The sequence below is a fragment of the Bos indicus x Bos taurus genome, chromosome 5 (assembly GCF_003369695.1).
Source record: "Bos indicus x Bos taurus breed Angus x Brahman F1 hybrid chromosome 5, Bos_hybrid_MaternalHap_v2.0, whole genome shotgun sequence".
NCBI lineage: Eukaryota > Metazoa > Chordata > Mammalia > Artiodactyla > Bovidae > Bos > Bos indicus x Bos taurus.
The window spans coordinates 14,907,905-14,979,290 of NC_040080.1; the positions used below are offsets into that span (position 1 = coordinate 14,907,905).

At 48.8% G+C, this 71,386-nt stretch overlaps 1 protein-coding gene and 1 long non-coding RNA gene across 2 annotated transcripts; one reads left to right on the forward strand and one right to left on the reverse strand.

Moving 5' to 3' along the window:
* Window positions 1-12,740: 12,740 nt before the first annotated feature.
* Window positions 12,741-15,534, forward strand: KCNA5 (potassium voltage-gated channel subfamily A member 5). The gene has a single exon (XM_027541083.1). The coding sequence runs from the start codon at window positions 12,951-12,953 to the stop codon at window positions 14,745-14,747; it is 1,797 nt and encodes a 598-aa protein (XP_027396884.1). The 5' UTR covers window positions 12,741-12,950; the 3' UTR covers window positions 14,748-15,534.
* Window positions 15,535-21,501: 5,967 nt separating this feature from the next.
* On the reverse strand, window positions 21,502-43,253 carry LOC113892337. Its single transcript, XR_003511026.1, has 3 exons — window positions 42,917-43,253; window positions 34,895-35,041; window positions 21,502-21,587 (listed from the first exon to the last, which is right to left on the reverse strand). It is a non-coding gene; the product is annotated as an uncharacterized LOC113892337 (long non-coding RNA).
* Between the last annotated feature and the right edge of the window lie 28,133 nt (window positions 43,254-71,386).

Below are 71,386 nucleotides of genomic sequence, written 5' to 3' on the forward strand. Positions count from 1 at the left end.
GGTTAGCCCATTTGTCACAACTTCTGAGCCCTCATGCTTTGAGCTCATGCTCTGCGGTGAAGCCACCGCAGCAAGAAGGCAAGGGCCACAGCTAGAGAGTAGCCCCTGCTCGCCACAGCTGAAGAAAGCCTGCGTGCAGCCGCGAAGACCCAGCATAGCCAAACAGAAATATTAAACAAATAAATAATGTTAAAAGTACATATACATGTATCGTAAGTGAAAACTGGCTTGGTACAGCTATAACTCCTGGCAACTCTCAGTTCTGGTTAAAAAAAAACCAAAAAACAAAAAAAACCAGGCCATTTAAAATTTTTAGTGTTTGGGAAATGCTTATGGCCTCTAAGAAGGCTCCTTCTTTCTTTTTTTTCCCTAAACATTTATCTATTTGGCTGCACCAAGTCTTATTTGCAGCATGCAGAAATTTTGATCTTTGTTTAGGCATGTGGGAACTAGTTGCCTGACCAGGGATCGAACCCAGGCCCCCTGCATTGGAAGCGTGGACTCTTAACTACCAGACAACCAGGGAAGTCCCCAAGCCTCCTTCTTTTGAGACTGAAAACCAAATCTCTAGTCTTGGTGTTATTAACCCTCATCGCAATAGCTTCCTCTCCCCGACACGCCCTGTGATCTCAGACAAGGACCCTTGCAGGGGACGGAGGAGCTGCCTGGCAGTGTCCGCTTTAAGCACACAGTCAGCTGACCTCAGCTGGGAAGACACAGCAACCAGCGGAAAATCTCTGCCTCTTGGAGTCACTTGGTTTTGGCAAGATGCTGGACGTCCCACCTTTCAGAGATTCTTGTGTGCTAACAGGCAGTGTCCTCTGAACTCCTCAGTCATTTATATCTTTGTCACTGGCTTTTCCCCATCAGGTCTTATCAGGGACCTGGCATGACCAAGGGCAGAATGGGAGACGGGTAGAGAAAATTAGAAAGAGAAACCCAGTGAAAACTCCCTCTGCTCTACACTGGATCAGAGGAGATGCCCTAATAATGCACAACAATAACCAGTAGCTGCTGGGCCTCACCACTCACTTCTCAACCAACCTTGGGCAATTTGCTTAACTGCATGAGCTCTCAGCTTCCATGTCTGTGCTCAGACGCTCAGTCATGTCCAACTCCTTGCTTCCCCACCAGACTTCTTTGTCCATGGGATTCTCCTGGCAAGAATACTGGAATGGGTTGCCATGCACTCCTCCAGTGGATCTTTCTGAGCTAGGGACCAAACCTGCATCTGCTTCTCCTTGGCAGGCGGATGCTTTACCACCAGTGCCATCTATATATTAGGATCAATAATGGCAGCTACCTCTTAGGGCTGTTATTGAGGATTAAACGCCATAGTGTATGTAAAAGGCATAGTTCAAGCCACATAACAAGAACTCAAGAAATGTGAACTATGGCTATGTAACAGACACCAGCTTAATGCAATTTGCTATTTTTAAAATTCACTTTATTGAAGTATAACTTTTTTTTATTACTCAGCATGTCTTGGTAAAATACAATAGGGCATCTTGTAAAGTGATCTCTGTAGTAGTTTTATGGAGTAGGCTAAGCTGCTCTAAGAAAAAGAGGCAAAGTGCAGTGAATCAAAGAATAATGAAGCTTATTTTTCTCCCAGGTAGCAGTCCAAGGTGAGTGGCCGAGTAGTGAAGTACCGATGATTCACAGTGTCATGCTATTTCTGCTGTACAGCAAACTAATTCAGTTATACACACACACACACACATTCTTTTTCATATTCTCTTCCATTATGGTTTAACACAGGATATTGAATATATTTCCCCGAGCTATAGTGCAAAGTCACTTCAGTCATGTCCAACTCTTTGTAACGCTATGTACTGTAGCCCACCAGGCTCCTCTGTCCATGGGATTTCCCAGGCAAGAATACTGGAGTAGGTTGCCATTTCATTCTCCAGGGGAGCTTCCAGGCCCAGGGATCGAACCCACATCTCTTAGATCTCTTGCAGTGGCAGGTGGGCTCTTTACCACTAGTGCCACCCGGAAAGCCTGTGCTCTACAGCAGGGCTTTGTTGTTTATCCATTCTATGTATCATAGAACAGTTGCTATTTTATGTGAGCCCCATTACACCTATGAACTCCAAGTTGTATTTCCCATTTTACAGATTAAAAAAAAGGTGTAGGATAACTCACTTTCCCAGGCCATGTAGCTGATAGTCAGATATGCAAAGTGCGACTCAAAGTCTTGGTTTTCTGCTTATTATATTGCCTGGAGACAGTGTTAGCAGTAACCTTCCTCCACCAAAACACATGCATACACACTGCATCTTGTTCCTGAGCTCCAGGAGAGCAGTCTTTACAACTTGGTCGTTGGTTTTCAATATTACCCAGTGTAGTAGAATAACCCTAGGCAGCTGAGGTGAGCCATGCAGTTCAAGAGGTGAAACATCATGGGGAGTTTGCCAGCCATTTCTCCCGTGGCAGAGATAAAGGCTTGAAGCTGAGTTGAAGAGTCCGATGCGTGGTGGCTGAGTACCATCAGAAAGTGTGAAAGTCCTTATTATGACCCTCAATATCATATTCCTACCCAGCAGCATAAGCCTGCTAAAAATAAGATAGCTATTTCCCAAGATTAATTTAAAAACAAAAGGAAGAGGCTGGGAGGGTGGGGGTTTCGGCATTGGTCTGGGGAAGGGGAACTAGAAGACAACGGACATTAAAATAGAAGCCGATGAACACTGCGTAATTTCCAACAGTTGATAATGGCACACTGCAAGGTTGGTGGTTCTACGGAGATAATTGCCGTTCCCCAGATTACTGTCTTTACCAGAGAAAGAAATGATTGCTGTGTGTGCAACAGCATGCTGCCTTTAGCCTCTTGAAACGTGGCAGTGATTAATGAGAGACTAGGCTTGAGATTTGCAAATCTTTCACCTAGAGTTGGGGACTTTCAGGAATAGAGAGACAGCTCCCAAGAAGAAAACATAATAAACCGTACTCCACAGACAGGGAGACTGAGATGCTTATGGAATGACTCAGTCTTCAGAGCAAGTCTGGATCTGAAAAATGATGGCTTAACCCTATTGACCTCTTGAGTTTTTGTTTCCCCCCACCCCCCTTGCTGGAGAGAGTCAAGCCCAAATACTCATTGTAAGGACTGATGCTGAAGCTGAAGCTCCAATATTTGGCCCTCTGATGCAAAGAGCCAACTCATTGGAAAAGATCCTGATGCTGGGAAAGATTGAGGGCAGGAGGAGAAATGGGCAACAGAGGATGAGATGGTTAGATAGCATCACCAAATCAACGGACATGAATTTGAGCAAACTCCAGGAGATAGTGGAGGACAGAGGAGCCTGGAATGCTGCATTCCATGGGGGTCACAAAGAGTCAAACACTAACAATACTTACTAATAGTTATTGAGTGCTTATGATTCTTCAGGCATTTAATATGAAGGTAGGGCTTCCCTGGTAGCTCAGTGGTAGAGAATCTGCCTGCCAATGCAGGAGACACAGATTTGATCCCTGGGCAGAGAAAATCCCCTGGAGAAGGCAACGGTAACCCACTCCATTATTCTTGCCTGGGAAATCCCATAGACAGAGGAGCCTGGCAAGCTATAGTCCATTGGGTCGCAAAGAGTCGGCTACAACTGAGTGACTAAGCAACAACAAGATTCTATTAGTGTCTTTATTGGACAGATGGAGAAACTGAGCCTTAGCGAGGTTGAGTGTCATGCTGAATAGGAGGTGTTGCCAGTTCTCAGACCAGACCTAGCTCAGTCGGGATCCGAGCTCATATCCTGGAGAATGTAGCTCCCAGCCCTTGAATTCCTCATGCCCCATAGCATCCAGTAAAAGGACCAGACTCCTAGGGAGGCTCATTCTCCAGGACAGTGGTTCTCAAGCTTTGGTTACATCAGAATCACCTGGAGAGCTTGTTAAAATACAGATTCTTGGGCTTGATCCACCCATATTCTGATCCAGTAGGTCTGGGAGGGGCTTGGACATTATATTTCTAATTAGCCTCCAGATCTTCTGGTCTCTGCTCGTCCATGGACCACACTTTGAGTAGCAAGCCCCTGGAAGCCACCCCACCTCAGCCCCTACCTCCAGGTCTGCTGCTGCTGCTGCTAAGTCGCTTCAGTCGTGTCTGACTCTGTGTGACCCCATGGACTGCAGCCTACCAGGCTTTTCCCTCCATGGGATTCTCCAGGCAAGAACACTGGAGTGGGTTGCCATTTCCTTCTCCAATGCATGAAAGTGGAAAGTGAAAGTGAAGTAACTCAGTCATGTCTGACTCTTAGCGACCCCATGGACTGCAGCCTACCAGGCTCCTCCATCCATGGGATTTTCCGGGCAACAGTACTGGAGTGGGGTGCCATTGCCTTCTCCCACCTCCAGGTCTAGTCACATTGAAACTGTGACTGAGCCCTAATCCTGTTCAATGACCAAAGCATCTTTTAATCAAATTAGAATAAAGAGGATTTATTTTGAGAGACATTGAGAAAAATGGGGACTGTCTGGCCTGCATGAATCATGTAGTGACCACATGTTTTCTTCCCAGACTTAGAAGGGATAGTTCTTATATAAAACTGTTTTACATTTGTTTAGCACTTTAAAAATAAAATGTTCTTTTCATATACCTGGATACATAACCTAAACTCATAAATATATCTTCACACCATGTGGGCCATAATCTAGCTCAACAAGCCATGAAATATAAAATACTCAAAGAATGCCTTCCTTGATCTGGAGGCCTAGGCAGAGAAATCAGAGTTGCAGTCATTACTGAGAAAGGGAAAAATCCAATTCAAATGGCTCTAACCCTAAAGATCTATGAAGCTCCCGGTTCACGATTTCAAAATTAGAAGGCTTTCATGTTATATCAGTGAATACCACAATGAGATGGGTTGAGGAAGGAAAGATGGACGTTAGAAAAAGAGAAACTGAGATAGAGTCCCAGTGCATCCCTGGCTTCCCTTGTGGCTCAGCTGGTAAAGAATCCACCTCCAATGCGGGATACCTGGGTTCGATCCCTGGGTTGGGAAGATCCCCTGGAGAAGGGAAAGGCTACCCACTCCAGTATTCTGGCCTGGAGAATTCCATGGACTGAATAGTCCATGGATCACAAAGAGTTGGACACTACTGAGCAACTTTCACTAATGCATCCCTAACCCTCTAGCCAGAGGGAGCGGACACCCTCACTCACCAGGGCTAGTCCTCCTTTGAACCTCCAAGCCCTGTCCATCTGGGTCACTTTCCTTTCTCTCTTTGGCCTCTGAAAAGCCCAGGACCCATTAATGAATTTATTCCTGGATTATATTAGGGCAGGAGGGAGGGAGAGAAAAAGCCACTCTCCAGATGAGAACCTTGATTTGTGACTGTCTCTCCTTTTAATCCCTCTGAACAGGAAACCACTGTAACAGACTCTGTGGTTTCTCTCAGGATCTAGGTCAATTTCAGTGTAATCTCTCCTTTCCTCTAACCCTCAGCCTGGCCTCCTGCTTTCATCTCTTAAAGCAGCAAAGACATCCTCCCCCACTCCGAACACCCCACAAACACAAACTCACTTGTTTTGCACACATGTTTTGTCTGACTCTGCCTTGTCCACTCTATCAAACAGGAAAGAAAGGCCATTTCCAGAATTTCCTCCCCAAGGTGTCTGATTGAGCGGCAAGTGAGAAAGAAGTGGGTGGGGTGGGGGGAGGGGGAGAACAGCTGCTCCTCTCATTAAGATGTTTTTCACCCCAGATCTGCACGCGGTACGCATCTGGGAGAGAGGATTAGGTGAGAGAGGGCTTTGCTGATTAATACTCTATTATTCATTATTGCATGCTTACATATCCTGAGGTCTATTATTTAATAGTAAGAACCACAGGATCATATATTAATACTTTGTAACATTCAGTAGTAAGACTCAGTCTATCCAAGACTTACTAATGGCCTTTTCCTCCTAACTTTTTAAGAAGTTACTTTGGTTTATTTCAACCATGTTTCCTTCTGTTTGACTCTCCCTCCTCCAGTCTAAGAAGTCCCAAGCCCTCTCCCCAGACTCTGGACACCTTGGTGTTTCCTTAGAAAGATGCTGACTAATGAGTCTTGGGCAGGGGTTTCCCTGGTGGCTCAGTGGTAAAGAATCTGCCTGCCAACGCAGGAAACATGAGTTTGATCCCTGGTCTGGGAAGATTCCACACGCCGCAGAGCAACTAAGTCGGTGTGCCACATCTGTAACCTCTGCTCTAGAGCCCGGGGGCCTTAACTAATGAAGCCCTTGTCCCCTAGAGCCTATACTCCCAGCAAGAGAAGCCACAGCTAGGAGAAGCCCGCTTCCATGAAGGGTAGCCCCTGCTGGCCACAACTAGAGAAAAGCCCGTGCAGCAATGAAGACCCAGCACAGGCAAAAATAATAAATTAAATAAGAAATCGGAGATCTCTCCGCAGTGCCCAGGGATGTGCTGGAGAAGCCCTGCCAGAGTGCCTAGGGTTGCTTTAGAGATGGGGTCCCCACAGCAGAGCTCTCTTCCCCTTGGCAAGAAGGGGCAGAGGCTGAGCTGAGCTCTGGCCCATGGGGAGCACTCTGGCTGGCTTGTAGGGTGTGTCTGTCCAGTCCCTTCACTGGAAACTCTCATCACATTTCTGATAGGGTTTTCATGCCTATAACCTCATCCAAGGTTGTTGTTGATTGCTAAGTCGCTTCAGTCGTGTCCGACTCCTTGCGACTCCATGGACTGCAGCCCACCAGGCTTCTCTGTCCATGGGATTCTTCAGCCAAGAATACTGGAGTGGGTTGCCATGCCCTTCTCCAGGGGATCTTCCTGACCCAGGGATCAAACCTGTGTCTCCTGTAGCTCCTGCACTGCAGGCAGATTCTTTACCACTGAGCCACTGGGGAAGCCCTCCTCCAAGGTAGAGGGGCAAAAATCTATATTTGACAGGAAAGACTCCTGACTTAGTTAGGACAGAATTTTATTTTTGCCCTCTCCTGCCCCTTTACATTTTGTCTAATGGGGGAAGCCTTTTCCCTTGACCTGGATAAAAATCCAGGAGATCTCCATGTTGTTTTGGTCCATTTTCTTACATAATAAAACAGAGCTGCACTACCTTTAGGTCTCAAACACGCTCCTAATTTAGGAATGAAAGCACCCAGTCCAAAATGTTAAATTGCTTCTAGCCACAAACTTGTTTTAACCCACAAAGTGGAGGCCGTTTGTGTAGTAAAAGATAATGCAGAAGTCAAGAACCTGAATGAAGGGCCAAAGCAGATTTAATTCAGGACTTCCCATATTTGACCATCCACTGCCTGTTTAGGTTCCATTTCCACAACCACTTGGAGTGTCTGGCTTATCTCAGAAAGCCTCTTTCAATTCCTAGCCCACAGTTTCCCCTTCCTCACTACTCCAGAGTTGAATTCCTTTCTCTCGGTTTGATTATATTCAACACTTACTAGTTGATATTCACAATATGGCCAAGGTACCACGTTTGCTGTTGGAAGGCAAATCAGAGATGAGTTTGGTCCTTGATTTCAAGCTATCTCTATCTCTATTATCTGAAAGTGAAAGTGTTAGTCACTCAGTCGTGTCCTACTCTTTGCAACTTCATGGACCATATAGCCTGCCAGGCTCCTCTGTCCATGGAATTCTCCAGACAATACTGGAGTGGGTTGCCATTCCCCTCTCTAGGGGATCGTCCCCACCCAGGGATCGAACCCAGGTCTCCTGCATTGCAGACAGACTCTTTACCGTCTGAGCCACCAGGGAAGCCTATCTATCTATTAATATCTTCCTACCTACGATCTCTATCTATAGAAAGATAAATAGTGTGGTACATATATTTATATATGGGATAGATACATACATACATATAAAAATAAATACAGACACACACATAGAGATATATATTCTAATGAGAGTAGAGGGGGAGAAGAGGCTAAAAGAATTAATGGAGAAATAAAATGGAAGCCTCTTGGCACATATGCTTTACAGACACACACAAAAGTGCCTGGGTGTTCAGGAAAGGAGTATTTGTGTGTAATACTGCTGGGGGATTGTGACCTCGCCAGCTCTTCATGATCTGCCTTCCTCCTCTTCTCCAGCCCAGTCTCACAGACATCCCCCCAGCCCTGTGTCAGCTACGTTCACTTTCTTTCAGTTCTTCATCTTCTATTTTAAAAAAGAAAATAGTTTTATTTATTTTGACTGTCCTGGGTCTTCACTAGTTGAGGTGCATGGGCTCCTCATTGCGGTGGCTTCTCTTGTGGAGCACGGGCTCTAGAATGCTTGGGCTTCAGCAGTTGTAGCTCCCAGGCTCAAGAGCACAGGGCAAATAGTTCTGTGCTGCATGGGCTTGGTTGCTCCATGGCATGTGGGATCTTCCCAGATCAGGGATCGAAACTGAGTCTCCTGTATTGGCAGCAGATTCTGTACCACTGAGCCACCAGGAAAGCCCTCTTTCAGTTCTTCTAACCAACCCTGAGCCTTCCACCCCTGGACCTTGGAACACACACTTTCCTCCACCTGGAACAGTATCCCTTACTCATCATCACCTCAGAAAGCTTCCCTGGGTCCTAGGGCAGGTGTCAGACTCCCACTATTCTCACAGCCCCCTACAGCCTGGCCGTACTCCTCACAATTGTGTTAAACAACCAACGTAAAATTAGATGCTCAGAGACTCTGGCCTTGCTCAGAGGAAAGATGTCTGTCCTGGTCATCAATATACTCCCAGACCCTGGAACAACATCTTGTACATAGTAGGTACTCATTGAATATTTTTGAAGGGATTAATAAACATGGCATTTAAGATTCCTTCTCCTTTCTATCTTCTCCCTTTTCTCTCTCTTCCAGCCCAGTTCTCCTTTTTTTTTTTTTTTTTTTTTGACCCCTTACCTCTCATAATGTTCTTTTCTCTTGGTTCTGCACAGTTTAAGAATCTCGCTGTGGTCTACTGGGAGCTGTCCTGTGAATTGAGAGACGATCCCTCCTTTGTTTACTTCTGGAGGTCTCATTCTGGGAGATAATAACGTAGGTGTTGCAAGTCATTCATTCAAAGATACCCCTTGGGGTTTGTCTAAGAGGAGATGCTGCTCAAACTGTGACTTGAGGACAGGAGCAGCAGCACCACAGGGGAGCTTGTTTGAGTCTAAGCCTGCCTGTGAGGCAGGGGCTCAATCTTGCATTATTTACTTATTTATATTGTTTTGTTTTTCTTTGAGGCATGCAGAATCTTAGTTCCCTGACCAAGGACTGAAACTGCGCCCCCTGCAGTGATGTGTGCATATGTGTTAGTCACTAAGTCATATTTGACTCTGCGACCCGATAGACAGATTGCAGCATGCCAGGCTTCCCTGTCCTTTGCCATCTCCCAGAGTTTGCTCAAACTCCTGTCTATTGAGTCAGTGAAGCTATCTAACCATCTCATCCTCTGTTGCCCCCTTCTCCTCCTGCCCTCAATCTTTCCCGGGATCGGGTCTTTTCCAATGAGTCAGCTCTTCACATCAGATGGCCAAAGTCCTGGAGCTTCAGCTTCAGCATCAGCTGAAGGTTGATTGGGAGGCAATGAAAGAAAGATAAGAGAACTTGCAGAACTCAGAAGGGGACATCTTCAGACCAAGATGCTCTTCTGACACCTGGGAAAGGAAAGGGGAGGAGGAAAGGTTGGATGGGGGAGTCTCAGATGGGATTTGTTTATTTACTTATTACTTAGTATTTATTTTATTTATTTATTTAGCTGCACCAAGTCTTAGTTGTGACACGCAGGATCTGTAGTTGCAGCTTGTGGGCTCTAGCCCGAGACCCCCTGCATTGGGAGTGCAGAGTGTTAGCCACTGGACCACCAGGGAAGTCTCTCAGGTGGCAGTTTTTCTTACAAAGTCTTGGCAGACCCAGCAGGGGAGCTCTAGAGCAAAGAACAAAGACTCTCAGGTTTGCAGAGTTCTGCACTGAGCAGAAACCGAACCAGCCAGGTCCCTGTAACTCTGCAGTGCTCTGTCATTGCCAGGGGGCTCCTCGGGAGGTTGGAAACCAGGCAGAGTCAGGAGGTGACAGCAGCTGGGGGCTGTCAGCCAACTGCGTCTTTGAAGCTAAAAAGCAAGTTCTTTCTCTAAGGACAATCCTGCTGTATTCCCCACGGCAGACACTGTGACATCTGAAGGTAATTTTACAAGAAACCTATGAAGGCTAGGAAATGTCTGGAAAGCAGATTTAAGAAAGTGCCACATTAAAGGCCTGACTTACGTGCCCTTCTAGGACTGTTTGTATGGTGCTCTTATTCTTCAGGACACAGTCTCCCTGAGGCCCCTGGAAGACAAGGTCCAGGGAACCCTTCCCCTTAGGGAGCTTGGGGACAGCCCGTGTGAACCAACATGGCATCTCTCTATTTATAAGATGTGTGGGTCAGTGAACAAGAGAGGACCCAAAGGTCTCTGAGCCCGTCTCCTACCGGTTCTGCAGTTAGTTCCAGGCTTCCCAGGGCAGACCTGATCTCGACTGGCAACGTCAGAGTCAGAAAAGAAAAAACAAACAAACCCAAACAGATGCAGCAGAAACAGCACAGATCTGGGGAGGGGCGTGCAAGGTCCTGATGATAACCAATGATGCCTTTACACGCTCATTTTCACTTTCATGCCCTTTTCTCACTTGTGCACATCTGCATGGACAGCCCACCACACATGCAGAGTTGCACACAATGCAAATGTTTGTCTATGCCAAATGGATATTCACCCTCGAGTTCACTTAACAAAACCACGTGGACATACACTCCTCTGACCCTGACACAAGCTTGTGAGTTTACACTCTGCTATTCCAACCCACACTCATGCACCTAGCACCAAGCTTTCAAAAAATCCTTTGTGTGCAATGCTCACACGAACAAGAGACTATAACATTACATACAAAAGCCCCAACAACCTACAGAAACAGAAATAGACAATCAAACAGACATTCAAAAACACAGAGATTTTAGGGTAAATTAAAAATATCTGGAGGCTGTGCCTGGAATGGCTTGAAAATATGCCTCGAAGGCTATTTCTCTCTTGGCTACAGATGCTAACACCCAGGGCTGGGGCGGAGCAGAATACCTGATGCCCTAACCCAGAAGCACTTAGGGGGTCATCTTAGCCATCCTCCAGCCTCCTGCAGAAGGGACTAAAGCCATTAAGTCAGATGGTGAGGGGGAGAGAGCACCCTTGTATTCTGGAAAGGGGGTCGCATATTTCTATAGAGGAGCAGAGTTGGGGAATAGGGGCCTAAACTCTGCTTGCTGCTGCTAAGTCACTTCAGTCTTGTCCAACTCTGTGCGACCCCATAGACGGCAGCCCACTACGCTCCTCTGTCCCTGGGATTCTCCAGGCAAGAATACTGGAGTGGGTTGCCATTTCCTTCTCCAATGCATCAAAGTGAAAAGTGAAAGTGAAGTCTCTCAGTTGTGCCCAACTCTTAGAGACCCCATGGACTGCAGCCTACCAGGCTCCTCCGTCCATGGGATTTTCCAGGCAAGGCTGGGTTTAAATCCCAGCTTCGCCACTTTCTACTGTGTGACCTCAGGCAAATTAATCAACTTCTCTGTGTCTCATTTTCCTCGCCTATAAAAGCGGGGATAATAATATTACCGAGAAAATGGGTTGCTGAGAGACTAGACCAGCCAATATTTGTGAAGTGCTGATAATGGGCCTGCTACAGCAGAAGAGCAAAGTGAGTATTGGTTTTTATTCTACTCCTGAGAATTCTCCACCCGGGGGTTCCAAGGCTCCATCCCCTGGAGCGCCCCACCCCATCTCCCTACACAAGCCTCCTTGCAACCGCCAGCTTCTAGCTTCCACCAGCAGGAACCGCTCTCTCCTGGGTCCTTCTCCCTCCTCCCCTTCCCTGTTCCTGGTTCCTACAAATGAGATTGGTGGAGAGAGCAGTGGTTGTGTGTGTAGGAATAGTAAGCCGGGCAGCTAGTCTCCAGTCTCAGCTGCCTGCCTGGGGAGCTGCCAGGCTCCGCGTGCTTGGCTGACCACCCCTGTCTGTCCTGGGAATCAGGGCTTTCCCAAGGGCAAGGGCAGGGAGGTGCTGTATGGCGAATTCTCCGTCAGTTACCTTCTGGTGCAAATATAAGTAGGGAGATGGGAAGAGACAGGCTTCTCCACTCGTCTGAAGATACACATATATCTAGAATACTGGAGTGGGTAGCCGTTCCCTTCTCCAGGGGTCTCCCACATGGCAGGCAGATTCTTTACCTTCTGAGTCACCGGGGAAGCCCATATATATATATATATATATATATATATATATATATATTTTTTTTTTTTTTTCTTCTCAAGGCCCATAGCTCCGCCTCTCATCCTCCTGTTTGTAATTTTTCCCAAAGAAGAGAGAACCGTTATTTCTTCAAAGGACCGCCTTCTCTCGAACACCGGCTCATCCTGAAGTCGCATCTCTCCAACACAGGAGAATTCATTTCCCGAGAGTCCACCCGGCAATCAGCGGGTTCCCAGGTGAACTGAAATCCAGAACTATTCTCATCTGGCCGCCCTGGGAGTTGGTTGCAGCGCTCTCGGTACAACCTGTTCCTCCATCCTCTCCCCTCCCCTCCCAGGCTGCGCCCAGCTCAGTTCCTCCCGCCCTCGCCCGGGGGCCCCAGCTGCGCTCGCCCTCGGGGAGACACTCGCGGCCTCCGTGCCCCGAGGGGAGGCGGGAGGAGAAGGGGAGGGCGGAGGGCGGGGGGGTAGAGGCGGGGAGCCACGCGGGGTGGAGGCCGGGCCTGCGGCTGGAGGTTGCCTCGGCTGGAAGGCGGCTTTTGGCTGCTTGGTAACGGGCTGCCAGAGCCGAGCAAGGCAGAGCGCAGGGCAGCGGCTTCTTGACGTCAGGACCCAGCGAGGGGACCGCGCCAGCCACAGCAGGGCCGGCCCACAGCGGGGCCGGCCGCCGGAGGGAGAGGAGTCCAGCGCGGGGCGCCCTGCGGGGTGAGGGGGGCGCGGGAACCGGTCCGCAGGGGCGCAGCATGCCCCCCGCCCCCGGGCCATGGAGATCGCCCTGGTGCCCCTGGAGAACGGCGGTGCCATGACCGTCAGGGGAGAAGAGGAGGCCCGGACCACGGCGGGTCAGCTCCGCTGTCCCACGACGGCCGCGCTCAGCGACGGACCCAAGCAGCCGGCGCCCAGGAGGCGCAGCGGCGGGGAGAGGGGCGCGGACCCGGGAGGCCGGCCGGCGCCACCACCGCGCCAGGAGCTGCCCCAGGCTAGCCCGCGGCCTCCGGAGGAAGAGGACGGAGAAGACGACCCCGCCCTGGGCGTGGCGGGGGACCAGGTGCTGGGCCCGGGGTCCCTCCATCACCAGCGCGTCCTCATCAACATCTCGGGGCTGCGCTTTGAGACGCAGCTGGGCACCCTGGCGCAGTTCCCCAACACGCTCCTCGGGGACCCGGCCAAGCGCCTGCGCTACTTCGACCCGCTGAGAAACGAGTACTTCTTCGACCGCAATCGGCCCAGCTTCGACGGCATCCTCTACTACTACCAGTCGGGGGGCCGGCTTCGCAGGCCAGTCAACGTCTCCCTGGACGTGTTCGCAGACGAGATCCGCTTCTACCAGCTGGGGGAGGAGGCCATGGAGCGCTTCCGGGAGGACGAGGGCTTCATCAAGGAAGAGGAGAAGCCCCTGCCCCGCAACGAGTTCCAGCGCCAGGTGTGGCTGATTTTCGAGTACCCGGAGAGCTCGGGCTCTGCACGGGCCATTGCCATCGTCTCGGTCCTAGTCATCCTCATCTCCATCATCACCTTCTGCTTGGAGACGCTGCCCGAGTTCCGGGATGAACGCGAGCTGCTGCGCCATCCCCCGGTCCCCCACCAGCCCCCGGGACCCCACAGGGGGCCCAATGGCAGCGGGGCCGCAGCGCCCCCTTCCGGCCCCACGGTGGCGCCTCTCTTGCCCAGGACCCTCGCTGACCCCTTCTTCATCGTGGAGACCACGTGTGTCATCTGGTTCACCTTTGAGCTGCTGGTGCGCTTCTTCGCCTGCCCCAGCAAGGCCGAGTTCTCTCGGAACATCATGAACATCATCGACGTGGTGGCCATCTTCCCCTACTTCATCACCCTGGGCACCGAGCTGGTGGAGCAGCAGCAGCCGGGGGGCGGGGGCGGCCAGAACGGGCAGCAGGCCATGTCCCTGGCCATCCTCAGAGTGATCCGCCTGGTCCGCGTGTTCCGCATCTTCAAGTTGTCCCGCCACTCCAAGGGGCTACAGATCCTGGGCAAGACGCTGCAGGCCTCCATGCGGGAGCTGGGCCTGCTCATCTTCTTCCTCTTCATTGGGGTCATCCTCTTCTCCAGCGCCGTCTACTTCGCAGAGGCCGACAACCAGGAGACCCATTTCTCCAGCATCCCAGATGCCTTCTGGTGGGCGGTGGTCACCATGACTACAGTGGGCTATGGGGACATGAGGCCCGTCACCGTGGGGGGCAAGATCGTGGGCTCCCTGTGTGCCATCGCTGGGGTCCTCACCATCGCCCTGCCCGTGCCGGTCATTGTCTCCAACTTCAACTACTTCTACCACCGGGAGACGGACCACGAGGAGCCGGCAGCCGTTAAGGAAGAACAGGGCAGTCAGAGCCAGGGGACTGGATCGGCGGGCGGGGGCCAGCGAAAGGCCAGCTGGAGCAAGGGGTCCCTCTGCAAGGTGGCAGGGTCCTTGGAAAACGCGGATGGCTCTCGAAGGGGCAGTTGCTCCCTGGAGAAGTGTAACCTCAAGGCCAAGAGCAATGTGGATTTGCGGAGATCGCTGTATGCCCTCTGCCTGGACACCAGCCGGGAGACGGATTTGTAAGGGGGTCCCAGGCAGACATCTGGCCACGGGCTGGGGACAGCAGAGGCCTTCTGACCCTGGGGATCTACTTGACACCGCAGAGTATTTCAAGCCCACCCTTGTACCTGGGTCTGTCCCTCTTCTCTCACTGCTCCCCTCCTGCCTCCCCCTCCACCTTGATCCCCTCATTTTTCCTCTTCTTTCCATGACCCCAAGGGTCGCCTATTTTTAAAAACTACCACATTCCATGACGCAGGAGCTGTTGAAATGGTGAGCGCTGTAAGATGGACGTCTTTGTAGCCAGTTTCCTACACCCAGCAGAGGGACAACCCAAACAAAAATGACTTTAAATAGCCCAGATCTCCAGGGATTTTGTAAAACCCCTCCTCACATCTCTGTGTTCTAGATTTGCTTTACAGATGATTATATTTGTGTATAAGGGGAAATATTATTTTTATGGCTGGAGAGTGGATTTTTGTACCGCAGTTCAGATGGAGATATTTTGGATATATTTTCAAGACGTATGTTGTATTTATGGAAGAGATGGGTTTTGTGGTGTTCTCCTGCGATACTTCCGGCCGTTCTAGTTCCTGTGTCAGTAAGCCTCTCTTTTCTGAGATGTAGTGTTGGTGCTTCGTGTCTAAGGCAGGCAATGCTCTGGAAGAAAGGCAAGTCTAACTTTTTTCTGTGCGCCTTAAACAATTCTTGTAACTTTCTTCAAAAAGCATTTTAATGATGTAGGAGGAAGACTTCTGATAATTCATCCTTTTGAATTTTTATCCCAGGAAATAAAATGTTACTCGATTAAGGCAAGTGTTAGTTTTTCCACAGCTGATGTATCTTTGGAAATTTAAAAAAAAAATAGTCTGTCCCTCACTGTTTATGGTTCTGGAGTCAGAGCAAACTTGACTGGGGTGGAGGAGGGCTTGGAAAGTTCATGGTTTGATCATTGACATCTCTTTGCTGGGCCCCCTCTGTGCCTTGAAAACAAAGGGGTGGATTCTGTTTGTCTCAGGTGGTTAGAACACACACACTCCCAGATGGCTTTAGACCCAGCTGTCAGCGTGGTGTGTGGATGGAGTTAAAAGGCAAACGATGACCAGACCCTCCCCTCCTCCCTCCTGCCTGCAGCCCCGCTGCTGTCTCCTGGGGCTGGGTTTCCCAGCCTTTGTCTGCAGGTTTTAAGCCCTACTGAACATGATTCTCAGCTCTGAGAAAAAAGCTTGGTTCTCCCAAACAGGAGACCTCTCCGAAAAAGTGTAGCCCTGATGGGAAAATCACAGAGGGAGGAGGCAACACCTTATTATTATATTCCCACCCTACCAAACCATGGTGAAGCAGAGAAGGATGAATTGCCTTTGTAGCAGATGGAGGCAGAGAGAGGCTGGAAGGATTTGTTTGTCCACATTAAGGGCTGATTTCTACAGATTGTAACCTTGCCCTGAGTAATCTCTAAATTCACAACAAATCCCTTTGTTCCCTTGTCATCGGATGATACTGACAAAACATCGCAGCAGGTGTAACGCTGGCTGCAACGTCTCTCTGGGCTTAGTTATCCACCAGGGGTTCCTGATTCCTGCTGTTGTTTTTATTTTTTTCTGCTGAACAATCCAAAGACTGGTGGTTTGGCATCCTCACCAGGGTGGGCTGGTGGTCCACAACCACATAGCCCCCATGACCACAGCGAGCCTGATGGCTAGTTGCGGGGCACATTCAAGTTTGGGAGACGGAGGGGAGGAGGAGGATCTAGGAGATTGATGTCTTAGGTTTGTGGATTTAAACGAGATGCCCACGCAGGAGTAAAAGCCTGTCTGTGACCGCCTGGAGTCATTTCCAGCCGGGAACTGTGAACATCACATCGGAGAAGGAAGCAGAAGGACTGTGCCTGGGGCTCTGTTGTTTCACATTACACGCAGAAATCAAGGAGGGCGAGTGGGGACTCGCTGTTTATTTATAATTTACAATCCTCCTAAAAGCGGGGCCTCTTGCCCGAGCTCTCCTCCACACCATCTCACCTCCAACCCCTCTGTGGCTTCCCAACTGATGTGGTTTAATGCACCCTTCCTGGCTGGGATGCGGTCACCCCTTCGGTTCCACTCTCCCTTGAAGATAAAAGAGAAGGCGCCGCCCTTGCCCTGAAGGCCGTTTCCTTTAGGATCGAGCCACAAAGAGAACTGTGGCCACCCAGGCCTCAGATGAGTCCAGGTACCTGTCAGGTGTTGGTCCAAAGAGACTGAACGGCTCTTTAGATTGTCCGGTAAAAGGTACAAGCTTATACAAAACCTTGGGGATGGAGGGGGCAGGAATGAGAGCGTTGTGTCTCTATTTTGTGTGGGATGAGGGGCGCTGTCCACAGGTTTACGAAGGGGATGCAGGTGGTTCCAGAGGGACCTCAGTCCCCTGTTGCATCCCCGAGGCTAGTGGTACCCATCTTGGGGCACTGGGAGGGCCCCCAAGGGCAGTGAAGGTATTTCAATCTCTCTGTCTTCTCAGTGCACCTGTTGCTATGGTTCTGGAAATGGGTCCCCCAGTTTCACTCCCACCATCATGGTGGTTTCTCTGTTTACGTGATTGGCAGGAAAGGAGTGTGAATGTCAAGTCTTACCCAGGTCACCTGAGGCAAGGAGGCTCTTCCTGTCCTCTCTCCCCCCTCCCCTTCACTGCCGTCCTTGATTTTCCTTCCGGAGGAGATTAGATCTAATAGTCCCGGCCAAACCTTTATTCAGATGTTGCTTCTTGGCTCCCACAGCAGGAAACCATCCCTGGGTTTAGAATCTACCAGCCTTGGCAGCCTCCAGGCTTCCCAGGTGGCGCTAGTGGTAAAGAACTCACCTGCCAGAGAAGGCGACTCGAGTTCAATCCCTGAGTAGGGAAGATGCCCTGGAGGAGGGCATGGCAACAACCCACTCCAGTATTCTTGCCTGAAGCATCCCACAGACAGAGTTGCCTGGCGGGCTACAGTCTGTAGGGTTGCAAAAAGTCGGACATGACTGACGCGACTTGGCACACACCTGCCCAGCAGGGATGGACCGGTGTGGTGCCTTTATCTAAGGACAGCTGCTCTCCTGCAGAGCATGTGGCCCTGGTTTTTTTTACCACCTACTTTTTCTTCTCCTGCCCATATGCTGGGTGAACCCTAATCAAGGACAGGTTCAGAAAGAAAAAGTCTTATGCTTTAAAGCCCCAGCTCCCTGACCTTCCCTGCCTGGAGTACTCCCTGGAGGGAAAATGAAACAGAAGACCAGCCCTTGGGAAATCTTCTTGTGGGGTTAGGCTGTGACTTATTCTCTTGTTAATGATGGAAGCACTTCCTGGCGGGGAGGAGCCACAGCAAAGTGTCTCTCTGGGTGTAGAGGGCCCCCTCCAGAGATGGCAGCCCATGCACACTGAGTGTGACCCTGGCGTGCTCTCCTTTGGGCCTGACCTCAGCAGCGAACATCTGCTCTACAGCTGCTCTGCATGCTGGGCATCCTGGGATGTGTATTAAGATGCTGTCCTTGCCTTCATCTGCTTCCAGTCCCATTGGAGAGGCAATCAGTGTTCAACAGATCAAGTCATGCAGGACAGAGGGTGATCAAGTGCCTTGTACTGATTCCAAAATGAAGTGGGATGGGTCAGGAGTGGGAGGGCCAAAGAGGAATAGAGAGAGACAGGCCTCTGGAAACTTTGAAGGGTAGCTGGGTAGAGAGAAGGACATTCGGATTGGGGGAAGTGGGTGGGAGGAGTGAGCTGGAGAATGGCCACCGTGTCCACATCATTGTCATGTGGGGATGGAGTCCAGGGTTGCAGGCTGGTGCCTCTCCCAGGGGAGGAGGGCATGGCAATCCTCTCCAGTATTCTTGCCTGGGACATCCCACGAACAGAGGTACCTGGCGGGCTACAGTCCGTAAGATTGGAAAGAGTGGGACATGATGGAAATGACTTAGCATGCGCACACACTTGCCTCTCCCCAGGAGCGGACCATAGTAGGAGTCCTGATTTTATCAATGGCAGAAGGACTCAGCAATTATTTAAAGCAGGGATTGGCAAAAACTCTGAAAAGAGCCAGATAGTGACTATTTTAAGCTTCGTAGTCCAAAAGGCAAAATTGAAGCTATTGTTGTAGATACTTATATAATCATTGAACATGTAGTCATTTAAAAATGTTAGAACCAGTCTTAGCTCAAGAGCTGTATTTCCCTGTCATAACCATTTATCTGTCACACCACGGCCGCCTCCTGGGCATCCAGGCATGGCTGTGAAGCCTGGACCTGGCTCCCTGATTTGATTTTCCTTCACTGAACTTGCGTTTCTTGCAAATGCCAGCCCTGGCTTAAGAAGGGGATCACAGGCTGGGGTTTCCCAGACCATCGAAGACTGGAGCTCATTTCTATCTCCCTTTGAACATTAGGATTCTCTAAGTGGCTGTGGGACAGCTTTATTTCTAGGGAGGAGGAAGAAAATGCCAAGCTGGACATCCTGCCCAGGGGTCTGGGCATCGGCTTCTCCCCCTGCACCTGGTGGAGGGGGCCCAGGGGCCAGGGCATAGCCTCCTCCTCCTTTGGCCCTACGTGTTTTCCTGGGTGTGACATCACCCTGGGAGCCTTGAGGCAGTCCTTCCTTACCTTGGCCCTCTTCAGCTGCCTCTTCCTATTGTAGAGATGGGCCTGAGTTTGCGGGGGACAGGACCCGTGTGATGTGCATGGAGGGAAACGTATGAATCCATTCCAGCCACAGGCCTCCGGACAGAGCAAGACACTTGCCAGTTTCCTTTTTAATTGGCCGGTGACTTCTAATGTCAGACTTTGCAGCAGGCGATGTTTTGGCAGGAAGGAATGTTACAGATCATCTGGTGGGTTCTAATCATTTTATAGATGAGCAGACTGAGGCCCAGAGGGAAGAGGCTCCTTACTCAACCAAGGTCACCATAAAGCCCACTGGGACTGGAATCGTCTCCCCAGCTCCTTGGCTGGATTTGTCTGCTCCCTGTTCTCATTAAAGCTGACTTCCCCCCTCTCCCCTCCTCCCCCACCCCCGCCGCCCCTGCCCCATCTCCCCATGGCCATCCCACCTCCCGAGGCAGGTTCCTGCCATGTCAGTTCATTTGTATCTATTTTACTTGGGTGGCTAGGTGTGGGGAGCCTCCTGGGTGTCCAGCCGTGCTCACTAAACCCTGATCTGTCTCCTCCAATTTGATTTGACTCCACTCAACCTGCATTTGCTGTGAATGTCAACCCGTGTGAGCAATGGACTTGTGGGAGTGCCATGGCCTAGCGCCCATGAGCAAGCAGGAGGGAAACAAAAACCTTTATAATCTAGTGTCCTTAAAGCGCTCACTAATTCATCTCTCCATTCATTTGTTAAATCTTTATTTGACAACATTATTTACTAAGGGGCAGGCACCACGCTATGGGCTTCCCTGGTGGCTCAGCTGGTAAAGAATCTGCCTGCAATGTGGGAGACCTGGGTTCAATCCCTGGGTGGGGAAGATCCCTTGGAGCAGGGAATGGCAACCCACTCCAGTTTTCTTGCCTGGAGAATCCTATGGACAGAGGAGCCTGGTGGGCTACAGTCCATAGCGTCTCACATAGTCAGACTTGACTGAGCGACCAAGCACACACATAATCGCTTTACAACATTGTGTTAGTTTCTGTTGTACAGCAAAGTGAGTCAGCTATATGTATACATATACCCTTCCCCCCTTTTTTAGATTTCTTTCCCATTTAGGTCACCACTGAGCACTGAGTCACTTTTAAATAGAAGGAAGAGCAAAGAGTCAGACACGACTGAGCAACTAACACACAAGAGCCAAGGAGGAGCTGGACAGCGTTGTAACCGGGAGAGTGACGTGCTGCTTTAGAGAAGGATGAACAATGCTCGAGGTGGAGGAAGACATAAGAGGAGGTGAAGAGTTGGGGACGGGGATGCAGGGGCTCTGCGTCTGTTATCCTGCAGAGGGGTGGAGGCAGGCGCTGGTGGGGGTGGAGACACCAAGATTTCCCCTGGAGACACCCATGGGCCACTCACCAGCTTGGAGCAGGAGCCGGCCTCTGCCTTCCCGGTGGCAGCCCCAGAAGAAACACAGAGGACCACATCCCCAAGGGAGACGCCTTGTGAATTTCTGCTAGAAGGCTGGCAATGGGTCCCAATCTGAGTTTTAAAAAATTTTAGGGGACAAGCAAAGGCCCTTAGATGATGACCCCCTTGGTTGTTCAGCCAACGGGCAGGAGACCCAGCAGATGTTTTGGAGCCTTTGCCAAAAAATCAGCAGGAGTCATCCTTGGCCGTGGACTGAAGGGCGGGAGGTGGGGGCAGGGCAGCCAAAAGCCCTGGAGGCTAGAGTTTCTCCTGACTATTCTACCACCAGGAACAGGAATGGAAAAAGCTACGAAGGGCTGCAGAGGGTCCAGAAGAAACCCCGGGGGGAAAGCCGAATTTCTGTGTGCAGAGCGTTCAGGAAGTTCAGAATGGAGCTGCACGCGCAACTGGATGGGGCCCTTGGTTTGGACCCCACGAGTGGCTCCTCCATGGATCTTTCAGGACCAAAGGGCCCTGGAGGACAGCAGGGTCTCCGTTCAGTCTGCCCACACTCTCTGCTCCTTCTGGGATCTCACTGGTGGGCACCAGGTCTTTCTTCCATGTGTATGAGCCCTCCCTGGGGAGACACGGAGAAATGGGGCTCAGAAGGAGCTGGAGGGAAGTGCTGACCTCCCACGAGGCCAGCTCCAGGCCTCCCCCCCTCCCTGACCCTGCCCCCCCCCCACCCCCACCCCCGTGTTCTCTGTGTCTTCCTGCCTGTGAGACTTCTGTGTTCCGGGGGAGTCGCCTCTGCCTCCTCTAGAGGTCTGGCATCTGCTGTCACAAACCGGCCGGTCTTGGATGCTGCAGTGGGGACAGAAAGAAGACCGATTTTGTCCTCAGCATGCTCAGAGACAGGTGTGGGCAGGTGACACCCGCCTATGCACGAGGAGACACGTGCAAGAATGTGAGAATGGTAACAAAGCTAAAAATAAAGCCAAAGAAAACCAGCTTGAAATGTCCCTTCGAAGTGTGGTTGTGCTTAAAGATTTTGGGGGAGGGGTTAATCTAAGCCCAAGGGAGTTATTTGGACAAGGACTCCTGGGAGAAGTGATCTCAGAAGCAAAGTGAAGGAGAGAGAGCATTATTTAAAAACATTTTCTTAAAATTGGAGTATAGTTGATTTGCAATGTGCTGTAAGTTTCTGCTGTACAACAAAGTGAATCAATTATGCATATACATATATACATATGTATAGGCTCTTTTTAAGATTCTTATCTTATATAGGATGTTACAGAGTATTGAATAGAGTTGCCTGTGGTATGGGCTTCTCTGTTGGCTCAGACGGTAAAGAATCTGCCAGCAGTGAGGGAGACACAGGTTCGATCCCTGGGTTGGGAATATCCCCTGGAGAAGGGAATGACTATCCATTCTGGTATTCTTGCCTGGAGAATCCCATGGACAGAGGAGCCTGGCATACTACCAGGGGTTGCAAAGAGTTACACATAACTGAGCAAGTAACACTAAGCCTGTGTTATATAGCAGGTCCTAATTAGTTATCTATTTTGTATGTAGTAGTGTGTACATCGGAGAAGGCAATGGCACCCCACTCCAGTACTCTTGCCTGGAAAATCCCATGGATGGAGGAGCCTGGTAGGCTGCAGTCCATGGGGTTGCTAAGAGTTGGACACAACTGAACGACTTCACTTTCACTTTTCACTTTCATGCATTGGAGAAGGAAATGGCAACCCACTCCAGTGTTCTTGCCTGGAGAATCCCAGGGATGGGGGAGCCTGGTGGGCTGCCGTCTATGGGGTCGCACAGAGTCGGACACGACTGAAGCGACTTAGCAGCAGCAGCAGCAGCAGCAGCAGTATGTACATGTCAATCCAAATCTCCCACTTTATCTCTCCCCCCAGTAAGTAACCATAAGTTTGACTACGGGAGAACATCATTTAATGCGTATTAATCTTACGTCTTCCCCACTGCCCACCCTCCTGCCCCCGGGAGCCTTCTGTCAACTCCTGCAGCCCTCCTGTGTCACTTGTCTCTCTGTCCCTTGAGTCTCTCTGGTTAGGTGGCCAGCTCACAGCACGTGGTGCCTCGTGTCTCGCTGGTAATAGATCAAAGCCAGGTGATCCCACAATGAGACCTGATAGTGATCTTGCTGAACCTTGGGTTTGACATTGAAAAAATGAGCTTTGCCTTTATTTCTTAAGGGAAAGGCTACCCGCTCCAGCGTTCTGGCCTGGAGAATTCCATGGACTGTACGGGGTCACAAAGAGTCGGACACGACTGAGTGACTTTCACTTTCACTTAAGTCTGCAGTTTTCAGTGATCTGTGTTCTGCCGCATATGAGGGCTGCTCTTGGGAGTCTGAGGCCTCATGTTTTGATGATGCTATAAATCGTGTTATATTGGAAGACCTGCTCTTTGGAAACTTCTGAGAGCTGGTGAAGCGACACAGTTGCAATGTCATGTTTATCAGAAATTTCCAAATCGTTTCAATACCAAGACTGAGGATTTAGACAGCAGGTTTGCTCTAAGGAGTGCGAACAGCTGCCCAGTGACTTGTTTTGTAAACAATTGAGATGACTCGAACCTGGATGGGTGCCTCGTGGTGACCCATGCCAGTCACAGGAAACACACAGAAAAGATGCCTGTCCTCGTGGTGACCCATGCCAGTCACAGGAAACACACAGAAAAGATGCCTGTCCTCGTGGTGACCCATGCCAGTCACAGGAAACACACACAGAAAAGATGCCCGTGCACACTTGCGTTTGTTCCTCCCCAGCTGATTAAACTTTCTATTCCTGTAACAATTTGCGTTTTTAAAAAGCTGTCATCTGGGAAATGGAGACGAGTGGTCCCAATTGTGCTTAGGTGGCCAAGGCATCCAGTTGCAAGAATGTCCAGGTTGGACAGCTGACAGCGTTTATGCGTCTATTCTTCTCTCCTTAGTGACATGCTATTATTATTATTTATTATTATTCTTTGGTTGTAGTAAAGTCACCTATAAAGTCCACATCATTTTGACACCAGTTTTTTATTTTGGCCATGCTTCACAGCATGCAAGCTCCTAGTTCACCAACCAGGGATCAAACCCACACCTCCTACAATGGAAGTGCAGAGTCTCAACCACTGGACCTCCAGGGAAATCCCTCGACACCAATTTGAAATGGTCTGAGATGGCATAGTTACCTCCTCTTGATCCCTCTGTGTTGCTTTCACTGTCTGCCTCTGGTCCATTCTACATGAAAAGTGAAAGTATTAGTCGCTCCATTCTTTGCCACCCTATGGACTGCAGCCTGCCAGGCTCTTCTGTCCGTGGAATTCTTCAGGCAAGAATATTGAAGTGGGTTGCCATTCCCTTCTCCAAGGGATCTTCCCTACCCAGGTCTCCTACACTGTAGGCAGATTCTTTACCTTCTGAGCCACCAGGGAAGCCCAGACTCATATGGCTTCCCTATTAATCTCCCCAGAGTACAATTGATACGGTCCAGTCACTCTTGTGTTCCTAAACAGAATAAATCCAGTCCCTTCAGCCTGACTTTTGAAGTCCTCCCATGAAAAAACTGACAGTGGCTCAGTCATGTCCGACTCTTTGTGACCCCAGGGACTATACACTCTGTGGAATTCTCCAGGCCAGAAAACTGGAGTGGGTAGCCTTTCCCTTCTCCAGGGGATCTTCCCAACCTAGGGATCGAACCCAGGTCTTCCTGGATTGCAGGCAGGTTCTTTACCAGCTGAGCCACAAAGGAAGTCCAAGAATACTGGAGTGGGTAGCATATCCCTTTTCCAGCAGATATTCCCAATCCAGGAATCGGACCAGGGTCTCCTGCATTGCAGACGGATTCTTTACCAACTGAGCTATCAGGGATGCGATGCTAAAGCTTCCTTTCCAGACTCTCCTTTGTCTACCTTATCTACCACTGAAGACACCTGCACTTCATATCTACTCTGGAAAGAGTCACGGTGGCATCTGACCCCAATGGCCTGGCTTCCCATCAGTTATCTCTTGGAATGCCTGCCTTACGTTCACCCATTGAAATCCTACTCATCCTTCAACGTACACCTCCAATGTCTGCTCCTCAAGGGGCCATCCTCAGCCCGTGCAGTCCAAGGCACTGTCCCCTTCTCTGGAGCTCTTATCATAAACACACTTTGCCCCATGGGGTAGTTGCTTCCCAACCTCTGGTCCACCCCAGTTCACACTCTTCCCTCAGAGCAGGAACTGGCTTGTTCGTCATCTTCCTAATCATCTCAGTGCCTAGAATCGGCCCTGGAATACAGCAGGCACTCAAGGAAATGCTGTTTGGACTGAACTGATCCCTCTTTGATGACTTGCCTGGACCATGAAATTAGGTCCCTCTCAAGCTGCTGGATGTACAGGCTGGCATCATTATCTCCATATGTGATGTGCTGATGAGGCAGCTGCTGTAGGGAGGGAGCTGGGTGAAGACCTTGGCAGGCTGTTTGGATGTGCAATCAGATACACTCCCTCTGGGGGATGGCACTGAAATCCTTGATACAGACACTTCTGGGGCAGCCAGGGAGCTGCGGGACTTCATTGGACAATTGCGGTCACCCTGCTTTGCTCCAAGGTCACCTTGCCTTCATAGTCCAAATGGGTGATGACATTTCACTTGAACAGGGACTCCTGGCAGTAGAAAGATGAGACACTCTGTGGGTGAGGATTCAGGGGAGTGGCTCAGACGATGGCTCAGAGAGTAAAGAATCTACTTGCGATGCGGGAGACCTGGGTTTGACCCCTGGTCAGGAAGATCCCGTGGAGAAGGGAAAGGCTACCCACTTCAGTATTCTTGCCTGGAGAATTCCATGGACAGAGGAGCCTGGTGGGCAACAGTCCATGGGTCACAAAGAATCAGACACAGCTAAGCGACTAACATTTTCACTTCACTTAAGAGACCAGGAAAGAGCCAGAATAGGAGCTGAGAGAAGATGGACTGAAGGGTAGAAATGGAAGACTGGGGAAATTGTCACTGGGCCAAAAGATGTTGGTGAGGATAGGGTGACTCTACATCTCACCTGCCAGGATACCCGCTGTATACTTGCGGTTGATCAATGATGTTTTATCAGGTATTTCTGACACTCCAGTTGTCTCACTCCCCCAATGTCCCCGTCTGGAAGATGAATTGAATGGTTACCCAAGTGATGTAAGAGTGGTAGGGGACAGTCTCTCTCCATCATTCTCTGCTGTCATTTTCAGGGGGACCACTGGGTCCCCAAGATGCTTGACCCACAGCAGTGGTGCCTGCAGGGCCAGGGGCAATCAGGCCATTGGGGGTTTTCTCAGTCCCCAGATGACCAGGTGCCATGCTAGATGCTGGTGCCTAGGCCCCTGTAAAACTTTAGGGGACCCCTATGGTGTTAATCCATGTCCTTAACCCCATTCCCTGGGCTTCCCCAGTGGCTCAGTAGTAAAGAGTCCCCTTGAAATGCAGGAGATGTGGGTTTGATCCCTGGGTCAGGAAGATCCCCGGGAGAAGAGAATGGCAACCCACTCCAGTATTCTTGCCTGGAGAATCTCATGGGCAGAGGAGCCTGGTGGACTACAGTTGCAAGAGATGGACACGACTAAGACACTAAACAACAATAATAAAAATTCCAGTCCATATAATATGGGTCTCCACCCCCTAGCCCAGGACTGGGTAATATATGGGTAAAGTCCTAAGCAGAGAAAACAGTGTGATGCTTTCTGATCTGTAATTCAAAATAAAAACAGGACTAACTGAAACATGGGGGCTTCCCTGGTGGCTCAGTGGTAAAGAATCCACCTGCCGATGTATGAGACACGGATTTTATCCCTGGGTCAGGAACCCACTCCAGTATTCTTGCCTGGCAAATCCCATGGACAGAGGAGGGTGGTGGGCTACAGTCCATGGGGTCACAAAAGAGACAGACGCAACTTACAACTAAATAACAAGAATGACTGAAATATACATTGAAGAGAGTTCCCAAACCTGCTAATACTTTCTTTGATGATTTTGTTGAAATATCGTGTCATTAAAAAAAAAAAAAGGTTGTGATGCCCGCTGCTGAGCTGGTGCTTCCCTGGCTCAGGTTGACCCTTCTTGTTGGATAATCAGGACCCACCCTCCCTGTGCCCCCCATGGCCACATCCTTGGGCCCAGTCCTGGGGACAGGCGGTTCTATCTGGGTGGCTTTTTCCAGTGGGAAATGGTTCCAGATGTGGTCAGCTGGAGGCCACCAGGGCAGACCTGGGCTTTTGCAGAGCCACACAGAGGGCTCTGAAGGGGCTTCTCTGATGCCACCCTCTGCGAGGCATGGTTAATTGCATCTTTTCTGGGAAAATACCAAGAGCAGACCCGAGGATTAAGTCTCTGCTGTGAATTAGTGATCACCCTGTCCTGACACTACACCTGGACCACCCCGTGCCGTGGGCAGCAGGAGGAATTTATATGGTATGGACACTGAAAAATGTATGTTTTTTTTTTCCAATTTTGTTTCATAGGTCTTTAGAAAAAAAAAACAAAACTAACTTCTATTTTATATTGAGGCATAACCCTGGAGGAGGGCATGGCAACCCACTCCAGTATTCTTGCCTGGAAAATCTTATGGACAGAAGAGTCAGACAGACTACAGTCTATAGCATCACAAAGAGCTGGACACCACTGAAGCAACTGAACACGGAGCCGATTAACAATGTTGTGATAGTTCCAAGTGGACAGCAAAGGGACTCAGCCATACGTATGCATTTATCCATTCTCCCCCAGACTCCCCTCCCCTCCGGGCTGCCACATAGCATTAAGCGGAGCTCCCTGTGCTATACAGCAGTTCCTTGGTGATCCATTTTAATTACAGCAGCGTGTACATGGCCATCCCAAACTCCCCAACTATCCCTTCCCTCAATACTTCCCTCTGGCAATCATAAGTTCGGTTTCTAAGTCTGTGAGTCTCCTTCTGTCCTATAAGTAAGTTCATTTGTATCATTTCTTTTTAGATTCCACATATATAAGGGATGTGGAATTAATCAATCAATTAAAAAAATTATGGGTCTTTAAAAACATAAGAAATTGTTTTTAGTATAGGGGCAATTTTTTATACTGTGGTAATGTTAAGGACAGGGGATTTATAGTCATATTTACTATTTATAAGTTTAAGAATATGGTACGTGAGCTTCTGTGTGAAAGTTGGAGGTTTCATAAGCCTCCATTGCTTGGAAACAGAGGTGACTTGCATGTACGAGGTCCCCCACCCTGGAGCCTACATGCCATTTACAAATCACTTATCAGCACTGAGTTCCCAGAGTTTGCCCTGCTGTTCCCTGAGATGTCGGCAGACACCTCCGACAGGGCAAGCCAAGATGTGTTTTGACAACACAGTGGTTTCCTTAGCAAGCTGCTGGTGTCCTCAGGCGACTCAGTAGAGAAAGCTTTGGCTTTTTGATGAGGACGGAACTCTCAATGGCCTTCCTGTCTCAGGAGCACTGGCTGAGTTCATCCTCAGACTGTTAGTAGGATTCATCTGGGCTCTGTGAAGCTGGCTTGTCCGTTGAGTACAAAGCTCTTTTAGCTCTTTTCCTGGAAAAAAACTCAGTGAACTCACTGCACAAACCCCCAGAGACCACAGGAAATAGGCTCTGAGTCCTTTTCAAGAACTCAGAAGGGCAGCTAAGCCCCATGGGGAGGGGTGCATAGTGAAAACAAAATCCAAGCGCACCACCAGCCCTATACAGATGAGACTTCACACTCCAAAGCGCTATTGTTACTGCTCATCACCCCTTGCTGGGCGCCTACTGTGTGCCATGCCTCCTGGGGTACGTCTTATTACCCGATCCTCGATTGCAGAAATAACTTTTCCAGTTGTAGAGTCAACAGTATTTGGAGAAACCACACCACTAAGAACTGCCAGAGTGGGGTCTGAACCTGTGCTCTCCGCCTCCAGACTGAGCGCTCCTTTCCACTGGGCCGGGGGCGAGGCTGTCAAGGGTTGACCCCAGAGGAGTGATGATCCATGTGGGCGGGGGTCAAAGTGGAGCAAGGAAGAGGCATCTTGAATACAAAAGCTGAGTTTGGAGAGTTGGAGGGAGGGGCCAGATTGGGGAAAGTAGAGATGAGTAGCAGGAAATAGCCTGGTAGTGAGAGCCCACAGGTAAGTATGCGGGGCAGGCATGGGAAAGAGAAGGATGGCCCACTTTGCTGGAGCAGAAAGTTTATGATCCTTGGAGTGGGTGTGTGGGATCCTTAGACGGCATCACTGATTCGAGTTTGAGTTTGGACTCAAGTTTGACCATGAGTTTGAGCAAGCTCCAGGAGTTGGTGATGGACAGGGAAGCTTGCTTCAGTCCACGGGGTTGCAAAGAGTCAGACGTGACTGAGTGACTGAACTGACTAACTGAGTTTAGAGCCAAATTCAAGATGAGTTGAGGTGTTGAGGTACGGGTAGGCTTTGCATATCATGTGGGGCTTGGAAACCATCTAACACTTGGGGAGGGGGGAGGGCAGCTGTGCAGGTTTGGGGAGGGAGAATAAACCTGATGACAGTGGTATTTTTAGGAGGACTGTCCCCCAGGAGATCTGGGGACAGAGAACCAGCAGTGAGCTTGTGCAGCGGTGGAGGCGTGAGACAGCTCAGCATCCTGACTGACTGAGAACAATCCCCTCCCTCTCCACTTATCTCCATTTCAGCACAGTTGTTGAAGACCCCCCACCTCAACATAGCCAAGGCAGTCCTGCCCTTCCCAGGGGCTCTCCTGGCTCCCAATGGGCCTGTGGGTGACTCTCTCAGGCCAAGGGCGTCACCATGATGTCCAAGGTGGCTCAGTTTGGCTCGCAGAGCCAAACACAACACAATGCTGCACTGGAGGGAAATATGCCAGTGTGTTGCCATCACTGGGGGAGAGGGGTGCAATACATCATTGCTCTCTTGCTCAAAATGCTAGAGCAGTATAGAAACAACTTGGATGCTGTAGAACAGAATTTATTACCCTTGTCCCATTGGGTGGCAAGATGGTGCTTATTTTTAATGGGAGATCAACATCCCATATTCCATGACATCGTACTTATCTCATGCTGGAAAGTTGTCCAGAAAGTACAGTCAGTATGTCATGATTTTTTCTCCCTACAATGTAGTCAGGGCTCCTGGAAAAGGCAGTTACTTTTTACCAAGAAAGAAGATGTCCAGTCTCTAACTATGGATTAATACAAGCAAGCACCCAGGGTCAGGTGACACACTCAGGGCAGAAATGAGTGTGGCGTGTGGAGAAGGCTGGGGGGAGTCTGGGCCATCTGCTTCCCTGTTCTCTCCTCATCAGAGAGAGGGCTTCAGCCTCTGAAGACTGCCTGAGGGATCAGGCAGCATGGAGCAGGGCCAGGAGTTGGTACAACCAAAGAACCACAGCATCAGAGAGTATCAGAGCTGGCTGCAGTCTCAGAGTCCAGGAGGAGCAGGGAGTCTCAAACTGCAGGATGTATGAATGACCTGGGATGCTTCCCAAGATGCAGATTCATGAGCCTCTCCCTAGTGGTCCTGACTGTAGGTCTGGGGAGTCTGCATTAGGAGTTGCAACTCTTTGTTGCAAGTGATGGGAACTGAATTTGTCTGATTCAAGCAGAAAAGGAGCTTATGGTGTGAAAACTTGTGCACCTGGAGCTGGGAAGCTGGAGGGCAGGTGCGCTCTGGGCCTGAAGACTCCAGCGAGGAAGGACCTCCCAGAGATGGCCACCTGCTCCACCAGACGGCACCCCTACCTGAGGGCCCTGGGGTGGTCTCACACTCTGTGCCCCTTCATAGGGTCTTTCCTCAGACCTCCTCATCACCAGCCTTCTGAACTGGACCATTCTAGGTCCTTAACTATGAGACCCAACGTCTGTCCATGACCTGTGATGTTATGTAGACTCTCGTTTCAGATGATCTCCCTTTCAGGAAAAACGGACCATCGTTGGTCCATTGACTCGAGAGAGGTTTGTGCTCCAAGCCTGGGGTGTTTTTTGATCCCTTTAAGTCCTGACGCTTACGGAGTGTTGTTGTGGGCTATTATATATTCAATCCTTACAGTGGCAAACTGGTGTCCCGTTACCATTCCCACTTTACCGATGAGGAAGCTGAAACTCAGAGAGGTTGAGTCACACGCCCAGGATACACAGCAAAGGTAGCTGGGTGTCCTCCTAACCACGTGTGCTTTACCTGGACACTCCTTTCTTGGACGAGCTCTGAGCTTGTGATAAAGGGCAAATCTCAATTCATCAAATCTAGAAGATTTTTTTTTTTTTAATAAAATGGGCTTTGGGACTCTCCTGGTGGGCCAACGGTTAAGACTTCGCCTTCCAGTGCAGAGCGTACAGGTTTGATCCCTGGTCAGGGAACTAAGATCCCGTATGCCAGAAACAAACCAGAAAATCCATAAAACAGAAGCAATATTGTGCAAATTCAATAACGACTTAAAAAATGGCCCACAGCAAAAATATCTTTAAAATGGGCTTTGCCAGGGATGCCCACTGAATCTCTTTAGACCCTAGGTCCCTGTGGCCAATTATTCACCACCAGAGTTTCCCCACAGCTTCCATCCTGATTCCATCAACAATCTTCATTATCTGTATTATGGTAACCCTGCCCTTGGCTCTAGTTACAAGATCACCATCTCTAGATATCCAGGATCTTCATTGAATAATTATAGTTGGAGCATCTTTTTTTTTTTTGTCTTAACTCTCAAGACTGCCTCCTTGAATAAGTGTAAGGTATCATGCTTCTCCTGTGTCTTGCAAAAGGCAAAATCAAAGGCATGTCTCACCATCGGCAGGTAGGCTGGAGTTAGCGAATGTCGACTGAACATCTCCGTTTCCCAGAAGCTGTTTGAAACAGTCACATGGGTTAGCTCAAGCAGCTCTCCAAACAATTGTATCGAGCGGGAGCGGGTACTGCTATTATGGCCGTTTGGGACCAGGCAGTGAACAGATCGGGGATGTTTGCAGAAGGTCTCATGGGAAGTAAATGGTAGAGTCAGAATTTACAGCCAAGCAGCCCAGCTCCAGAGCTAGCACTGAGCTAATCCTTCTTGCCAGAGCTTAAGCTCATTCTCTCCTGCAATGTCAGCAGAAAAGATTAATTTATCCATTCGACAAATATTTATTGAGTGCCCACTCTTTGCCAGGTAAGGAAAACTGGCTGGTCTCTGCCTTCAAGCAGCTTAGCCTAATGGGGAGAAAGACATTGATCAAATGAACATACGAATCTATGTGAAATTGGATGTGTGGAAAAACACAAAAGACAGGTCAACTGTGCCAGGTAGGTATATCATGGGAGGATTCTTACCTGGTCATGTAGGTCAGAGCTGGAACTGGAAACTACAAAGGGACCTTAGGACAAAGGACCTGCCTATTTGCACCCCTGGCTGCAAAGGACTCAGTGACCCAACTCCAGCTTTGGGAGCTTTGGGAAGAAGGAGGAAAGAAGCAGCAGGAGAAGATGCTTCTTTGGGGGTGTTACCGACTAGGGTTTTTGGCCTCCTTAATCAATAGAAATTGATTAGAGACCAGCAAAGAAATTTAGGCCAGCCTTTACTGGGACCCCAGCTGCAGCAGCAGAGGGCGAGAATGAACAGCAGGTTCCCTTGCTCATCCACTTCCTGAGAGGCGGAGAGCCTTTCCTTCTTTTGGGTGAGGGTAGGGGTGTGTCCAGGGGTCAGGCCTGAGGGGTGGCTTGGTTGCTTTGCCCACCCCTTGATGGTGTTGTGTGCTGGGGGCTTGTGTAGGACCCTACTTTTGCTCCTGATCCCCTGTTTTGGCTCCAGGCTCTTCAAAAGTGACAGTGCATTTGTTGGGTCTCTTTGTATCTTTTGGGTCCAGAATTTGCCCCAACTGTTTAGGCACATGGTTATTTTTAGTCCCATGCAGTTTCTTTGTATTCTGTTGTTGGAGGAGAGATGTGTCCAGGTGCAAGCTTTGCAGCCAAGGGTGTCAGGTCCCAGCCTCTCTCACAAGTAACTCCTCTCCCTCCCTCTCTGACCTGCTGCTCTTTCCAGCCTTGAGATTGAGCTCCTGAGGGCAGCAAAGCAGCTGGGTCTCCCAGAGGTCACCCTGAAAGCTGTCTGTTTCCCAGGAGAGGGACTCAGCATCGGCCGTGATTCTTGAAGAGAATCAGCCGCACCGACCACTTCGGGTTTGCTGGGAGAGTGATGGGCGTCAGGCACACGGACCTCAGGGGAGCTGCGGTCCTGGCAGCAGGTCCTAGAGAGATGGACGTGGCCCTCCTTCTCTGTTTGCCAGGTGTGTCTCTATGGTGACATGAAGACAAGTGTGGGCCCCTGATGACATTTACTTCCAAAGACTGAGTTAAGCGTCACCTCATGTATACATGGGAGAGATTAGGAACCACAGGAACCACACGGGTGGTTTCCTTTACACTTTACAACGTGGGTCCAGTGTGCTAAGTGGGGGGAGTGTGGAGGAGGCCTCTCTCTATGTCAACTTGAAGACCCTAGATGGAGGAGGGTTTCCAAGTTTTGAGTCCTTCAGCCCTAGCCCAGCTGACATCTCAGGGCTCAGGGACCCAGAAAAGGGAGATTTCAGTTGCTTAAAGCCAGTTATTAAAGAAAGAAGCCTGATCAACCCAAAAGATTTCCCAGAGGGGCAGACACAGAAACGTGGAGGGGAAAGAAAAAGCAGATGGAGTGTGATGGAAGAGGAACAGTTCCTGAAGGTTTGGGGAGAGGAGGTGAGAAGTAATATGGTCCTCACTGTCCCCACACTTCATATAGTTGAGTCACTTCGCCAAGTCCAAGTGTGAGATGACTCAGAGCCCAGGCTGTCAGCCGCTTCAAGATCAGGGCCAGGACTGATAACCAAGGCAGGGTGCTGGGAGTTCAGGGCTGACCAGATAGTCAACCTCTAATTTATCAAGCTAGAGGATGACAGTTTCTTCTGGACGCACCAGCCAGGGTGGCTCCACTGCCCTAAGGGTGTGTGATGGATGGTTTCTGCCAGCGGACTGTCTTTTGAACAATCAGATTGCAGAAAACCAAAAATGATGAGGAGCTGATCAGTACAGAGTGCCTGCGCTTAAGAGAGACCTGATAAGAATTAGTTCAGTTCAGTTCAGTTCAGTTGCTCAGTCGTGTCCGACTCTTTGCGACCCCATGAATCGCAGCACGCCAGGCCTCCCTGTTCATCACCAACTCCCAGAGTTCACCCAGATTCACGTCCATCGAGTCAGTGATGCCATCCAGCCATCTCATCCTCTGTCCTCCCCTTCTCCTCCTGCCCCCAATCCCTCCCAGCATCAGAGTCTTTTCCAATGAGTCAACTCTTCGCATGAGGTGGCCAAAGTACTGGAGTTTCAGCTTTAGCATCATTCCTTCCAAAGAAATCCCAGGGCTGATCTCCTTCAGAATGGACTGGTTGGATCTCCTTGCAGTAGATGGAAACAAAAGGAATGTACGGATTTGAGAGTTGGACCATAAAGAAGGCTCAGTGCCAAAGAATTGATGCTTTCAAATTGTGGTGCTGGAGAAGAGTCTTGAGAGTCCCTTGGACAGCAAGGAAATCAAAGCAGTCAGTTCTAAAGGAAATCAACCATGAATATTCATTGGAAGGACTGATGCTGAAGTGCCAATACTTTGGCCACCTGATGCAAAGAGCCAACTCGTTGGAAAAGACCTTGCTGATGGGAAAGATCGAAGGCAAAAGGAGAAGAGGGGGGCAGAGGATGAGATGGTTGGAGGGCATCACTGACTCAATGGACATGAGTTTGAGCAAACTCTGGGAGATTGTGAAGGGCAGGGAAGCCTGGTGTGCTGCAGTCCATGGGGTGTCAAAGAGTCGGACACGACAGAGCGACTGAACAACAACAAGAAAACAGAACGAAGCTTCTGTCAGAGTCAGGAGCTGCAGGAATAGGGCGTGCTTGACTCAGTCCCACACTGGGAGCCAGCAGACAAAAGAGCAAATCCAGCTCTACCGCTTACTAACTGGCACCCTCACACAATCCCTTAAACTATAGGGCTCTCAACCCCTTTGATTTTAAAATAAAGTGACTGCTATCTGCCCTACAGGGTTGTGACTATTTCATAAAGGACATGTTTTGAATGAAAGCGCTTTTAAAACTATAAAATGCTTTGCAAATAGAAAGGATTATTTCCAGTAACCTGAAAATCAGTGAAGTAAAAACAGAAAGTGGAGTGCTTTATTTACCTCGCATACGTCGTGTTCCACAGGAATGGCACCTCCAGGAGCCGCAGTGAATGGTGTTTCTCGTAGCAGCTGCAGCAGTACCAAGTCAGGTAGAAGGAAGTCAGGTTCACACGAGAAGCATTTTAGTTTATGGTTCCCCTCTCTGTGCTGTGAATTTGTGAGGTCAGTAAAACATTCATAGGAAGCATGCGTCAGCAAGAATAGGTGAGACTGTGCTGCAGAAACAAGATAACCCCTCAGATCCCAAAATCTTTAAGCAGAGTTTTCTTTCTTATTGATATTACATGGCCTTCATGGGACAGCACAGGCTTTGTTCATCCCAGTCACTCAGAGACCAAGGGTGACAATTATACAGCCCCATCTTTAAAAAAAAAAATTATCTTATTGAAGTATAGTTGGTTTGTAATATTGTGTTAGTTTCTTCTGTATGGCAAAATGTTTCAGTTATACCTACATGTATTCATTTACATGTTCTCTTCCATTATGGTTTATTACAAGATATTGAATACAGTTCCCTGTGCTATACAGTAAGAACTTGTTGCTTATACATCCTGTGTATAATAGTTAGCATCTGCTAACCCCAGACTCCTAGTGCTTCCCTCTTCCAACCCCCTCTGCCAGGTCTGGTTTCTGTATCTGCGAGTCTGTTTCTCTTTCGTAGGTAAGTTTATTGGTGTCGTATTTTAGATTCCACATATAAGTGATTTCATGCGGTGTGTGTCTTTATTTTTCTGACTTACTTCACTTAGTATGATCATTTCTAGGTCCATCCATGTTGCTGCAGATGCTATTATTTCATTCTGTCCTGTGGCTGCATAATATATATATATAAACACACACACATATACACATATATATGTATACATATGCAGCCTGCATATATATATCTATATCTCCCATCTTCCTTATCCATTCCTCTGTTGATGGACGCTTAGGTTGCTTCCATGCCTTAGCTATTGTCAATAGTACTGCTATGAACATAGGGGGCACGTATCAATATCTTTTTGAATTACAGTTTTGTCCAGATGTATGCCCAGAAGTGGGATTGCAGAATCATATGGCCTCTTTAATTAGTTTTCTGAGAAACCTCCATACTGTTCTCCTTAGTGGCCATGCCAGCTTACGTTCCCACCAACACAGTAGGAGGGCTTCCTTTTCTGATAGTGATTTTTAATACAGAGAAAATTGCTGGGGGGTTATAGAAAGTTTATCCTCATATGCTTTCTTCAAGCCATTGTGTCATGATTTGTTTGCTGTTTGACGAGTTCCCATCTGAACAGTGGCTGAAAGGGCTGAATCTTTCATGTCTGTAGTTGTTGGTTTGCTTCTGATGGGGTTCAGGGCACACAACCCCAAAATAGGGCCCTTGGGAATGCTGAACATCTTAAACTCAAGGAGTCTGAGAAAAAGACAAGAAGCAGGAGGAACCCTCTGACCTTCCCTCTTCTCCCTCCTTCCCTGAAATGGGTCATCTGGAATCTCCCGTGTGAAGAATGCCTTCCTCGGACCAGAAGGATGAAGACATTCTTATCAATTGCGATGGAATTTGGGGCAAGAAATGTGCACATGCAAACCCTCTAAAACTCCTCTCTTCCCATTACATGTTTACCATTTGCTACCCGAGCCCAGACTGCTCTGCCTTGTCATCTCTTTACAATGCTTCATTTCTTTGTCTAGAAGCCTCCTGTTCTGGTTGATTCTTTGAGTCTTCATTCTTTTGTGGGGGCTCCCATGGACATGTAAAAATTCCATGAAAGTTGTATGCCGTCAACTCTTTATCTATCCTCACTAGGTCAATTTTCAGACCCGGCCAAGGACCCTAATGGAGTCAAGGAAAACGTTTCCTCCCCTATAGGTACCTGGAGGTTTGGGCAACAAATAACTCACTGGAGCTGCCTTTTAGGGGCTCAGAACTCAAAGTTTATGGGTGAGAAAAGATGGAATATGTGGAAAATCCCACCATCAAACCCCATTTAAAGAGAGGTGCAGGGTGGTTTGAAGGCCGCACAGAAAATACCAAAATTGTATGTATACTTGAGTCTTAAATTGGTCAAATCCTATTTCCTGCCTTAGTTCTCTTTGTCTGTAAAATACGGGGCTGTGGCCTTCCCTAGTCACTAGAGAGGGTATGAGGATAAAAATATATTTAAGGGAATTCCCTAGTTGATCCAGGGGTTAAGACTCTGTGCTCCCAATGCAGGGGGCCCGGGTTTGATTCCTGGTGGGGGAACTAGATCCCACATGCCTCAACTATTAATAAGACCTAGCAGCAGCCAAATACACACATGAATAGAAATAAATATTTAAAAAATGTTTAAGAATTAAAATCTCTGAGGTCTTTCAAGGGAGAGGAACTACAGAAATTCCGTGTATTCTTGTCACTGTTACGGGAATCGTGTGACTTTAAACTTAGAAGGAAAATGTCAGGACTTGGGTCCCATCTCTGTCCCAGAGTGTTTAATCACACTGGCCTTGGTTTGCAGACCCCAAAGTGAGGTGGAAGGGACCCTCTTCTTTCCAGAGGCTCCTGTCTGCTGGGCATCTCTGCAGAAGTCTTTGTAAAACTCGGGCCCTTTCTAAGCTGAGTTGGTGTTTCGTCATTTTTGCCCTGACACTCTGTGCCTCTGGAGGGGTGAGTTCTGGAGGACTCAGGCAGTGACGGGGGATGGGGGTGACAGTTTCCAGGCAGTCGCTATTTCAGCGGGTGGGCCCGGCCAACCCTGCTGACTGCGGCCAGTGTGAGGAGACAGGCAGAGGCTTTATCTCCCAAGTTCTGACCTGTGTGTGATTCCTCTGGCCAGTCTTGCTCTTCTCACACCCTCTGGTGTCTGGTCTCATGAGCACAGGAACATCTGGGGTTGAGTGGGCCTCCTGGGGACGGAGGTCCCCTCCTGCCCCCAGGCGATAGGACTTACAAGGCCGGAGGCCAAGGGCTGAGCTGGAAACCCAGATCACAGAGCCAGTGGGACAGAAATCAGAGCCTCCTGGTTCACTTCCTTCCAGCAGCTAGAAACAAAGGAGTTGCCTTTTGATGGAGCTTTTAAAAAATGCACAGTGATTCTTTCATATGGTGTTAATAATACATTGCATTGATAGTGTGATTGACAAATGACTCTGTTTTCATCTTTCAAAATACGTTTTAGAATTGCAAGCCTTTCTTTCCTCTCTTTTCTCTTCCTTTTTCTTTTCTCCGTTTCATCAAGCGTTTATGGAGCTTCTGCTATGTGCCTTGGACCGTGAGTACATAGAAATAACACCACCTTTGTCATCATCTTGGAATTGTAATGTGGCCAAACTACGTAACAGATGGGTGAGAAAGGAATGAACACTTGTTGACTAGTCTTGTTTATCAGACACTGTGCTTTCCATTGTCACATGTATTTCATTTAAAACTGAGCGAGCCCCATAAGGTAGTTGATGTTAATAACAATCCTCACATATTCATCTAATTTTCTGAATAACCCCCGGAAATGAAAACTGTGATTATGTCCACACTGTCCAGCAGGAAGGGGGTGACCAGGTGGCATTCAAACCCCAGGTCCCTAAATGCGGAGCCCCCCATGCAACTCTGCCCCTTCTGAGAGTCGTACCAGGACCCCAGCTCGAAGCCTGAAGCCTGTGGGGCTCCTAGCTCCCTGACCCTGAGCAGACAACACGTCTCAGATGCTGAGTCCAAGCCAAGGAGTTAGGGTGGGTTGGGCAGAGCCACAGGGAGGAATGGGAGGGAAGTTGACTTTCTCCAGTTTAAGCTGTGGTTAAACCTCTCCTTTCACATCTGAGGATGAGGAAGACCTGAGGATGAGGTCTCTGGACACCATGGTGCCTCTGGGGCCTGAAGCAGGTCCCCAGGCACTGGGGTTCCTCTCGCCCTCCCCTCTGCCTGCTCCTGGCCTGAAGGTGGCCTTGCAGACAGCCTGCTCTGCACTGCCCCAGGCTGCTCACTGGCACAGAGACAGCAGGCGCTGGAGCAGCCGGGCTGCGTTGGCCTGAGGATGCTTCAGCAGCCGGCCTCACGAGGATCTGGCAGCAGCGACCTACTTACAGGGGAGGAGTGGGCGGGGAGCACCCGCCGGGCTCTCAGGGTTGTGGGGGAGGACTGCCCCACATGCTCTCTTCCCAGACACAGACCAGAGGGGCCTCAGCCTGCACAGATGAGGGTGGGGCTTCCTGCCTGGGACCCTCAGCTGTCAGAGAGACTTTGTCAGACTTTGTCAGACTTTGTCTCTCTGACTTTCTGTCAGAGAGACTTTGGAGGACAGGACACATGGCCTGTCCTCCAAAGAAAAGCCAGGGTGACAGAGACGGAAGGAGAGAACCAGAGACAAGCAGAGACAGGGAGAGACAGAGACAGAGGTGGAGAGAGAGACATGTAGAGAGAGACAGAGAGACAGAAAGAGAGAGATAGGGAAGACTGAGATAGGGAGAGAGAGACAGAGAGACAGAAAGAGACAGGGAGAGACAGAGAGACAGAGATGTAGAGAGAGACAGAGAGACAGAAAGATAAGGAAGACAGAGACAGAGAGGGAGACAGAGATGGAGAGAGACAGAAAGAGAGAGATGGGGGAGATAGAGATGGGGAGAGACAGAGACAAGGAGAGAGGGGCAAGCACGCAGGAAGGCTTGTTTAGGAGGAGATGGGAGGGGTTGGTGCTGAGAGCCCCAGAGGCGCCCCCTGTGGACTCTCCCCAGCACGGAGCAGACTGAGGCTCAGGGACCTTCCACAGGCGGCTCACTGCTCCCACGTTCCCTCATCTAATGTGGTTGTCCACATTAGGTAGGCTTTTTTTTTTTTTCCTTTGGACAAATATTTATTGAGTTCTCACTCTGTAACTGCAAGTGGGCATTGGAATCAAGAAATTCTCATTGGTCAACATGTGGTCGTGAAGTAGCTGGCAATCATGTCCGACTCATTGCGACCCCACGGACTGTAGACCGCCAGACCTCTCTGTCCATGGGATTCTCCAGGCAAGAATACTGGAGTGGGTTGCCATTCTCTTCTCTAGGGGGTCTTCCCCACCCAGGGATCAAACTCATGTCTCTTATGTCTCCTGCACTGGCGGGCAGGTTTTTCACCGCTAGCATCACCTGGGAAGCCCCTGCCTGCACTCTCATCTTTAAAAATGGAATCAAGAGGGTCTCTGGGGATTTCCCTGGTGGTCCAGTGGTTAAGATTCCACGCTTCCTGTGCAGAGGGTGTAAGTTCAATCCCTGGGTGAAGAACTGAGATCCCATATGCCTCATGATGCGGTGAAGAAATAAATAAAATGCACACTCTCATTCATTAAACATTTTTTTTAAAGAGGGTCTCCAGTTCTTCTTCTGCTACTAAGAGTAGGGTGCAGCCAGAGTTTAATTCAAGAACTATGCTTATCGTAACTAGAAGGATGTAAGCTGGACATCAGTCATCCACTGAGCTTCTTTTTTTCTTTTTTAATTTTTATTTTAACAATGTTGTGATAGTTTCAGGTGAACAGTGAAGGGACTCAGTCATACATATACATGGATCCATTCTCCCCCAAATTCCCCTCCCATCCAGGCTGCCACTTGATATTGAGCAGAGTCGCCTATGCTTTACAGTAGGTCCTTTTTAAGTATAGCAGTGTGTACCTGCCCATCCCAAACTCCCTAAATATCCCTCCCCTCCATCCTTCCCTCCACCCCAGTTCATTTCTCTAGGTCTGTGAGTCTGTTTCAATTTTATAAGTAAGTTCATTTGTATCATTTCTTTTTAGATTCCACGTATAAGGGATGTCATACGATATTTCTGCACTGAGCGCCTTCTAACTGCTGAGCCGTGTGCCTGCGTGGAGAGAGGATACAGGAACATAAGATGACTTGCAGGATGTGTAAGGGTGAGGCGGATCAAATCGGAGGGCGCAAAGGCTGGGGGCTGGGATACCGTGAGACAGTGAGCTGTGCCTTAAAGAATAAACGGTCCCTATGTCAGAGCCTTGGGAAGAGGGCACTTCCCAGGCAAAGACACAGAGGGGAAGACACAGAGGTGGGATGTATCATGGAATGGGGAAGGGTGGCAGGAGAGAGCCTGAGTATATGACACTCTGATCTCACAGCCCAGAACCTCAGGCGGTAGCCCTGGACACTCACACCCTAGAGAGCTTTGGGCTATGACGATAGCCAGCCTTGGAAGGTCTGGAAGACCTTGGAGGCTCCAAGGCTCCCCCTTTCAGCAGTTTTGAGATGCTCCCCATTCCTTGGCAGGGGGCCTGGAAAAGGGGGAAAACTGCAAAATGCCCACCAGATGGCAGTGTTTCCTAGTGTGACTGTCCTGGGGGAGCCGTGGAGGGGACATGCCTGAGTGCCCGGTGCTGTGACAGGTCCAGGCAGCTGTCCCTGGAGGAGCCAGAGTTCCAGTTCAGGCACGCCTGTCCTGCTTCAAGAGAATGCTTCCAAGAATTTCACTCTGGGAATGGGACACGTGGGGCTGTCTGAGGAACCCTCTCCTCTTCCCCGGGCACCTCCTCCTCCACGTTTAAAAACCCAGATGGTGCTCACTTTCCCATGAGCCACGAATACCTGGGAAGTAGAGCAGATAGATCCCGTTTTTGTTCAGCTTTGCCTCACCCAGTGCGATTCCTCATTGGATCACCTCTAGACCACACCTGCTTTCCCAGTTCTCCTCCTGTGAGCTTATGCAGTGGGAGGGAGTCAAATGGGGGCAGGGGTGGATGGAGTCATTGTTCAGTCACTCAGTTGTGTCCAACTCTTTGCAACCCCATGGACTGCAGCACACCAGGCTTCCCTGTCCTTCACCATCTCTTGGAGCTTGCTCAAACTCATGTCCACTGAGTCAGTGATGCCATTCAACCATCTTGTCCTCTGTGGTCCCCTTTCCCTGACTTTAATCTTTCCCAGCATCAGGAAATGTATTTTTCCAGTGAATAGGCTCTTTGCATCCGGTGGCCAACGTACTGGAGCTTCAGCCTCAGCATCAGTCCCTCCAATGATTATTCAGGGTTGCTTGCCATTAAGATTGATTCATTTGATCTCCTTGCAGTCCAAGGACTCTCATGAGTCTTCTTCAGCACCACAGTTCAAAAGCATCAACTGCTTTTGAGGATGCTGCTACTGTGCAAGAAACTCGGACTAGGAGCCGAAGAAGGCACAGGAGGCAGATGGGCAGGGAGACGCAGGATTCCCTTTTCACTTTACTTCTATAATCTTCAAGGTCCTTGGGTCATCAAAGCAGCCCCAATGCAAATACCTCTGTAACCAAGCTGGACCCTATGAGATCTTCCCAGAACAGACCCCTCCCCTCATGTCCTCTGCCTGCCTCATGTCTGTAGAAAAACTTTAGCCTCCTAGACCTTCCCTGAGTTGCAAAAGGTAAATTTAATCAGATAAGTGAGAAAAAGGCAGAATGAAAGGGAAAACAGTCAAACAAGACACAATAATAACAGGTAAGCCATTGAAGAAAGTCAAGGACCTTTAGTTCCTTCTCAAGGGCTATAGATAATATTCTGAGCCAAATCCTGTGAGCTGTTTTGCAGACACTGAAACCCCTAGCAGGTGGGGGAAGCAAACTGCATACTGTCCACAAACGCATAGACCCCAGATGGGGTGGAACCAGAGGTGGATGCTCACTCCCAGTGACCTCACTGCCCACCAGTCAGAAGAAGGTCCATGAGCTGATCACACTCCCACAACCCCCATCTCTCACTCTGTCTTTAAAAACCTTTCCCTGAAAGTCTTGAGAGAATTCAGGCCTTTTAAACTCTAGCTGCCTGGACTCCTCGCTCAGCACCTACAAGAAATGCTGCACCATGACCTGGAGCCAGTAGATGGACTTTGTTGGGTGGATCCAATAAAGCTGTGGAGCCAAATTTGCATTGGGACCACTACAATTTTTCCATTTCCTGAAGTCAGGAAGGTGGCTACCTTAAGAGTACACATGAAGTTATTTTCTAGTTTCAAGAAAGATTTAAACACAACAACAAATACAGTTTAAAAAGAGGCTTAATTTAGCCAAAAGTGCCCCTCAAATACACATCACGCAGGACTTACATGCCTCATTGAAGAACACAGGGCTTTCCAGGACTTCAGCCAACATCAATAGCTGGGACGAAAGATGATCAGAGAATGTCATAAACAAAGAATCCAGAGATGGCAAGGGCGGGTGTGCCTGGGTCTAGTTTTAGGCCAATGACTTGCAGCCTGGGCATCCCACACAATGAGACAATTCAGTTCCTTACTGGTCTGGGATGCCCAGACCCAGTTCTCTCTCGGAGCACACTTGGATGACTTATTGTCACATGATTGCTTCAGAGCGATGACAAGCTATTTGTGACAATGCAACTAAATGCAGTATTTTTCTCTAAGTTTGGAGACATTGTCTGTCAAATGTGCCCTCTCCCTCACCCTCTTGCAAGGTCACTGGAAGTGCTATAAGCCCTTCAAGAGAATTTCATGCCTCGGTCTATCCCTTCTGGCGTGGTTACTGTCCATGTTCATAGACTGCAAAGAATATGTGGAAGACAGTAAGGCAGAGTGGAAATCCCGTTGGATTTGTAATCAGAAGGCTGAAATTATATTTCTAACTTTTCAGAGAGTTAGATGGAGATTGCTTAACATCCTTGTGAACAGTTTCTACTAAAAAATAAGGAGGGGAGTAGTAACTGTGTGGGCTCAAAGATAGCTCCCTGATGTCTCAGCAGATAGAGAACCCACCTGACAATGCAGGAGACACAGGAGACCTGAGTTTGATCCCTGGGTTGGAAAGATTCGCTGGAGAAGGAAATGACAACCCATTTCACTATTCTTGCCTGGAGAATCCCAGGGACAGAGGAGTCTGGTGGGCTACAGTCCCTGGGGTTGCAAAGAGCTAGATACACAGTAATGAGGTATCTTATATCCCAGGGTTTGTTTTGTAACAAATGTAATGTGTTTCATAAACTTAATGAGTTCATCTGGATGAAAGAAGATAAACTATAAAGGATTACCACTATTACTAAGGTTTCAATAATCCTTGAAATCTTGTATGGATTATGAATGAAAAATATTGCCAGCTGTATCAGTAAACAAAGGATGATGCAGCCATCAAGCCTTCATATTATAGCCAACCCAATGGTGGGCCCTCAGGGAACTCAGGATGAGAAAGCAGAGGTCACCAACACCAGATAGTTAATTGTTGGTGTTCAGTTACTAAGTCGTGTCCGACCGTTTGCCACCCCATGGACTGCAGCACTCCAGGCTTCCCTGTCCTTCACCATCTCCCAGAGTTTGCTCAAACTCATGCCCACTGAGTCGGTGAGGCCATCCAACCATCTCACCCTCTTTTCCTTCTGTCCTCAATCTTTCTCATATTCAGAGTCTTTTCCAGATAGTTTAAGGTGCATGTCAAATAAATGATTTCAGCGAGCCCAGACTCTTGCATCTTCTCACACATAGAAAGCACTAAATCCCTTGAGATGTCCGGTTTTCTTTAAGTAACAGTAATCTTTTGATGTCCTGACTAACTGGTTTTGTTGCAAAAACTCCTGTCTATGTTGGCATCCTGTGATCTTGGATGCTCCTCCCTGGGCTAAAAAAGGCACTCCCCTGTCCCTTCCTTGGTAGAAAGATGTCATCAGGAATGGCCACTCAGGGAGGTCTGAACACCAGCATGAAGCATATCTCTGTCTCACGATCGAAGGATCTGTACAGTTTTTAGATCCTCGTCTCCTTCCTTGAGGGCATGACACAATGATCTGTATATTGCACGCCCCCCAGAAATATTGGTTGACAAAGGGATGGAGGCCTGAATGAAGAGCTCCGAAAGCGCTCTGTGCCACCTGAGAGCCAGGGGCAGTTAAAAGTAGAAAACCAGGGCTGGAGCTGGGAACACAACCCAGGCGCTGGTTCCCGGTGCCCTGGCCACTCAACACGCTGTCCGGGCTCCCAGACGGCCTGGGCCTGAGCCAGGAGCTGGCTTGGAGCAAGGCCCGGAGGGAAAGCCATCCATCACAGGAGGTAATGGTGCGTGGAAGCATTTATCTCCCCTCCCCCCATCATAATCGCCCTCAGACGGCCGGTTGTGGGGAAAGAATCTGACTTTCCCAAGAGAAGAAAGGCCAATTTTAGAAACTACTTTCTTTCCTTTTTTTCCGAAGCAAGCTGATGGTAGGACAGGACATTCTACCCCGGTCGCAGGCTAGGTACTCCTGAGCCTTCTCGAGCCTGGACCACCGTCTCTGCCCTTGGCCATTTCCCCCATCCCAGTCGTGATTTCTGCATCACACTGTCTGTTCCTTCTCCCAGCATCACCGGGCCTGGGGTCCTTAATGCCCACAGGACTATTCACAGGAACTCTTAGCCCCCAGGGCTGGTGGGTTGGGCTCCTTACAGACATGCTCAGCATCCTTGTGAGCGACCCAGGCTGCCTAGACAGCTTCTCTGCAGGAAAACAGACACAAAGATGAACTCTGGTAGTTCCTTTCTCTCTTTCTCTCTCTCTACCATCTGTCTATGATAGGTGTGGGTGACAGGTAGCAGGTTACAGAAATATAACTTCTCAAGGCTTGGTGCTGAATGTGAGGTCCCAGGACCAGCAGCGTTGGCATCCCCTGGTTACCTGCTGGACAGGTAAACCCCAAGCACCATTTCAGAGCTACTGAGTCAGAATCAGAAGTGAAATAAGATACTCCGGTGACTTTACACCCATGAAAGTTTGACAAGTACTGCTGCAGCTCAGTTCAGTTCAGTCACTCAGTCGTGTCCAACTCCTTGCGACCCCATGAACTGCAGCACGCCAGGCCTCCCTATCTGTCACCAACTCCTGGAGTTTACCCAAACTCACGTCCATTGAGTCGGTGATGCCATCCAACCATCTCATCCTCTGTCATCCACTTCTCCTCCCTCCTTCAATCTTTCCCAGCATCAAGGTCTTTTCAAATGAGTCAGCTCTTTGCATCAGGTGGCCAAAGTATTGGAGTTTCAGCTTCAACATCAGTCCTTCCAATGAACACCCAGGACTGATCTCCTTTAGGATGGACTGGTTGGATCTCTTTGCAGTCCAAGGGACTCTCAAGAGTCTTCTCCAACACCACAGTTCAAAAGCATCAAATCTTCTGAGCTCAGCTTTCTTTATAGTCCAACTCTCACATCCATACATAACTACTGGAAAAACCATAGCCTTGACTAGACGGATATTTGTTGACAAAGTAATGGCTCTGCTTTTTAATATACTGTCTGCTGCTGCTGCTGCTGCTGCTGCAAAGTTGCTTCATTCGTGTCCGACTCTGTGCGACCCCATAGACGTGAAAGTGAGGTTACTCAGTCGTGTCCGACTCTTAGCGACCCCATGGACTGCAGCCTACTAGGCTCCTCCATCCATGGGATTTTCCAGGCAAGAGTACTGGAGTGGGGTGCCATATACTGTCTAGGTTGGTTATAATTTTCCTTCCAAGGAGTAAGTGTCTTTTAATTTCATGGATGCAGTCACCATCTGCAGTGATTTTGGAGCCCAGAAAAATAAAGTCAGCCACTGTTTCCACTGTTTCTCCATCTATCTGCCATGAAGTGATGGGACCGGATGCCATGATCTTTGTTTTCTGAATGTTGAGCTTTAAGCCAACGTTTTCACTCTCCTCTTTCACTTTCATCAAGAGGCTCTTTAGTTCTTCTTCACTTTCTGCCATAAGGATTTCCGCTGCAGCTCAGTGGTTCTCAAAGTGTGGTCCCTGGCCTAGCAGCGAGCATCAGTATCACTTAGGAACTTGTTATAAGTGCAAATTCTCGGGCTCAGACTTGCTGACTTGGAAACTCCAGGGCGAGGATTCAGCCCTCGGGGTGTCAGTAAGTCTTCCATAAGATTCAAAACCACAAGAGAGCTTGGGAACCCCCTGATGTAGAGCAAGCTTCCACTTTAAGATCCCTTAATGAGCGACTTCACTTTCACTTTTCACTTTCATGCATTGGAGAAGGAAATGGCAACCCACTCCAGTGTTCTTGCCTGGAGAATCCCAGGGATGGGGGAGCCTGCTGGGCTGCCATCTATGGGGTCACACAGAGTCGGACACGACTGAAGTGACTTAGCAGCAGCAGCAGCAGCAATGAGTAAGGAGGAAGGCGCTGACTCGCCAGGGCCCGTGCAGCCAGAATAATACCCGTGGTCCTCCTCGTGTGTATGTGTGTGTGTGTGTGTGTGTGTGTGTGTGCATGTGTGTGTGTGACATGCGCACATGCTCAGTCATGTCCAACTCTTTGTGACCCCATGGACTGTAGCCCATCAGGCTCTTCTGTCCATGGGATTCTCCAGGAAAGACTACTGGAGTGGGTTGCCATGCCCTCCTCCAGGGGATCTTCCCCACCCAGGGATCGAACCTGAGTTTCTTATATCACCTGCATTGGCAGCCATAGATGATGTTTATCTTAGTGTTCTATGATATTAGCAGATAGATTCAGAAGTTTTAGTTGTTATCAGTTAATCGAGGGGAGAGATAGAGATGCTAAAGAAAAGAAAGGAGGGAAGCGGCCTGTTTGGGGGATTTTTCTTTGTAAAATTGTTATTAATGTGATCCACCCTTATTTATACTGAAGATGAGAAACTGATCTTGTGAGTACAGCAGTGAGCAGTGGCTTGAAGCAAGTGCGATCTTAGTACCCCTGCCCAGGAATTGAACCTGGGGAGCCTGGGTGAAGAAAAGCCAGGAATCCTAACCACTAGACACGCCAGCAAGGGCTAGAGGCTAGAAGCAAAGTTCCCGTAGCCTTTGCCCGGTTTGAAATTGCATTTCTCAAGAGGCAAAAACCATAAAACCAGGTACAAAGTTTATTATTATAGACAGCCCAAGGGGAAGAGTTCACAGAGAAACAGTTTGTTTAGTTAAGACAGAAGCAAGGCAGAGATGCACACACAGAGAGAAAGGGTGTGGGCATCCCTACAGTGAGGAGGAGCGGTAAAGAAGCAGTTACATCATTTATATAGGACGGTTCTTCCGCGTCTTTGTTTACCCTTCACCAATTATCTGGTTTCTTTTTCCACACCTGACCTGCCCTAGAACCCTCCCCAATATGCGTGCACAACTTTTTTCTAACATGGATTCCAGTCCAGAGGCCTAGGGAGGGGGGTCTTGGCATCACATATTATGGGGTGGCACCTCCTCCTTTTTGACCCCCAAGGAGCCTTTCTGCAGAAGTGCAGGGTCCCCTTTGCCCCAAGGATGGGAAATATGTGACCTCTTGATCTTTTACTCAAGGGGCTTGGCCTGTTTCTCTCTCTCTACCATGACTCTTATCTTAAAGTGTCCTCAGGAGACCAAATCCAGATATTGACCTTGTTCCTGTGGTTATTTCCATCTCTAAGTGCAAACAGGAGGTCAGGTGTAAATGCCTCGCCTGAAGACCACCTATCTCTGGGCTTAAAACCAGGGTTTTACTCATAGTCAGATCTCAGATAGATGGCATGGACTACAGGTGCCATTCTCTGAATGTGGAAAGAACAATAACACAAGAAATTAAGATTTCAAAGGATGGAGGAAGGTGGAAAGAACCTAAATGCATTGTACTCCTCATCTTTCCTAAAGAGACCTAAACAGATACTGTCTAAATAATAAAATTCTAATTATAGGCATACTTGCAGTAAAGGTTTATCTTAAAATAATGCTTCTAAGTATACTTGAAGTATCTTAAATGTGAAATTATTTTAAGCATGGGGTTTAACGTCACAAAGATAACTACCAGGAAAAAATTTTAAATAGCATAACTAATAAAAACTGAGAGATGGCTGGGGAGGGGAAGCATTGTGGTTTAGAATTCACCCAGTTCCTCATCTGTGACAGTGGGGACAAAGCTTTTGGTCAAATTTTGGTAAATCGAGAAATAGAGGCATAAATGTTTTATTTTATGCTGCGATGTCATCCCCAAGAGGGTGAAACCCAGAAACCAGAGTTAGTGGTGGTTTCCAGGAGGCAGGGGAGGCAAAATGCCCTCATTTTGAGTCTTTCTGTAATCTATTAATAGCTATTCTTAAGATCCCGGGCATGCAATTATTTCTACAGTAATAACAATCATTTTTAACATGGCTGGTGGGTCAGTGATAATTGGGTTCTGGTCAGCAAGATCCAGCCAGAGAGATGTTTTGATTTCTAGCACTGCCATATCTATCTTTTCAAGCAAGATAAAGCTGATGGGGCCCTGAAGGATCAGCTCCCCCTGAAATTACAGCTGGAGAAGAGGCGGCCGATAAGACCCCTCCTTCTGATTCGGGGAGTCAGGGGTGGGGAGGTGAAGGAAGAAGGTCAAGGGGTCAGGCTGCTGGGGACACCACTTGCTCGTTTCAGGGTCATTCATATCACGTCCAAGACAACTATTTAAGGAATAAGAATTTTCCACCTGAAGAACAGGGACAGGAGATGAGATGCATTTTCCTTAAGGCTCACTGGTCCCCACATCCAGGATGTGGCTCTTCTGTCCACTTTCTGCCCAGCTCCTAGGTTGGAGTGTTTTGTTTTGAGGATCAGTAGACTTCAATTTGATTTCTTTGATGATATAAAAAATGGTATTTTTTATGTTCATAGAAGAGGAAGACACAAACAAAATTATGATAGAAAAGGGGTCTTTACTAACATATATTTGGGGTTTTACTAATGAGAGGAATAGCTCTTCCCTGGTGGCTCAGAGGTTAAAGCGTCTGCCTGCAATGCAGGAGACCAGAATTCGATCCCTGGGTAGGGAAGATTGCCCTGGAGAAGGAAATGGCAACCCACTCCAGTATTCTTGCCTGGAGAATCCCATGGACGGAGGAGCCTGGAGGGCTACAGACCATAGGATCACAGTCAAACTTCAAAATAACTTAGCAAACAAAACCAGACAGCCCAAGCTAAGGAATTTGGTGCTTTTCTTTGTATGGAAAGACGCAAGAGATGCCTCAAAGAAATCATTCCTTTCATACACACCTCAGCGATCTGGGGCCAGGATCCAGTTTTCACATCCTCAGCTTCCTCAGAGCTCAGCGGCGGGCAGCGGCTGCAGTCTGACGGCTGCCGGATGGCAGGTATTCTTTGTTTTCTCCCTGAGCTCCCTCGGGCCTCGCCAGCTTACACTGGAGGGCTGCAGCTGCTAATGACTGCCATCCTTCGTTTACTGTTATTGCAGAAAATACTTTCTCATTCCAGTCTTGTTTCCATCCATCACAAGGATGCCATTTGGACCCTGGTCCCTAGTCCTATCTAGGGTGATGTCCCACTGCTCACCAAGGCCTGCAGTGTCTTCCCTGGACAGAGCTCTGAGCGAGAAGTTTCCAGCAAACGCGAGAAGCTGGTGTAGTCTTAGACAAGGGCCTTGGTTGCCACCTGGTGGTCATATGCTATATTGCATATAACATATAACATTGCATATGACATATTCTCCTTTCTGTCTAACATTTATATTTAACATTTAAAGTCACTCAGTCATGTCCGACACTTTGCGACCCCATGGACTATACAGTCCATGGAATTCTCCAGGCCAGAATACTGGAGTGGGTAGCCTTTTCCTTCTCCAGGGGATCTTCCCAACCCAGGGATCGAACCCAGGTCTCCTGCATTGGGGGTGGATTCTTTACCAGCTGAGCCACAAGGGAAGCCCAAGAAAACTCAAGTGGGTAGCCTATCCCTTCTCCAGGGGATCTTCCCAACCCAGAAATCGAACCAGGGTCTCCTGCATTGCAGGGGGATTCTTTAACAACTGAGCTGTCAGGGAAGCCAAAAATCTGACGCTTGTAATTTGTTTCCGCCTGCCACTTTAAGAGAGAGATAAAAAAATGTCTGACACTTGCAGCCTATTTCCTCCATTTGGAGACTCCTAGCCTTCCCACCTGTTACCCTCTCATTTGCCCCTTTTCTTTTAGGAAAATTATGTTGCCTAGGGAAAGGGGCGTCATTCCTAAATTGGTGAGGCAACATATTCTTCTAACCCTCACATTGAGGGTCTCTGATCCAGGGGTCCCAAATGGTAATTTGAAGAAGCTGCCTCTGTGGCAGGAGTTTGAGCAAACATTTGTAAACTTAAAAGCCTTCATGGGGCTAGAAACAAATCTAGTCACACAGTTACAGATGCAGGGAGCAAACAGCAAAAACAGAACAATCGGTAAAGTTAAAAGTCACATTATGTCCACAGTTAAGGTACAGGGTATTGTCTCAGTCCATTTTAGGATTGTTCAGTTCAGTTCAGTTCAGTCGCTCAGTTGTGTCCGACTCTTTGTGACCCCATGAATCGCAGCACGTCAGGCCTCCCTGTCCATCACCAACTCCCGGAGTTCACTCAGACTCATGCCCATCGAGTCAGTGATGCCATCCAACCATCTCATCCTCTGTCATCCCCTCCTCCTGCCCCCAATATTTCCCAGCATCAGGGTTTTTTCCAATGAGTCAACTCTTCGCATCAGGTGGCCAAAGTATTGGAGTTTCAGCTTCAATATAAGTCCTTCCAATGAACCCCCAGGACTGATCTCCTTTAGGATGGACTGGTTGGATCTCCTTGCAGTCCAAGGGACTCTCAAGAGTCTTCAACACCACAGTTCAAAAGCATCAATTCTTTGGCGCTCAGCTTTCTTCATAGTCCAACTCTCACATCCGTTACTGTTGATGTAATCTTGATCATTGCCTGAAGGTGATGTTTACAGAGTTTCTTCTCTCTAATGTGAATATTTTCCCTTTGTAATTGGTGATTTTTACTTTGACATCATCCAAGTGACATTTTTTCTACATTTATTTTAGCATGCCTCATAAATCAACTCTTTAAAGCAGAATTAAATGAACTCTTGAAGAAAAATGCACAAATGCAGAGGGCTGACTTTTCTTTTTCTCTTTAGATCTGCTTTATTCCTCTCTCTCTGCATGACTGTCTCTGCTCTCCAGGTTTTGAGGTGAAGAACATGGTTGCCACTGGCACCTCTTGTCAGTTTAAGAAGGCAGTCTAAGGGCGATGGACCTTCTAAATGCCAAGCTCAAGTTTCTGAGGAAAGTACTCTGACTGGTCCAGTCTTGGTCAGGCATCAGACCCTGATCCATCTATTTGAACCCAGGGATGCAAAATTGAGTTCTTACATATGTCTGTATGGTGGTGGAGGTTTAGTCACTAAGTCCTGTTTGACTCTTGCAACCCCATGGGCTGTAGCCTGCCAGGCTCCTCTGTCCTGCAATTTCCCAGGCAAGGGTACTGGAGTGGGTTGCTATTTCCTCTTGCGGAGGATCTTTCTGACACAGGAACTGAACCCAGGTTTCCTGCATTGCAGGTGGATTCTTTACTGACTGAGTCACCAGGGAAGCCCTGTGGAACCCACCTGGTATTGGCATGGGATGAAAAATCTTTGTGAGATGAGCAACCAGTGGCTCCCAGCTCACTTAGCAAGTCTAGACACACAGGACTAGAACACAGGACTCAGGATTCCCAAGCAGTGTGAATTTCTCTTCAACACTCCACCTATGTTAATCTGAGACAAATTCACTTCCTGTCCTGATCAGTCTCAAGCTAGAGTGGCATCTTATCCCAATGCTTGGAAGAAAAAATATGAAATTACGCTTGGGTGGGAGAGGAAGTGGGCTTTCCAGGTGGCACTAGAGGTAAAGAACCCATCTGCCAATGCAGGAGACATAAAGAGACACAGGTTCGATCCCTGGGTCTGAAAGATCCCCTGGAAGAGAGCATGGAAACCTACTCCAGTATTCTTGCCTGGAGAATCCCTTGGACAGAGGAGCCTGGCGGGCTACAGTCCATAGGCTCACAGAGTCGGACATGACTGTAGTGACTTAGCACACACACAAGCAGCACAGAAGAGGAACTGAGTGACTGAAGGTCCCTCATAATTCCCAGGACCTAAGGTTCTCCTTAGTAGATCTGCGGAGCTAAGTCATCCATCCAGCTGTGTTACTCTAATTCTCTAGTGACATGGAACTTAAACCCCAAAAGCTGATCTCTTAATGGGATTGACCCAAAAATGCAGCAGATTTTCAGAAATGGCTGGAAAATCTTTTCTGAAAGGAGAGATGCCTGGATCACATTCTCCAGGGAAAGCAAACAAAGCCTGCCTCCCTGGTTCCGTGGGGAGGGGAGGGAGTGGGGAGGGGGTGGTGGTGGTGCACGTTTGGGGAGAAAACACAATTGCTTCACAGCATTTCCTGGATTCCCAATTCATATTTTCCCCCTGATGTCAGGAATGGAGCATCCTTTTCTCCTCCGGCAGCTTGGATACGGCACTAAGAAATCCAAGATAAATGGGATGCTCTGTGAAGAGAGCCTGGAACAGCTGGACCTTGCTGGACACAATGGCAATGGCTGGTCCAGTGGGGACATCTGGTTCCCTTCCCCAGAGGCTTAACAATGGCGGGGAGGCCAATAAAGATAATCCCATCGGCCACTGCCAGGCCGAGGCTCCCAGGACCCCAAACACTGGGCGGGGGAGATTGGATTTCTCTTCCATGGGAGTGGAGGAGGGAGGGTGGCAGAACACCAGCTGTGCTCCTGGGCTTTTCAGTCCTGAAATCTTGGGTCCTGGTGACCATGGGGGACAGATTCTCAGGCGAGTTGGGGGTGGGGGTTGCCTGGAAGAGTTTGGAAGACTTTGTAATTGGGGGGCACACCAATGGCTCCCCACCAGAAACTCTAGCTACTCATCCTCCTGAGAATTTCCTCGCCCACAGGTGCCTGTTCCACGGTGACTGGGTGGAAGGACTTTCACCCGAGCTTAGCAGACCTGGGATTAAGGATGCTCCGTGTCATGTAAAAACCCGGTGGAAAAAAGTGTTAGTCACTCAGTCGTGTCTGTCTCTTTGTGACCCCATGGACTGTAGCCCTCTAGGCAACTCTGTCCAAGGGATATGCCAGGCAAGAATACTGGAGTGGATTGCCATTCATTTCTCCGGGGGATCTTCCCAACCCGAGGACTGAGCCTGGGTCTCCTGCATTGCAGGCAGAGTCCTTACGCAATAAGCCATCAGGAAAGCCCAAGAGCCCAGTGGTTTTGGTCAAAAGATTCAGCCTCTTCTGAAACTCAGTTTGCTCATCTGTAAAATGAGCACAGTAACACCTGCTCCCAGGATTGGTATGAACGTTGTATGAACTCATTGACATGTATGAGTTTGTTAGAAAAACAGGAGCCATTTTGGTGGCAAATGCGATCATTTCAAATAGAGCTTGGGGTGCTTACTACGTATGTGTTCTCAACAGTGACAGAGGATGTGGAGGACAGAAACCCACAGAAGGTTCAGGTGTCTAGTATCAAACTTTAAAAAATCATCTAGTCCCTTTTCTAGAAAATGAATAGTGGGCAACCAGACATGGTGACAGGCTTCCGAGGTCACACTAGTGTTAAAGAATCTACTGCCGATGCGAGAGACATGCAGGACGTGAGTTTGATCCCTTTGTTGGGAAGATCCCCTGGAGGAAGGCATGGCAACCCACTCCAGTGTCTCATGGACAGAGGAGCCTGGTGGGTTGCAGTTCATGGGGTCACAGAGAGTTAGACATGACTGAAGAGGCTTAGCACACACACACACAGACATGATGGCTCTCCATGCCTTCATGTCCACTCGCTACAGAGGGACCAGTGAGTCACATACAAACAAGAAAACTCACAGGACAGGTGTGGGGATAGCGGACCTAAGGATTGGATTGGATCTAAGGATTGGATTTGGCCGAGGTCCAGGAGAGGGACCAGAGATAGCCAGAATCTTGGTTTAGAGCAGGGCGTGCCCTCTGGCTCCCATGAACAAGTGAGGTTTGGTTCCAGCACAGTTTGTAAACTCCCTGGGCTATGACAATATTAAGAGACTAGTGACGAAATCAGTAATTTTCCAGCAACTCACCTTGGCTTCCTGTCCTCTTTATAGTCCTAATCTCCATCCATGGGGCACTCTAAGTCAAAGGAGCAGAACAGCCAGCAACATCATCTAAGAAATGAATGGATATGCTGAAGCGGGTGTTGAGGGTGAGTGGGGGGCGCTGGGGTGGGGGGCAGTGGGAGGGTAACTCTTAACTCAAGTTCCTGTGCCCAATGCATAGTGAAGTCCAACCAACTGAAACGTGGAAGACTGGAGAAGAGACAGGTTTACTGCAGGGCCATGCAAGGAGACGGCTGGCTCTTGACCTGAAAATCCACAAAGGGTTTCAGGAAAGCCTTTATTACAGCCTGGTGATGGAGGGGGTGTCACAGGGTCTGGGATGAGCTTGCACAATTCTCTGATTGGCCGATGGTGAGGCAGCAGGTGATGTCCCAGGGGTGAACTTGACCAGTCTTTAAGCTCCAAGAGGCCTGGGCCTATGTGCTCATGACCATCAAGTAGCAGCATCTTCCATTTGATGGTGATTTTTACTGTCATCAACAACAACTGTTATCTGGGTATTTCAGAGAGGAGCTAAAGTAGAGGATTTGGGGGAAGGCCTGTCCCAGGAAGGTCCCATGGGGTCCTGCTTGGTCACATAAAGAGGATTATGTGGGCTTGCTGCCCTGGTCTGCAGAACTGCCTCTAGGGCAAAGGCAGGGCGGGGAAGGATGCAGCCACAAGGGCCTCTTTGATAAGAGAAATGGCACGAGGAATGACCCTTGCATTTAGCTTCTCCATTCAGAGCGTTTTTGTCAGCAGGCCCGTGAGTCAGAAGGAAAAGGGTCTTTTCTTACCTAAAAATAACTCCGAGGGTACTGAGCAGTGGGTCAGGATTTGCGGCTTGACCTTTTCCATTTCTGAATGTGTGTGACATGCGAGCGTGTCGTGGGGACAGGAAGCGGGATGAATGTAAAGGAGGAGCTCTGAGTCTCCGGACTGATTCTAAGAAGCTGCGCTGGTGACATGGACACTTGGCCACGTGGGTTAGTGGTGATGCTGCAGCTGAAAGCCACAAGTCCAGTCCGAGCCGGCGCTGGGTGGCTAAGGACTCAGCATCCTTTAACCCGAACCAGTCAGTCCTAAAGGAAAGCAGCCCTGAATATTCATCGAAAGGACTGATGCTGAAGCTGAAGCTCCAATACTTTGGCCACCTGATGCGAAGAGCTGACTCATTTGAAAAGACCCCGATGCTGGGAAAGATTGAGGGCAGGGGGAGAAGGGGACAACAGAGGATGAGATGGTTGGATGGCACCACCGACTCGATGGACATGAGTTTGGGTAAACTCTGGGAGATATTGAAGGTTAGAGGAGCCTGGTGTGCTACAGTCCTGGGGTCACAAATGTTGGGGCCTCACAAATGTGTGAGGAAAGCAGGAGAGACTCCATCTTGAAGCCTGTCATCCTTCTTCTTTAAGAACTGGGCCTGAACCCTGCCCAAGAGTGAGGAAACTGTTGCTAGTGAAAACCAGGTCTCCTGGAGACTTCCCTCCCTGCAGATAAACGGAGACTGTAGTTGAGGTCAGGCTGCCGCTGTGAGATTAACCGTGGAGACATCCCCCCTTGATGTATCATCATTGTTCCCCGCCTTTAACATAAATTGCTTGTTTTCCTAGCACCTACTTGTTGTGAAACTCAATCATATACAGCAAAGAGGTTGCTAACATGTAACCAGTCACATAGTGGGGGGTATAAAACTGGGCCTTTCAGAAACATCAGGGTCCCTGTTGGAAACTGATTCCCCTTGGACCCACTGGCATAATAAACTGTACTCCACTGTCTTGAGTGTCCTCCGAGGCGTGTTTTGCAACTCCGGATTCCACAGCATTTCTGGTGCATTGGCCAGGAAGCCTTTGGAGAGACAGGCCCATCGAGCCTCCGCCTGCGGCTGGGGTCTCCAGGAGGGGAAGGCGCCTCCCCTTCTGGATCAGCGTTGTTTTAGTAACTCACCCGTCCAGGAGGACTTCATAAGACTGTGGACGACCGAAGGGAAGCACGCAGGTAGGTCCCGCTGTAATAGTGGAAGAAGGGGCCTGATCAACCCCTTGGGGCTGGATGAGTCTACGTGGCTAAGTCCTCATCGGCTCGGTGGGGAATTCTTTACTGAAATTAGTGGTACTCTGCTAACTAGGCCTGTACTGATTGTTTGTCAACGTATCTTTTGGTTTCCAAGGGACTGTCCCCTTTGCCGTGACACCCTCCCGTTCTCCTTGGGGACTCAGGGATCTCCGAGCATTGCTTGGGGTCGGATTGGGAACTGTGGCTTTGGACGCACATTTGCCTGCACCAGCCAGTGATGAGACGGTCTTGGATTCTGCAAGGATCTGACATGTGCAGAGAAGAGTACATGGAAGCCTTAATTGACTGGATCTGGCAGGCTGCCGAGAGCAAGAGAGCACGAGGGGTATTATGAAAGGGAAGTGAAAGCGGGATGGGCGGACGAGGGTCCAGGCCGGCCATTCTCGGATGCGTGGTTAAAAACTTCACGAAGGGCTTTGGAGGAGACTCTGGCGTAAAGTTAGCCCCAAGCAAGCTGGGAAACCTTTTGTGAGATAGACTGGCCATCCTTTGGGGGTAGGATGGCCCTCAGAGGGAACCCTAAAACTGGACCAAGTTCGGGCTGTGTACTCTGTGGTAACCGGGCAGCCAGGCCACCCAGATCAGTTTCCATACATTGACTCAGGGCTACTAATTGTGCAAAACCCACATCCTTGGGGCCCAGGTTTGTTACCTTAAAAAAGAGGAAAGCAAGATTTTGCTGGCTTAGGCAGAACCCAGGAAAGAAAAACTGAAAAAGAAAAGGAAAAAAAAAAATATATATATATATAATGATCCAGAGGAAAAGGAGCTCCCATCTCCTCTCCTACACTGGAGAACACAACAGCAACTCCCAGAGCAGGAGGAGGAAGTAAGAAAAGAGGGACATTTTCCTCCCCCACCTCCTCTGGTGGAGGAGGCTCCTTGAGTTGATGGGAGGGACTGCGCCAGCATTATATCCCTCCCTCCCCAGTTCAGAGGAAGGAAAAAAGAGAGAGCGGAGTGTTCAGAGGCAGCTGAGGTCTACAAAAAAACCTTGAGAGAGAGGTTTTGCAGATGCCTCTTAGGGAAGTCTAGGTGGAACCGCAGGTAGGGTCAGACGGGCACATTCATCCTGGTCCCACTGCTCTTTATGACCAGCCGTTCTCCGTATATAAGGAAAGGGGGCTCTTAACTGCAACTGACAAAGAGATTAAAAAAAATAAATAAAGAGAAAATTCTGCTGCTGTTGGAAGCAGTGTGGGAACCCGCTGCAGTGGCCGGAATGCACTGTAGGGGCCACCAGTGATCGGACACACCTCAGGCGAAAGGGAACTGTCTGGCCAACCCAGTGGCCAAAGCAAGCAGCCGTGCAGGACACTGTAGCAACCAAACTTATGGTGACGCCTGTGGTGTCTAGCCTATTAACCGCCCAAGCGGCCCCAGTCTATGACAAGGAAAAAAAAAAAACACCACCTGGGCACGAACTGAGCAAGGTTTTAGCTCGCCATTTTGTCATGCTGTGTCTAATAGCCTTGTGTGCAGATGCAAGCCACTGTGCCAAGAATAACCTGTCTCCCAAGGAGACCGTGCCTCCTGGAATACAATTAAAGGGGCCACTCCGTTTAAACTTCTAGAAGTGGACTTCACTGAGGTAAAGCCAAGCCGAGGATACAAATATTTGCTGGTGATGGGATGCACTTTTACGGGATGGGTAGACGCTGACCCCACCAAGACTGAAAAAGCGAAGGAAGTGGCCCGATTCTTGCTGAGAGACATTATTCCCAAGTTTGGGTTCCCTCTGAGTATAGACTCAGATAATAGGCCCGCATCTGTGGCTGAATTACTCCAACTAGTCTGCAAAGCAGTAAATGTTAAATGGAAACTACTTACAGCATACAGGCCACTAAGCTCAAGACTGGTTGAGAGAACGAACCAGACCATCGAGGTGACTTTGGCAAAATGAGTGCAAGGAACTGGTGACCCCCTGGATGGACCCCCTGGATGGATGTGCTGCCATTAGCGTTAACGAGGATCAGAATGACCACTGCCAGGTTACTCCCCCTATGAAATAATGTCTGGGAGGCCTCCCCCACTTATTCAGGAAGTAAAGGGAAATTTATTACAAAGAGGACGGATGGAGGTGTTGGCGGCAACTGGAACAGTTGGGAAAGGTGATCCATGACATCATCCCTTATGTTCAAAAAAACTGCATTTTCTTTAGATACTACAGTACACCCATACTCACCGGGTATGTAGTATGGGTAAAGGATTGGAAGCAACAGATGCTGTCCATGCACCACCCCCCACCTCACCCCTGGCAAGGGCCATACACAATTGTACTGACTACTCCCACTGCAGTTAAAGTTGCAAGTTGCAGGTATTACTCCCTAGATTCACCACATCCAGCTCAAGACAGCACCAGAGGAAAAGGGACTTTGGACCACCCATCCTAACCCAGGGGAAACTTTGAAGACCCAACTCATCTTCCATTGGCGACCACGGATTCAGAATGGAGCCACTGTGAACAATTCTGCTATTCCCGATTGGTACGATGACCCTACTGGGACTGCAAACTCAGGATAATGTGTTTCTGTCTGGGCCCACTTGTATACAAACGTTCATAATACTTCTAACTGTTAGGTTTGTGGGGCCATGACTTTCTCAGTGATGGATGGACTTCCTTGGTGGGTGTCTCCCCTATGCAGAGCGGACTTAAGCTCCCTCTGCTCGTTTTTGAGACAGCAATCAGAGGCGTTTGCTTCCTTGGTAACTCACAACCTGTCACTTCTTACTTGGTGTAACCTGGACTTTAACCAAATTGATGAAGGCCATGGGGTAACATTTGAGGTAAATGTAAGCCTTGCAAAAGTGACCAAAGCCTATACCTTTTACTTTAAAAAAATAAAAAGAATGAGAACTCAGCGGCCGGTAAGAAGGGTCAATCCATCAGGTAATTTGAACAATTTTAGCAGACACGGGATGAATATTTTTGAATGACCCCAGAAAAAGGTCAACCTGTTGTCCCTGCCCCTATCTGTTGGGGAACAAAAGGAACAAGAAGTTGAATTTGGTGACTGTCCCATAGATCCAAAAGAATTAAAATATGTGAGATACTTGTCCTCTGAGCAATGTGAACAAGTAGTAGAGGTCACTTATTGCCCAGATTTACCAGCTCGCTGGCCTGGCTCAGACTGAAAGTGCAACCCTGGAATCCAATGGGTGGCCCCTAATGGCACCCAATGGCTGTGTGGATCGCATTTATGGCCTTGGCTTCCAGTCAGTTGGGTCAGCTGCTGCACTTTAGGATTTGCCTTTGCTCATGGAAACATTAAGCCATCCTTGCAACAAGCCCCAGTAAATTTGCCTTATTTACATGTGCAGCGGGCAAGGCCTGTGATGATTAAAATACACGCTCTAAGTAACTTCATGAAATAGGCCCTCCTGGACAACACAAAGGCATTCCAAGCTTTAAACGAAGAACAAATACAGAGGAGAAAGGCAGTGATTCAAAATCGGATGGCTTTAGATACTTAGAGCCATGCAGGGAGGGACCTGTGCCAATTAAAACTGAGCGTTGTGTTTATATCCCTGATTTATCTGGCAATATATCAGCCACTCTAGAGGACATGAAAAGCCAGGTAAAAGCTATGTCTCCTCCCTTTTAGATGTCAGTATTTTCTTGGATCAAAGGTGATTGGTGGAAAATATTTTTGTAATTATTTTGTTAATCATATTATTAATTTGGGGGCCTTGTATTCTCCAGTGTATAACTCGATGTGTGACCTCTAGACCGACAGCCCTGCTGCAGTTACATAGTCCCCGTGTACAACACCTACCCATGACTGATGCCCATCGTTAAGGATGAGATGAACATCAAGAAGGGGGAATGCTGGGGCCAGTGTGAGGAAAGCAGGAGAGACTCCATCCTGAAGCCTGTCATCCGTCTTAAAGACAGGATGTGAACTGGGCCTGAACCCTGCCCAAGAGTGACGAAACTGTTGCTAGTAGAAACCAGGTCTCCTGGAGACTTCCCTCCCTGCAGGTGACAAACGGAGATTGTAGTTGAGGTCAGGCTGCCCCTGTTAGGTTAACCATGGAGCCATCCCCCCTTGATGTATCATCATTGTTCCCCCCCTTTAGCCTAAATTGCTTGTTCTCCTAGCACCTACTTGTTGTAAAACTCAGTCATATACAGCAAAGTGGTTGTTAACATGTAACCAGTCACACAGTGGTAAGTGAAGTCGCTCAGTCGTGTCCGATTCTTTGCGACCCCATGGATTGTAGCCTACCAGGCTCCTCTGTCCATGGGGTTATCTAGGCAATAATACTGGAGTGGGTTGCCATTTCCTTCTCCAGAGAATCTTCCTGACCCAGGGATTGAACTTGGGTCTCCCACATAGCAGGCAGACGCTTAACCCTCTGAGCCACCAGGGAAGCCTGGTCGGCGGGGCAGGGTGGGTGGTGGTATGAAACTGGGCCTCTCAGAAACATCAGGATCCTTGTTGAGAACTGATTCCCCTTGGGCCCGCTGGCATAATAAACTGTACTCCACTGTCTTGAGTGTCCCCGGAGGTGTGTTTTGCGACTCCGGATTCCACAACATAAAGCGTCAAACACGACTGAGCAACTGAACAACAACCAATCTACTCTCACTCTGGTCCTCACCGGTGGGACTCTGGTTTCTCAGACACGCTGGAGGCACGGCTCTCATCCTCAGCCATAGTGCCCAGATGCACCCCAGCCTTTACCCGGGTGTGCTGCCCGAAGTTTGAACAGCGTATGCCACTAGCATTGTGCTCCTTGAGGATGCATCCTGTCCAGGTGGTGCCCAGGTGACCTGAGACACGACATAGACGGGAGGCACAGCGAGAGGACGAGCCCGCGTGAGAATACATGGGAATTCCGCTGTGTGTGTCTGGGAGCAAACCAGGGCTGCAAAGTCACTGGGAGACAAGGGCAGTCTCTGGGGGTGCTGCTTAGTCCCTTCACATCTACAAATCCCCCAAATCCAGGGTCTGAAAAGATGGTTGAAAACCACAGTCGAACGACCTGGCAGGTAAGTACAGAGCATCCTCGGGTCCCATCGCCTTTACCTTCCTGTCTCCCAATGGCGTCAGGAGGCAGGCTTTTGCCTATGACCCCTTCAGAGGGTAGCATCTCCCAGGGATTCAGAAGCATCTGGAAGTCAAGCCATGCGGACACTGAGTAGAAAGAGTGAGAATGAAATGTCCCCCACCTTCTCTTCCGGTGCTCCTATGCCACGCCCCCTCACACTCTTGTTCTTCCTGTTCATACCCATCTCCCTGCTTCATCTGGATAAATCTTACTGTCTTGGAGGCACAGCCCACACCCCAACCCTCCCCAGGGGACCTTCATGAAAGATCCATCCCACACCGCTCTCTCCTTCCTCCCAACCCCACACACGTGCTGTGAGATTAATTCCAGCATTTACTGATAAGTCTTTCTGTGGTCTGCCCTGGTTTTGTGCACCACAGGGTGACTTATTACCCCATTAAAGCTGGGGTTCAGTGGACCAGAGGGAGGCCTCAGACCTCGTCCAAATCCGGGCAAGCAACTTACTCACTTTAAGGCACAGCTTTCTCGTCTGTGGGGCTTCCCTGGTGGCTCAGATGGTAAAGAATCTGCCTGCAATGTGGGAGACCTGGGTTCGATCCCTGAGTCTGGAAGTTCCCTTGGAGGAGGAAATGGCAACCCACTCCAGTACTCTTGCCTGGAAAACTCCATGGACAGAGGAGCCTGGTGGGCTAGAGTCCACGGGGTTGCAAAGAGTCAGACATGACTGAGCGACTAACACTTTGTCTGAAAAATGGGGTCCATCCTACCCACTCAGGGATGACTGTAGGGAGCAAAGGGGTATGTAAAGCACACAGAATAAAAGCTGGTGTAGAATAACTGCTTAAACCAGTGTCTGTTGGTATAAAGAAGGTGTCATTTCTGTGAATTCAAGGCTCTCTTCCTCCCCACACTCAGAGTGGAACTGGTGGTCTCCTGATGGAGGTGACATACAAATATCATCTACGTGTCATGCAGGGGTCGGTTCCACCAGCGATGCGAAGCTGCTGAGCGGCTGGTTAAACAGCCTGCCCCTCGGCATTGAACGAGAGATGAGAACTTGACACTGACCTGCTTGGCCAGTGTGTCTTGGGAAGCGGCCCACGGTCAGAACAGAGCTCCCAGAAGCCTGTGGACCATGTGTCCCCCGACCTCCCAGGGGCCTCTTCCAGCCTCACACTTCATAAATCTGTATTTGATGAGGACGGGCAGTGACTTGGAGAAGCTCCCCAGCGGGGCGGTGCCAGGAGCCCTGCCCAGGAGGCTCTGTCAGCGCCTGGGATGAAATGAGCGTAAGGGGGACAATTGCCTCTGTCTTGGACATGGATGCACTCAGTCCACACCCTTGGCCGGCGAGGGAGGGGAGCTGCTCATGAGGCTGCCTTGCTCTCGGGCCAGTACGTGACGCAGGAGAAAAACCAGCTCCTCGCAGCCCATGTGGGACCCCGATGCCTGAACCTCTGGTCTCAGACCTGGAATGGTTGTCTCTGGATCTCCTTCCACTGCTAGGGTGAGATCGCTCAGGACAGCAGAGACCCCGGGTTGGGAGGAGCCCCAGCCATCTTGGCAAAGTTCCTCAAAGCTCCCTGCTGCCCTGAAAAGGGGGCTGGATGCGGGTGACACGGTGGGTGCGTCTGCTGTTTGGACTGGTCCATTTGTATCTTGCTTGAGGTTGCTGGCTCTTTCTGAGCCTTTCTTGTTCCTCTGATGAGTGCAGGGAATAGTTTGGCCCCATTGGAGCCGAGAGTGTTGTTGTTGTTGTTGTTTTTAATCACTGAATTCCTTAGTTTCTAGTAGGAATCCTTCCATTTCTAATGAATATGTATGCTTGCGTGCTCAGTCGTGTCCAACTCTTTGCAACCCCATGGACTGCAGCCCACCGGACTCCTCTGTCCATGGAATTCTCGAGGCAAGAATACTGGAGGGGGCTGCCATTTCCTTCTCCAGGGGATCTTTTTGACTCAGGGATTGAACCCGCATCTCTTAAGTCTCCTGCATCGGCAGGTGGGTTCTTTACCACTAGCACCACCTGGGAAGCCCTGGCTGTTCTTTCAGAGGGAACCACGTAAGCTGATCCTTGCAGTGGACTGCCTTTCCCCAGGTCATTCAGAAGGGTTCAGGGCTTCTGGGAGACAGCCGCAGCCCCTCCCCCAGCTACCACAGGGCCAGGCAGCGCCCAGCTGTCTGATGTCTGCTCCACCCGTAGGGTCTGCTCTGCAGAACTCCTGGCTGCATCTGGTGGTGCTGGTCCCCACCAGGGGGAGGTGCTGGAGTGCTCCATCCGTGGCAAGGAAGTGCCATGCTGCCTGCCTGGCCCTCTCTGCTCTGACTGCCTTTTCTCCTGGAGGTCCCGCATATCAGTTTGGAAGACACTGATGGGGACAGACTGCTGGGAGCTGGATGCTTCTTCCTCCAGCCCTTCCTCCCTCACCTCCTCCCCCTCTTTCTCCCCACCCCTTCCTCCGTTCCCCACTAACTTGAACATTTTAATCAATATGGTGCCTCTCCAGGGTCTCCATGCTGTGACTGCAATTTGCCGTGGTTCCGCTGGTGAATTTTCTTTTCCCTTCTAATGGGAAACAGAATCGTTTCCATGATAGAAGCCGACTGGTCCAGAGAGGCATCCGCATGGAGAGCACTCTGAAGAAAGGAGACAGCTGGCTGAAAAGAGAGAAGGGATTTGGGGAACTGAAATTCCTTCTGATATTGACTTCAATGTGGAAAATTCACTACCCTGCATTGCTCAAATGCCTTTGAGTCAGAACAGAAGGGATATCAGTTCGTTTGTTAGCTCTGGGTAGGGATTTGCGGCTCTGGGTTTTACAGGATTTTCTTCTCTGGATGGAGAGATGCCTGTTATGCTGGAGCTGGGTCTATACTCCTCTCTTACCTTATAGTCTGGGCTGATCTCAGTGATTCCTCAGTGATCCGTCCCTCTGTCTTCTAGCAGGAAGGCATTCAAACTGTCCCAGAGAGAACGCTGCCTTTAGTCATGCTCACCCATCTCTTCAGATGTAAGAGTGGGATGTCCTTGTGAGGTGTATTGGCAGGAGCATAGGACCAAGGCTGGAAGACCCAGTTCTGGTCCCACCCTTCTCATTCACCTGCCATTGACCCAGGAGCAATCAGGCTTGTGAAAATCAATAAAGGAACCTCACGAAAGTGGAGTCAGTGTGGAGGCAGTCCAAGCGTGAGTTGGAAAAAATTTCCAGACACAGAGTATTTTAGAAGTGAGAGAATTTGTTAAGAACAAAGGGCAGAGGTAGTGAGGGGTGCCTCAAAGACAGGCGGCTGACTCCCTGACTTCCTATACAGTCCATGGAATTCTCCAGGTCAGAATACTAGAGTGCGTAGCCATTCCCTTCTCCAGGGGATCGTCCCAACCCAGGGATTGAACCCAGGTCTCCTGCATTGCAGATGAGCCACAAAGGAAGCCCCAGAATACTGGAGTGGGTAGCCTATCCCTTCTTCAATGGATCTTCCCAAACCAGGAATCAAACCAGGGTCTCTTGCATTGTAGGCAGATTCTTTACCAACTGAGCTATCAGGGAAGCCCGACAGACTGGGGAGATCCGACTCCTATAGTGGGCTTGTGGCCAAACTTTATAGTCTCAGGACAAAGAAAATTCCTATGGGAAGGGGTAGCATTAAGTCATTGGTCTTTTGGTGCCCACCTTGCCCAATATGGAGATGGGAGCTGTCCGCTTAGGGGCAGGATGGCTCATGACAAACAGGATGGTTCCCGCAATACTTGCCATGGAGCATCGGTAATTCTGGAAATTTTGCCCTATGACCTCAGCATGGGGCTCCACAGTTGGGAAGCCAGGAGACTGGCCTCAACTACTGATGTCAATTACAGAAGACCCCTTGACAGAAGAACCATCCATTGGAAACAATCATCGCTTACAGAAAAAGATGGTTGCTGTAGCTCCTGTAAGAAATTGACTTCCCAGCAACTCAGTGAAGGAGAAACAGCCCCACCCTGAACTCTGACTTTTCTCCAGCAGACTTTCATTTCAGACAATACCTCATAATGTCTTCCTTTTCTCTATAAAATTATGTTCCTCTCTTTTGTTTGTTAGACTTGCCTGTGGTTTTTGCCATGGCTTGCTGACCCTGTATTGCAATTCTCTGCTACTCTTGATTTTTGCTGGTAAAATATTCAACCTTAAAAACGAAGGAAATCCTTACACAGGCTGCAACAAGGATAAACCCTGAGAACACTATGCTAAGTGAAATAAGCCAGTCTCAAAGAGAAAAATACTGCATGATGCCACTTATATGAGTCTCATAGAATATGCAAATTCACAGAGACAGAAAGTAGAGTGGCGATTGCCAAGGGCTGGGGACTGGGGGGAAAGAGCGTTGTTGTTTAATGGGTACAGACTTTCCATTTTGCAAGATGGAAAGAGTTCTGAAAACTGATTGCACAATATGGATTGAATGTATGTAACAGTACTGCCAGGCAAGATGGTTAACAGGTTAAGAATAAAAGCAGTGGTAGCTGTGATGGAGATAAGAACTATAGACTTATTCCGTAGGGGACATCAGTTTAGGACGCGTTCCTGGGAATAGAAGGTAGAAAAGACAGGAAGTTCCTGGGCTCCGAGGGCAGTCAGATGAGGCCACTGGGCAGGAGAGCAGATGCTCCTTGTCAGTCTCATTGGCTTCACTATCCAGCCTGCAGCATTCACATCCTTAGAGGGAGCTGAAGATGACTGGATTTCCATGTGAGTGATGGAAGTGTGGTCCTGGAGACAAGGGTATGAGCGAGATGAAGCTTGGACAGAGTAGCCCTTAATCTCTCTTAATCTTACTTAGCATTTCAAGAAAGTGAAAGTGAAGTCACTCAGTCGTGTCCGACTCTTTGCGACCCCATGGACTGTAGCCCACCAGGCTCCTCTGTCCATAGGATTTTCCAGGCAAGAGTACTGGAGTGGGTTGCCATTTCCTTCCCCAAGCATTTCAAGAGCGTGGATTTTATTTTTCTAGCTTGAGCCAGTAGAGGACAAGCATTGAGCTTGATGTCTCCTTATACCTCTTTTAGCCCTTTTATTCTGACTAGGGCATTTTGATAGGCTGCCTGACACTGAGTTCAAGCATACAGTGGGCTTTGGGCTTTACAGTCCAGAAGCTCTTGCATGTGTGTTAAGTCACGAGTCATGTCTGACTCTTTTGCCATGGATTATAGCCTGACAGTCTCCTTTGTCCATGGGATTCTCCAGGCAAGAATACTGGAGTGAATTGCCATGTCCTCCTCCAGTGGATCTTCCAGACTCAGGGATCGAACCCACATCTCTCAGGTCTCCTGCATTGGTAGGTGGGTTCTTTACCACTAACACCACCTTCTAAGCCCAGAAGCCCCTTAGACAACATCTTAACCCTGATTTCCTAGAGAGAAGAGCCTGAATCAAAAAGAAATCAAGCTAATCTAGTTGGGAGGCATGAATGATAGAAAGGGTTGTAAGATAGTGATGGAGGTCCAAGAAAATATGAGGGTGTGGTATCATGCTGGCCATGACTGGGAACCCAGAACAGTTCATCCAGAAGAAGGAAAGAGGGAAAGGCATTCACCAGCTCCTAGGTCCCCCTGGTCAAAGGTTCATCCAATGTGCATTGGCTCCCTTGAGCTTTCAGGTTGACTCTGGGTGGTTTCCTGTCAGATTCTTCCTGTTTCAGTGGGAAAACCTAAGGTGGGAGCAGAGAAGACAGAACAGGGGCGTGAGGTCAGGGCTGTTGTGTTGTTTGCAGGGAATCAGCTGCATTTTCAGCAGAAGAAGCAGATGAGGGATAGAGACACAGGTGATACTGGGAGGATCTGGATGGCTCAACAAATAAAAGTGGCTGATTCTATAGAGGAAAACTGAGACATTCCATTGTGACATCTCTTTCTTGTTTGTTTGTTTGTTTGTTTGTTTGTTTTTAATGTAACCCTATCGGCTTCCCTGATGGCTCAGCAGGTAAAGAATCTGCCTACAATGCAGCAGACACAGGAGACATGGGTTTGATTCCTGGGTCAGGAAGATCTCCTGGAGGAAGTACAGCAACCTACTCCAGTATTCTTGCCTGGAGAATCCCATGGACTGAGGAGCCTGGTGGGCTGGGTCACAAAGAGTAGGACACATCTGAGCACATGCATATGCAACCCTATTTATCAGAATATATAAACTGCATTCTGCAACTCAGCTGCCCCAACATTTTAGTAATTAAAATTTTTTTCATTTATTTCTGGTCATGCTGGGTCTTCATCATTGCATGCAGGCTTTTTCTGGTTGTGGTAAGTGGGGCCTGCTCTGTAGTTGTGGTGCTCAGGTTTCTCACTGCAGTGGCTTCTCTTGTTGCAGAGCATGGGCTCTAATGCACAGGCTCAGTACTTGTAGCAAATGGGCTTAGTTCTTCTGTGGCATGTGGGATCTTCTTGGACTAGGGATTGAACCTGTGTCTCCTGCATTGGCAGGCAGATTTTTAATCACTGAGCCACCAGGGAAGCCCTTAATTCAGTTCAATTCAGTCACTCAGTCATGTCCAACTCTTTGTGATCCCATGAACTGCAGCATGCCAGGCCTCCCTGTCCATCATCAACTCCCAGAGTTCACCCAAACCCATGTCCATCAAGTCGGTGATGCCATCCAACCATCTCGTCCTCTGTCGTCCCCTTCTCCTCCTGCCCTCAATCTTTCCCTGCATCAGGGTCTTTTCAAATGAGTCAGCTCTTTGCATCAGGTGGCCAAAGTATTGGAGTTTCAGCTTCAACATCAGTCCTTCCAATGAACACCCAGGACTGATCTCCTTTAGGATGGACTGGTTGGATCTCCTTGCAGTCCAAGGAACTCTCAAGAGTCTTCTCCAACACCACAGTTCAGAAGCATCGATTCTTCTGAGCTCAGCTTTCTTTATAGTCCAACTCTCACATCCATACATGACCACTGGAAAAACCATAGCCTTGACTAGATGGACCTTTGTTGGTAAAGTAATGTCTCTGCTTTTGAATATGCTGTTTAGGTTGGTCATAACTTTCCTTCCAAGGAGTAAGCGTCTTTTAATTTCATGGCTGCAGTCACCATCTGCAGTGATTTTGGAGCCCAGAAAAATAAAGTCTGACACTCTTTCCACTGTTTCCCCATCTATTTCCCATGAAGTGATAAGACCAGATGCCATGATCTTCGTTTTCTAAATGTTGAGCTTTAAGCCAACTTTTTCACTCTCCACTTTCACTTTCATCAAGAGGCTTTTTAATTCCTCTTTACTTTCTGCCATAAGGGTGGTGTCATCTGCATATCTGAGGTTATTGATATTTCTCCTGGCAATCTTGATTCCAGCTTGTGCTTCTTCCAGCCCAGTGTTTCTCATGATGTACTCTGCATATAAGTTAAATAAGCAGGGTGACAATATACAGCCTTGATGTACTCCTTTTCCTATTTGGAACCAGTCTGTTGTTCCATGTCCAGTTCTAACTGTTGCTTCCTGACCTGCATATAGGTTTCTCAAGAGGCAGGCCAAGTGGTCTGATATTCCCATCTCTTTCAGAATTTTCCACAGTTTATTGTGATCCACACAGTCAAAGGCTTTGGCATAGTCAATAAAGCAGAAATCGATGTTTTTCTGGAACTCTCTTGCTTTTTAAATGATCCAGTGGATGTTGGCAATTTGATCTCTGGTTCCTCTGCTTTTTCTAAAACCAGTGTGAACATCTGGAAGTTCATGGTTCACATATTGCTGAAGCCTGGCTTGGAGAATTTTAAGCATTACTTTACTAGCATGTGAGATGATGCTGTGAAAGTGCTGCACTCAATATGCCAGCAAATTTGGAAAACTCAGCAGTGGCCACAGGACTGGAAAAGGTCAGTTTTCATTCCAATCCCAAAGAAAGGCAATGCCAAAGAATGCTCAAACTACCGCACAATTGCACTCATCTCACATGCTAATAAAGTAATTATTACTTTATTACTCAAAATTCTCCAAGCCAGGCTTCAGCAATATGTGAACCGTGAACTTGCTGATGGTCAAGCTGGTTTTAGAAAAGGCAGAGGAACCAGAGATCAAATTGCCAACATCCACTGGATCATGGAAAAAGCAAGAGAGTTCCAGGAAAACATCTATTTCTGCTTTATTGACTATGCCAAAGCCTTTGATTGTGTGGATCACAATAAACTGTGGAAAATTCTGAAAGAGATGGGATACCAGACCACCTGACCTGCCTCTTGAGAAACCTATATGCAGGTCAGGAAGCCACAGTTAGAACTGGACATGGAACAACAGACTGGTTCCAAATAGGAAAAGGAGTACATCAAGGCTGTATATTGTCACCCTGCTTATTTAACTTATATGCAGAGTACATCATGAGAAACGCTGGGCTGGAAGAAGCACAAGCTGGAATCAAGATTGCCAGGAGAAATATCAATAACCTCAGATATGCAGATGACACCACCCTTATGGCAGAAAGTGAAGAGGAACTAAAAAGCCTCTTGATGAAAGTGAAAGTGGAGAGTGAAAAAGTTGGCTTAAAGCTCAACATTCAGAAAACGAAGATCATGGCATCTGGTCCCATCACTTCATGGGAAATAGAAGGAGAAACAGCGGAAACAGTGTCAGACTTTATTTTTCTGGGCTCCAAAATCACTGCAGATGGTGACTGCAGCCATGAAATTAAAATATGCTTACTCCTTGGAAGGAAAGTTATGACCAACCTAGATAGCATATTCAAAAGCAGAGACATTACTTTGCCAACAAAGGTTCGTCTAGTCAAGGCTATGGTTTTTCCTGTGGTCATGTACGGATGTGAGAGTTGGACTATGAAGAAGGCTGAGCACCGAAGAATTGATGCTTTTGAACTGTGGTGTTGGAGAAGACTCTTGAGAGTCCCTTGGACTACAAGGAGATCCAACCAGTCCATTCTGAAGGAGATCAGCCCTGAGATTTCTTTAGAAGGAATGATACTGAAGCTGAAACTCTAGTACTTTGGCCACCTCATGCGAAGAGTTGACTCATTGGAAAAGACTGATGCTGGGAGGGATTGGGGGCAGGAGGAGAAGGGGACGACAGAGGATGAGATGGCTGGATGGCATCACTGACTCGATGGATGTGAGTCTGAGCGAACTCTGGGAGTTGGTTATGGACACGGAGGCCTGGCGTGCTGCGATTCATGGGGTTGCAAAGAGTCGGACATGACTGAGCGACTGAACTGAACTGAACTGAGATGAGTGCAATTGTGCGGTAGTTTGAGCATTCTTTGGTATTGCCTTTTTTTGTGATTAGAATGAAAACTAACCTTTTCCAGTCCTGTGGCCACTCTGAGTTTTCCAAATTTGCTGGCGTATTGAGTGCAGCACTTTCACAGCATCATCTTTCAGGATTTGAAATAGCTCAACTGGAATTCCATCACCTCCACTAGCTTTGTTCATAGTGATGCTTCCTAAGGCCCACTTGATTTCACCTTCCAGGATGTCTGTCTCTAGGTGAGTGATCACACCATTGTGATTATCTGGGTCATGAAGATCTTTTTTGTACAGTTCCTGTGTATTCTTGCCACCTCTTCTTAATATCTTCTGCTTCTGTTAGATCCCTACCATCTGTCCTTTATTGTGCCCATCTTTGCATGAAATGTTCC

Coding starts and splice junctions, on each gene's coding strand:
- KCNA5 (XM_027541083.1), top strand. CDS start 12,951: ATGGAGATCGCCCTGGTGCCCCTGGAGAACGGCGGTGCCATGACCGTC.